The sequence below is a fragment of the Centruroides vittatus genome, unplaced genomic scaffold, assembly GCF_030686945.1.
Source record: "Centruroides vittatus isolate TY-2023 unplaced genomic scaffold, ASM3068694v2 contig_926, whole genome shotgun sequence".
NCBI lineage: Eukaryota > Metazoa > Arthropoda > Arachnida > Scorpiones > Buthidae > Centruroides > Centruroides vittatus.
In genome coordinates, this window is record NW_027122612.1 from 3,452,685 (window position 1) to 3,521,123 (window position 68,439).

Below are 68,439 nucleotides of genomic sequence, written 5' to 3' on the forward strand. Positions count from 1 at the left end.
CGATGAAGTTTGAATTTAGGAGCTCTATTTGAGCAATTAACGGCTGAACAACCTGGCATGATTTATTTTTATGTGGTAGCTTTAGATGTATCGGCAGATCTAAAGGCTAAAATAATGATTTATAACGTCAGTATAGCTAAATAATAACTAACTCGATGTTTAAAATCTATTTTAGATCGGAATTACGTGGTATATAAAGTTTCTAATTCTGTTATTTATCGGAATAAATAGCTGATTGACACTCACTTGTCATAAGCAGATCGAAAGCTGGCCTCATAATGGCGTCCATAAACCACGTGATCGGCAGTAGCCAATCATATTTTGACCCCCCAGTTGGCCATACTCTGTTTATATTAGGGCTCTAGACGAAACTAGATCGAGGCGCCTCTAGCGGCGACGCCAGGTAACAGAATCGGGGCTACAAAGCTAGCACCAGTGTTGTTCAGTGGCGTGCCGTCATTGAAAGCGGTGGAAGCGCCGCTTCCACCTTTCAATGACCTTCCCTTGTATTTTATAAAATATAAATTTTCATATTTTATCGTACTTTGAATTAATTAAAACTCATATTTTATTATAACTGCATTATGTATCTTTTACAAATTTCTATACTACATGTGAAAAAAACGATAAGATTGCTATTGTACATTCGAATAATTCGGTGGCGGAAGGAATGTCGAAACCGGGTCAGTTTCCAATCAGCCAGATTATATAGGCATTGGCGCATGCGGTTTACAGAGCACCAACCTCACCCGGTTTAGCTGGTAGAAGCGACACACGCATAAAGCATCCACTTTTATATCCCGGACCGGTTGTGGGCTGTTAGCCGCCTGCCTGCTAGATATTCGGCCTCCCTCGCCCGATTATGCGAATCACGAGTAGACTAGATCAACGGCGGGCAACCCCCGGCCCGCGGGCCAGTTACGGCTCGCGAAAAGTTTCTATCCGGCCCGCGAGATCTTTAATAGATTATTAAATTGGAAATTTTTCCAATTCTTTGTAATTTTCGAAAAACGATAAGAGAAATAAATGTAGTAATTAACTTTTTATTTATTTATTTCATATTTGCAAACTAAAAAAATTACAGGTTACAAGAAGGCGTCAATTAACTACTACGGCCCGCGGAAAAAACGTAAAATTTATTCTGGCCCATGTTATAAAAAAGGTTGCCCACCCTTGGACTAGATTTATAACTTAACCCAACCGATAGGAATTTACTGGCATGTTTTTATGATAGTTCTGTATAGTTGACAAGAGTTTTAAAAAAATCCATTAAAATATTTGATATATTTATTCTGCTCTCCCATCTTATATTACTCACGGATTAAAATGGTAAACCGGTTATATTACGATTTAGTATGTCCCATCTGTAAGGGGATGCAGAAAAAACGTGTACAATTCTAGTACAGTGTTAAAAAATTAACTGTTACTTTGGCAGCATCATTTACAACCAAATTTAATGAATGAGATGTACGTGGTACAAAAACAGCTCTAGAATTTATTTTCCTTAAATTTACGATTTATATATCCGTTGTTATAAAAATTTGTCTTTCCGATGTTTTCCCAAGACTACAAATATTCAAGTACAAAGTAACCGGTTTCGACTTATTTCTACTTAAGAAGTACAATAGTCAAATAATTAAGAGATTAGGGAATTGGGGACACAAATAAAACCCTGCTGAAAGAGCCGGAATGGAACCAAGATCATTACTGACGCGCAATTAACTGATTGCCCCAGGAAGTCGGCTTCTCACAGAAACACAGCTTCCCTATTATCAAATGTCCCGGCACGCCACTGGTGTTGTTCCACCTAATACTTTTGCACTAATCTAGTACCTTTTTACTTGTTCCAGTATCAAGATACCCAACATCATTTTCCTTGTACTATTCATGAAATCCTAATACCTTTCCTTTCAATTTAGTACCTTTCAAAACATTCGTTTTTCTTCTATATTTCTATATTTTTTACTTCACTTTGGCAGTAAATAGATGCTTTTATTGCTTCCTCATTCAGCAGTTGAAAGTATTTTTTGCAATTAAATTTAATAAAAACTAAACTACAAAATCGAGTTCTTACCGATTCTTGTGAAGCACTGTTATTAGCAAAGGAGCTACTTAAAAGCAACAACGATGAAATGTTAAACTTGGAAACCATCATCTGCTTCAACCATACCAAAACGTTCTAGTGAGGAAGATTCCGATGATGATGATCTTACCAGTGGTTTTTCAATGTGATAATTTTAAAGTTTAGTACTTCGTGTTCATTACTTTTGTTTCAACGTTTTGTTCATTTGATTGTTGTTGAGGTATAATAGCGTTCTTGCAATATATGAATTTATCCTGTATGAATTTTGTATGTTACATGTAAAACTATTTATATTTTAATAAATAGAAATTTGATAAATTATAAATTTATATAATATAAGTATATATTTAAATAATATATAATATATATGTATATAATTCGGCAGTTTACGGTCAAATTAATGCCTGCATTAGTCAATACACTCACTTCTCGACTTACGACGGGGCTCGGTTCTGCAACTTCGGACGTAAGTGGAGAAGTGACTGTACTTATAACAAAACAGTTAGCCATCTTACATAAGCACACGCGAAGGGTACAACAAAACTAAAGATGACGCAATCAATCGTCAGAAGCGTGCAAGATATATATGTATATGATATATATTTGACGAAAACTATAAAAAATTGATACATTTTTAAAATTTTTTATGAAAGTTTTTTCGTCATAACTCGAGAAATGACTGTAGATCATTAGGACTGAGCAGTATTAATATTCTAATATTTATTATACTAGGGGGGCGCTGTTGACAGTGCTGGCTGCTGGCGTGTTTTTTCTGTGAGTTACTATTTCAAACTACAATTTGTTGTCTGCCATTAATTGATTTTATAGAAGATGTCTTTTTCTACTGTGATACTTTCTTTTTTAATTTTGTTCTTTTTGCTTGTTATTAGAGGAGTCGAACTTAACCCAGGCCCAATGTCTCGTACACCACCTTCTTCACCTCGCAATAAAGCGGCAAGATTCTAGGTCCGAATGACGCGGAGGAGGGGGCAAATTGTGACCTCCCGGGGAGCAAAAAGGTCAAAGGAATCATACCTGTATATGTGCGCGTTCGCGAGATATAGCCATCGAAAGTTGCACCTACGTCATGCGGGTTCGCGGGCAAAAAAGCCGGATCACGCGACCCAATATTTTTTTTTTCGATTTTTTCGCCTGTCAGTGTTTAAAAAAAGCGTGTCCCCCTTTCCTAGCACCCGCGCGCGGGCCAAGTCTACCGCCTGCAGTCGTCCGGAGTCGCCATCTGTTGCCTGTAAATACAAGTATCTATTATTATTACACCTGTTACCTGAGCGGGGACTCGAACCTCCGTCCCGGCAGGCGCCGGTCCACTTCTCTACGCACCCGCCCGCCAGGTCGCTCTGCTAGAACCTATTCGGAACTCATTTTCAGGGTGCGTTTACTTTTTGCTAGCTTCCAAGCTCGCCGACACCTAGCTCAGCCTGACGTCATACTAGCACGCTCGTAAAAGTATACACACCCAGCTCAGCCTGACGTCATACTAGCACGCTCGTAAAAGTATACACACAGTAATGGCGGCTTCCGGATTAGTGTCAGCGGCTGTAGCGATAATTTCACAGCTACAGTCTCTAGATTCGGAGTCTGAAGACGATGATCTGTTGCTAGAATGTGCAATATCTGCAGTAGAAGCTGAGGCGAATTCGTCTAGTGGTGAGAACAGCAAGTCAGTTGAGAAAGTGAAAGGGTATGTTGAGTACACCGTGCCAAGATACCGATCGAAGGATTTTCAAGAACATTTTCGATTAAATAGGACAACTGCGGACATTTTAATGTCAAAATTAGCACCCTTGTTTAATAAAAATCAGAATTCAAGAGGACGATGTCCATTGACGGTGGAGAAAAAAGTATTGTGCAGTCTCTACTTGTTATCGAATCAAGCTCCGTTCAGGTAAAGTACAGATCTATATCGTTAATTGAGATTCATGTTAATAATATGAATTGTGGTTAAAATTAACAAAATGTATATATATTTTTGAATTAAAAGAAAACTATAAAGAATTTTTAAATGAAACTTTGGTACTTTGAAACTTTAAACATAAATTCTGTTTTACAGTATAAATAAGTTAACAACTTTTAACATCATCACAAATTTTGTAAATTCTTGATCTTTTTGTGTCAATTAAATATAACTACACCAAATTTTTATATTTTAAAGGTAATACATACAGAAGCTAAAAATAGTACAACTAACATTAAATACTCCTGTTTGCATAAAATTACAGTTTGTCCCTCTTAATTTCTTCTCCAATAGGTAATAAATGACTTTTTTAGGACTTCTTGATAATTTTTAGATGTTTGTCAGTTAAAATCCCTAAATTTGATAAACCATTAAATCCAAAGCAGCCCCACACCATAACAGAACCACCACCTTGTTGACTGTTGAAAAACTGCACTTGTCTTTCCTAATACCATACCAGTAATTAGGCCATACAAATTAAATTTTTTTTTCATTACTGTAAAGGACTAAGCTATTGGTCATTCCACAGCATGTGACCTTTAGTCTACTGCATTCTTGCCAATTTTGTTACTGATGATTTTTTATCAAGGCATAAAATTTCACATGTGGAGCTGCTGAAATTCTTTGACTAACAGTGCTTGCTTTTTGATGTTTTTAATCCACTTTCACACAAAATTTGACAAGCTAATTTATTCTGTTGTGATGCAAGATGCACAGTTCTATCACTACCACTTTGACATATGATTTTGGGCCTTCCTTAATCAATGTTTAGAAGGTATTAGTGATGATTTTTCCAAAATTTTATAAATTTCAGTAGAAGATCTGCTCATTAAAACTTGCAAGTTCCTTGACACTACAGCCTCCTGCTTTTAATTTCCATATTCATGTAATTTCTTCCATACTAAACTCTTTTCCATATAAAATTTTGGAAAGTTTTGATTCAGTATTTAAATTACTACTTGACAACAAAGTAAAAGTGTTATAATTATAAAAAATAAATGACATCACATAAGTTTCTTATGCTTCAAATTTTGCAATTTTGTTTTATCATCTATACTTTTGGGAGCCAAAAAATATATTTTTGTTGTTAAATTATTAATATAATGATTAATTTTGAATTTTCAAAAATCAGTGTAAAATAATTTGCATAGACAAATGAAATCATCTCTTGAATTCCTAACCTAACCCAAGTGTGGCTATAATTAATTAACAGACTATATAATGCTGTTAGTGTATTGCATTATATACAAATTATTAATATTTATGTATATACAATACTATGTAGCAACTTAACGTGCATTTTCATTTTCAGGTTAGCTGCGGATCGTTTTAACATATGCAGACGAACAGCTTGGAAAATACTACATGAATTTTCCTCAGCACTTTTGGACTTGAATAAAAGAGAGGGTATACTTTCTTGGCCAAACCAAGAACAGGCATTTAAAACAAGCCAATATTACACAAAAAAGTTTGGTTTTCCTGGAGTGATTGGAGTTGTAGATGGTAAGCATATGGCTATTAAAGCCCCCAGGAATGACCATTCATCCTATTATAATAGGAAACAATTTTATTCAATTATTCTCCAGGCTGTATGCAACGAGAAGTTGCTATTCACGGACTGTTATGTAGGAGAGGCGGGATCAGTTCATGATGCCTGTGTCTATCGTCGATCCACATTAGCTAAGCGAATTGATGAAGGTGTAGGATTTCCGGTAGACACTCACCTCCTCGGTGATGCAGCCTATCCTTTAAATAAATATTTATTAACACCATACCGAGACAATGGCCATTTAACTGAAATTCAATCATATTTCAACACCAAGCTTTCAAAATGTAGAAGCTCAATTGAAAGAGCATTTGGGTTGTTTGTTGGTCGGTTTAGACGCTTCAAACTTCTTGATATGCATCGATTGGACTTAATGGTGATGCTAATTATGGCAGGATGCATTCTCCACAACTTTTCTATCTTAGAAGGAGATGAAACCAATATTGAAGAGGAAAGGTTAGTTGGAGTGCCAGAAGTAATTGAAAACGTCCAAGCAAGAAGAGATGCACAAAATAAGCGTAGTGATTTGGCAAACATTCTTTTTGCAAGGCGAATACAGCATTAATGACATAAAAAAGAAATGTATATGTATTATATAACTTTTTGTATGTGTATATATTATATAACTTTCTGTAATGTAACATATTGTCTGTATATATATCATATATTAAGTAATTAAGTTTATGAAATAAAGATTACATCAAAAATATTAAAAACGAGTTTTTGTTTACTTTATATGAAATAAAAACTTTAAAAACTTTTTGTTTTCAATAAAAATGAACTTTATTTATAATTTTTCTAAAATTTTATCTAATATTTTGTGGAGTTTTTCGCGTTCTTTCTTTCTTTCCTCTCTCCTCTCCTGTATTTCTCTTCTAATATCATGTAAGACGTTGAGCAACTCGCTGCTGTCTCTTTTTCTCTTACGAGAATTGGTATTAGATGAAGAGGGCACAGGAGATTGGGTTGATGGGGATGATGTGCACGCCACAGGAGACTGGGATGATGTGCACGCCACAGGAGACTGGGATGATGTGCACGCCACAGGAGACTGGGTGAGGGGATGGTGTGCACGCCACAGGAGACGGGGATGATGTGCATGCCACAGGAGACGGGGATGACGGAGTGGGAGTGGAACTTGAGTGAGGATTCACTCTCACTCCATCTGTGTTGCTACAAGTAGCAACAGGGGATATTTCTGGCCGTTTCCCAATGGCATCATCCATTAAGGAATAAAATTCCCAATGTTTCCGGTTGTTACCAGATTGGGAATTGTGAAGTTTTATTTTTTTAAAAGTTTTTTTCAGCCCGCGCCATTTGGTGTCAACCTGGGCTGGAGTCACCGAAAACCCCTCTTCATTTAATTTATTTGCAATTATCCTCCATATCTATAATATTAAAGAAGGTTGTTAGAAATTATTTATGAAAGGTTCATACGTACAATGTTAATTTGGCAAGCAGTACAACCTGAATATTTGTATATTGAGGTAATTCGAATTTCTCTCTGTGTTCGTTGTATAACGAAATTAATTCAATGGTCCTGGCTTTGGGCCACTGGAAGCCACAGGACTCCTCTATAATAAAAGATAGAAAATATTTAGATATGGAGCCCTTATTATAACAGATTAAAAATTATAAATTTTTTTTAACAATCGGCGCTAATTATATTGTGATCTTAGTTTATTCTTTCAACAATTTTATTCAGAATCAAAATTTGACTTACCAGTAGGGATACTCGGTTCAACTGAAGCAGTTGAAATGGTTTTCAAAGCCAATTCTCTGGCATAATTTACATCTGTAATGAAGTCCTCTGTTATCGAAATAGGATTTATGATATAAAATTATACACTTTTAGGAATTCCTTTTTACTTACCTTCCATCATCTGACGACAAACGTCTTCGTTAACACGTAATTTCACTTCTTTTCCGTCCGGTAGAGTAACCGTAACATCGTACATGGACGCCGCCATCTTTGAACAAACGCCAAGCTCGTTGTAAATTCTCCGAGCACGCCGAGCGCGCTAGGAATGCTAGCAATGACGTCATGGGTGCGAAAAGTATACGCTGTGCTCACTGGTAGCTAACAAAAAGTATACAGGCTGAGCGCGCTAGGGGCGAGATCGGAGCTAAAAGTAAACGCACCCTATATTTCAGGCATGCGAGCCCGAGGAACGCACTGCGCATGACGGGCCGTCCACGCGGCCCCACCTCGGCCGCGAAGTTGAAGCGGGTCCCTCGCGCGGCCAATGGCGAGCCGGCCGCCGGTCACGTGACCGCGGCACGGCCTACCGAAGTTTTATAAGCCCGTAGGCCGCATGCCTGTAGCCCGTAGCCCGTAATGAAACGCGGCCTTTTCTTTGCCTGCGTACAGGTGGCGCTCAACTCAGTTCCACTAGCTCTATAGGGCCGCGTTTCTTTATGCAGCGAGAGTGTAGCGAAGGCCGCGTTTCTTTATGCACCGCTCGAGAAGCGCTTTACAGCGAACACTGCGAAACCCGTTTCTAAATGAAGCGCTGCAATGTAGCGAACCGTTTCTAAACGTTTGCTGCAAGAGGTCGCTGCAGCAAAGATAAAGCAGCTTTTACGTCCGCTACACGCGTAAAGCAAAATGGACGCTTGTGTGTATAATACGATATTATGCTGCGAAAATAAAAAGGTCGAAGTGACTGTCGATCAAAATATTACGGAAACATTAGGAAGGATTAAATTTTATAAAATGATTCCGAAAGTTGTCTAAAGAATAAGAAAATACCACATTTTAAATATAATTATATATCTCCCATCTCTTTACTCTGTTCGCATTTTCGGAAAGAGAAATGCTCAATTCTTTATATCTCTTTATTTAAATATTGTAGTTCTTTGACTAAAGCGCTACTTTCTGCCGTAACTGTGGAATTAAAGGATAGATTACGGCATCCATGTTTAGCTCGAGCGGAAAGTGTTTCTAAACTACGATGCAGCGACGTGTAGCGATAGCTGCTCGTGACGTTATTTTCGCTACGCTCTCGCTGCATAAAGAAACGCGGCCGAAATGACGTCGCGAGCAGTGTTGGCCAATTAGAAACCGGTTTCAGTGTGTTCGCTGTAAAGCGCTTCTCGAGCGCTGCATAAAGAAACGCGGCCTAGCTCACGTGTCTTTATTGGCGCGGAGTATAGAGCTAGTGGAACTGCGTTGAGCGCCACCTGTACGCAGGCAAAGGAAACTTTTTCGGGAAAACACGAGCGTCTTTGGGTTAGATACGTACTGAGACGCGGTGCTTGTTTTCTGCCTGCGATAATGAAAAACAGCTTTCTGCCAACAAAACTTCAAAAAATAACTGTTGTGTGGTCGGTTGTAGTGTTACCTATATTACTGAGCCGCCAAGTACAAAGTTTTATTCGTTCCCGCATGAATAATAGGCCTACCCTGGGACGAAAGAGAAATGGCTGACTGCAATTTAATTCCTGAGGTTAATTACATAATGATGTGTTGCATTCTAACCAATCTCCAATCTCCTGTTAACCTTAGTTGGCTCTATTTTAAATTTAGTTCTCTAATGTAAAGTTTAGTAATTTTCTTTTTTTATGTTATTTTGTTAATCTGACAGATATTAATTGGCATATGATGTGATATTTGAATTTACGAGATCTGTGGAAGAAAGGAGTAAGAAGCAAAATTAGTATTTTGAGGAAATGAGGATAAGAATTTCCCTATTAATACAATACTATTAGCTATTGCTATGGTCCTTATTGAAGTTCCTTTATATATATGGTTAGTTACAAATTTCATTATTTACCATGAAATAGATATATAGTTTACTTCTTCCACACCACCCTTTAAATTGTACAAAATTAAGAGTATAATAAATATAAGAATATTAATACTGCTCAGTCCCAATGATCTACAGTCACTTCTCGAGTTACGACCATTCGCACTTATGACGAAAAATTTCATTAAAAAATTTTTAAAATGTATCAATTTTTTATAGGTTTCGTGGAATATATATCATATACATATATATCTTGCACGCTTTTGGCGATTGATTGCGTCATCTTTAGTTTTGTTGTGTAGTTAGTTACCCTTCGCGTGTGCTTGTGTAAGATGGCTAACTGTTTTGTTGAAGTACAGTCACTTGTTGACTTACGACCATTTCGACTTACGTCCGAAGTTGCGGAACCGAACCCCGTCGTAAGTCGAGAAGTGACTGTATTGACTAATGCAGGCATTACTTTGACCTTAAACTGCAGAATGTATGTATATATTATATATTATTAAATATATACTTATAAATAATATATAAATTTAGAATTTATCAAATTTCTATTTATTAAAATATAAATAGTTTTACATGTAACATACAAAATTCATACAGGATAAATTCATATGTTGCGAGAATGCTATTATTCCTCAACAACAATCAAATGAACAAAATGATGAAACAAAAGTAATGAACATGAAGTACTGAACTTTAAAATTATCACATTGAAAAATCACTGGTAAGATCGTCATCATCAGAATCTTCCTCACTAGAATGTTTTTGTATGGTTGAAGCAGATGATGGTTTCCAAGTGTAACATTTTATCATTGTTGCTTTTAAGAACTCGATTTTGTAGTTTAATTTTTATTAAATTTAATTGCAAAAAAATACGTTCAACTGCTGCACTTGAATGAGGAAGCAATAAAAACATCTATTTACTGCCAAAGTAAAGTAGAAAAATATAGAAATATAGAATTAAAACGAATGTTTTGAAAGGTACTAAATTGAAAGGAAAGATATTAGGATTTCATAAATAGTACTAGGAAAATGGTGTTGGGTATCTTGGTACTGGAACAAGTAAAAAGGTATTAGATTAGTACAAAAGTACTAGGTGAAACAACACTGGTGCTGCCTTTGTAGCCCCGATTCTGTTACCCGGCGTCGCCGCTAGAGGCGCCTCAATCTAGTTTCGCCGTTCCTTCCACTAGCTCTATTGGCACGGAGTATAAATTGTTGGAGCGCCATGCTACAGCTATCTTTCTTCTTTTGGATTAGTCTTCATGGGAAGAACTTCGGCGGATACTACAAGGAGGAACAAGGAGGTAAGGAATTCCGAATAGCGAGGTTGAGTGGTGAGTTAAAAGAAAGAGGAATCTATTGTCATCGAGACAAGAATATTGTGTGGACTCACGAACGTTATGCGACATAATCTTTTAGAGACGATTAATGCTGATATATAGTTATTTTCTTATTTGGTGGAATTTCAATTCGTATTCACAACTTCCGTCACCACGTGGCCGAGAATAAAACTGTTCTCGTTGAGAGGATTGTCATCAACCGATCAGCGTATGTTCCGTCAGGTCAGTGTAAACCTTGTAAATATATTTAGTATTAGGCTTAGATTGTTAATTGTACTCGGTCAACCCATCACCCAACCGGTGGATGAATTTATTTAGTACTATCGTGATTGATGTGTAGACCTCAAGATATATGTTATTCAATTTGATAATCACCATATTCGGCGTTTTTTTTTTTTTTTGTAAAGTCCTTATTCGTCTTACTCTCCCCCCATTCTGTGATTTTGCTTCGGCCATTCAACAGATCTACAATATTTGTAAAAAGGAGGGATCCTTTGGTTTATTGCTTGTTTTGTGTGTATCCCCTTTCGGATAACATTAATAGCTATATTAAAGTTATTGTGTTAAGTCTTATCCTTGTTTCTCGCTGAGCGCCGAGGACAATGGATTAATCGAACACTTATGATTGGCGAAAACACTTGGATAAAGTCAGCATTCCTACTGTCGTCTGTCTGTCCTTCCTTAATCTCGGAAACGATGTTAGAGAAACGAAATTCAAGACAAGGTATGGAAAGTTTACGGGCAGAAGCCCCGATTAATTATATATAAGTCGGGGCCTCTGCCTCTTCCTGTTTCGACTGAAAGTCCCGTTATTTCAATTCAAAAATTTTCTCCAGAACGAAGTTAGATACTTGACTGGCATGATTTCATTGTTAACAGGAAAAATATGCCGGAATGCAATTTTTAATTATATTTTTTCATTTAAAATATATGCTTTCCACCACAAATTAGTAGTGTCTTGCTCCTGTAGATCGTACTTTTCTGTTATCAATGGAGTCATGCCGTTCATCTATTAACTGCTTTCAGGGAAAAAGTTTTGAATTAAAATAACGCGATTCCGGTTTGCGTCGGAAGTTCCCATATAGTCAATCGGGCCCTCCTGTCCCAAGCTTTCTATATCCGATCTGGGGACCTATTCTGTGTAGTATCGTTAAGCTAACGAATACGATAAAAACCAGTTTCTATCGGAACCACGTGATTCGCGTTTAATCAACTGTGAAAATGCTATTCCGAGCCGTACGTTTCGTTTTCGGTGCCGATAGCCACGTGCGATAACTAAGCTTTTGTTATCGGTCACTCTCGAGCTGCCGTTAGGAACGTAACGAAAGTGAAAACAACATGGCGTCTTTTGGTGTAAGAATGATTTTACTTCGCGAGCAATTGGAGAGCAAGTTAATAAACTATATTGTTGTATTGCTTAAAAATAATTACCTTAACTGTTTACGAATATTGTATGAATAATGTAATTGCTTTCTTGTTAAAATTTAAAGTAAGTAGCTATAGCATGAACATTATTTCTGAAATAGGTTTCATTCGCATATGTTTAAATTAAAATGATTGAATATAAATATATGACTAAGCTATCAGTTACTTTTCGCCATCTTTCTGGATCTTTTTGTGAGCCGACTCCATCGGAATTCAGACGGTCGGCTATTTCTTGCCACAATTTCTGGCGATCTTTTACGGTAAAGAGAGCATCTAACTTCCCTGACATTAATTTAGGGTTGTCTTCCATAAAATTAACGAGCATCTCGAATTGGCGACTTGTAGTTCGCTGGCTTCGTTGTCCTTTCTTCGTCATTTTAAAACAGAACTATTTCATTAGCGCTGATACATGACAATGCTAAAACCACGTGCTTCGCTTAGAAAATGACGGTTTGCAGTCACGTGACAAAAATACAATGTTAACTAAACTGTGATTGGTTAAAGCGTAATAGCTGTCGCTAGCATGGAACTCAGACGCATCTCGACCGACTACCCGTAGCGAAACCCGTGGAGCACAGAATAGCGATTTATCTAAGGTTCGTTAACTGCCTTTCGCTAAGAGGACTTATCGAATATCTCGTGTATCGCTCTTGTTGAGTTATCGGAAGAGCTCAGAATAGGTCCCCTGGACTTTTATGTATCTCAAGACACCGTTCTCGAGATTAAGGAAGGACAGAAAGACAGACAGTCGTACGACAGTGGGAATATATAGAAGTTTAAAGGTCGCATGTCACGTGATAAAACACGCGTTTGCTCCGCCCATTCGCCATTTTTGTGGTAGTTTTCGCTCGCTTAGCTTGCACGTGGTCTGTTATTCGACGTCGTTTTTTAGTTTAAACGTACAAAAATACTGCAGTTCTATTATCATGGATTAAGTTAAAAAAGATTCTTTTCTTGTGGGCTATTCTAGCGGTCTAACAGGACGAGATGCAGCTCTGTACGAAGAGAAAATTTCGTTATTTCAAGGCGATCCATACGAAGCCAGTTTATCAGACTTCGTCGTAGATCAAAAGTTGTGGCCGAAAGTAAAATTTGGTGACATTATAAACTATTTGGTTTTGACAACAAATTTCTACACCCTGTCACAAATGAAAGCTTATAAATCTTTAGAGGCCCATAACTATTTAACAAGTGGCTGGGTTTCTCCTGATATAAAAGTAAAAGTAATGAATAACAGCGAAGTAATATTGCTTGGAAAGATGTTTTCTTTTGTTTGTTTAAACTCAGGTTTTTACGTATTTCTTAACTAAGAATTTGTCTGAAAGTAAAAAAGTCTAATTAAAAACAGCTGTGGCAATTTTTTTAATTCAAATTGTTCAGTACCTTCATTTTCTAGTTGAAATTAGCATATAATAAGCCTACTTGCTTTTAGTTTTAACGTGTAATGTTTATAAGTTTGCACTAGCTAAAGCCTGAAATTACATTAGTTATTCATTTATAAATGCACTATACCTAACTAAATTAATATAAGCAAATCAGTGAACTCTTTTAGGTTTTAAAATATAACTTAGTGTTTATTAATGTAAATATTGAAATGAAATGTTTTTGACAAACTCTTGTATTGATATTCACTTTATTCGTATCGAAATTTTTCCGGTTAATTGTCGAGCGCCATGCAGTTTGCCTTCGTCGTGAAAGCTCCTCAGTTTGGGATCCTTGATGACAAATAATGCCGGGAATTTTAAAAAATGATGTTCCTTTGTTCTTGAGTGAACTACCATTATACCCAATTACACAACAAATCACCATAGTGATATTCACGACGATAAAAACAACACAAAAACTCCAGTTAAAGCGCACGTGAACACACACAAAACGTAAACAAGTCAGAAAGAGTCACAAAGATGGCGCTGGACAATTGCGCATGCTCATGACGTCACTCGTGATGTCGACATGAAACCTCTCTATAGGTCTACAATCTTTTCAAATTGCAGCCCAATAAAATTATTCGTTATATTATGTAGAACCGCAATGGTACCACCGAATATGAGAAAAGGATTTGATACTGTACATCCGGGTGAAACCACTAATAATTCCTGAAAATCCGAATCAGATTTTCAGGAATTTCTTAGGATTACTTGAAGTCATAAGAGATTCGGATTAGAATCGAATTTCTCTGAACTTCAAGCATAAACCGTTGTTGCTTCGTTTATTCGGCAGATGTATGGTTGGTGTGTGGTATTTCGCTGTTCCCGGAGACCATTAAAAGCTGATTTGAAATATGTCTGTCTTAACCAAGGAAAATTGCAAACGAACGAGTTCCAAACATCTCAATATTGGCTCTTCAATTTCCAGTACCCATCAGTGAATACAACCATTGAACAATGGAAGCGGATTCACGCCTCACCAACGGGCTGAACCAACATGGAGTTCGGCAAATCTAGCTCAGCTTAACTATTTGAATATACCGAGATGAGCTGTGGTTTTGACAAGCGAGCTGCCAGATGAGCTGTGAATTTGGACCGTAGTCGAGAGCCGCGCTAAGCTGGAGAGTGTTGCAGCAAAGCCTATTTTTGAAAGTAATAATGATGTATACGCTGTATTGTCGGATCTGTTATTAAAAAAGAGGACAGTTAGGGGGTACCACGAAATGTAGTGCTGAGCAGTGCCATAAAGTATTAATAAAACCAGAATCAAAATTATCAACACCAAGAAAACACCATGGTGGACCAACGAAGAAACAAGTCCGAAGACTAAGGAGAAAAATGGTAAGAAACAGTAACGAGGACAGACAGCAACAACTAAAGAACGAATATAGACAGGCATTAAAGAAATTTAAAAGACTAATAAACAAGACACGATCTACGAGTTGGCGGGAGTTTTGTGGAAAGTGTCATTCAAAAGACCCCTGGGACGTTCCCTTCCAAGTGGCTTTCCGGGGAAGGAAGAAAACGCATGTACTGGACATTACCAACGAGAATTTTGATCAAAACAACTTTGATATCACTCAGAATATAAAGACAATATTAGACTACCACTTCCCCAGCGACAACCCGGATACTGATACAGACATTCACAGGGAAATCAGAATCGATCATAATAGCTGTCTAACCCATACAAATGACATTCCCGTTTCTTTTAGGGAAGTCCAGAAGGCTATATACACACTAAAGAATAATAAATCACCAGGATTGGATGGAATTTCAGCAGAAATGGTGAAGGCTGCATACACAGAAGTCCCAATTGCCTTCGTCCTTCTTTATAACAATTGTCTCAAAATAGGCTACTTCCCTGACAATTGGAAGATAGCAAACGTTAAATTTATTCCAAAAACAAAAAACGCAAACAGCCCTGAGCAATTCAGACCCATCAGTTTATTACCAGTACTTGGGAAAATTTTGGATGGGCTAATAATAAACAGAATTTATTACCACCTCCAGAAAAATGACAAACTTAACGAACAGCAGTTTGGCTTTAGACAAGGACGGTCAACAATCCAAGCCGCCCTCCGGGTAAAAGACTTTATAACAAATGCGTGGGAGAAGGAAGAACACGCCATGATAATTTCCGTTGATTTTAAAAAAGCATTCGACTACTTGTGGTGGCCGAGCGTATTTAAACGACTTAACAAGACAGAATGCCCTGCAAACATGCAAGAAATACTTAGGAATTATTTACATAACAGAAAAGCAGGCTACTTTTCTAATAACATTAACATTATAAAGCAGGTTACCAGAGGATGCCCACAGGGCTCGAGAAGTGGACCAGGCCTCTGGAACCTGGCATTCGACAGCCTGTTAGAAGAATACGACCAAACAGCAAGAGCAAAGATACAGGCTTTTGCGGATGATGTCGTTCTAATGATAGCGAACAAGAATTGCAACAGGCTAGCAGAGGAAGGAAACAGAGCCCTGGAGAAGATAAACAAGTGGAGTCAAACACATAAACTGGAAATAAATTATAAAAAATGTGAGCTCATGGTGTGTTCAAAAAAATTAGGAAGAGGACAACTTAAAAAACAAATTGGCATATATATCAACGGAAACAGAATCAAAAATGTGAACGAGATGAGATACCTGGGCATCATTTTCGACAGGGCGCTCAGCTGGAAAGAACACATAAATAAAATCCACCAAAGAATGCTTGAGAAAAGCAACACACTCATGCAAATTTCTAGAAATGTCTGGGGCTTGAACCACCGGTCAGGAAGATTGATATACAGAGCGGCGATCGAGCCTGCAATCCTGTATGGAGTACAGGTGTGGGGCGAATCGGCAAACAAAGTTGAAACGAAAAGAAAACTACGATCAATACAAAGGAAATTCATGATAAACATTTGTAAGGCCTACAGAACGGCCCCAACGGATGCATTGTTGGTTCTAGCAAATATCTTACCAATAGACCTCAAGATCAAACAACTCGTATGGGAATGGTCCCTAATAAAGGAAGACGTTAACAGCTTAAACAGCAAAGAAATAGAAGACAAAATCAAGAAGGGAAAATTGCCATCGGACATTGGTGAACTCATTCAAAAAATAAAGGAAAACCAACTGGAAAAGCAACGAAAAACATGGACACAATTAGACATCCAGCAGAAGAGATCAGTTATAAAGCAGACATAGAACAAACACATAACAACCAGGAAGAACAATGGAAAATTTTTACGGATGGATCAAAGAACGCGAAGGCTCCAGAGCCGGAGTAGTTATATATGACCCAAAAAATTTTAAAACATATCAGGCGAGTTTAAAAATGGCTAAACATTGCACAATAACTCAAGCGGAGCTCTGGGCAGTCTTCAAGGCTTTTGCAACACGTAGACAATAAACTCCAGAGTTTTAAGGGACCAATAAAGGTTTACACAGATAGCAGAGTCGTAATCCACACACTGAGGAATCAAAACGGAAGGACACAACTGGCCAACGAACTTATTGAACTGGCCCAGAAATTAGGCAAAAATAAAATAATGAAATTCCAGTGGATCCCTGGACACAAGGGAAACGAGGGGAATGAGATGGCGGATAAGTTGGCAAAGAGAGCCGCATTAAAAAATCTCCCAACAACATATAAAAGAATACCGCTCAATATTATCAAGAACAAAAATCAAAGAAATGGCAGGAAGAATGGGAACACTCCACAACTGGAAGAACCCTATACAGATTCATACCAACAATAAACAAACATACAGACATCTGAGACCCAACTATGAGGTCACACAGTGTCTGCTAGGACATGGAAATTTCAACGCATATCTTTTCCGCTTCGGCAAAAAAAACAACGATAAGTGCGACACCGATACCGACAAAATAGATGATGTCTCCCACTATCTCTACGAATGTAGCAAATATGAACACCAACGAGAGAAATTCCAAGGACAGTGTGTTATAGCTGGATCTAATTGGCCACCAAAAGAGAGTGAATTGACTCAAAACAGAACCCTATATAGGCATCTTTGCAATTTCATTAAAGCAACCAGAAAGCTATCGTCACCAAAGGAAAGAAGAAGCGAAAACCATCGAAAAGATAACCCAATGAACAGTAGACTGACACTGACATCTCAAGAAGAGACTGGCAGACATTCGGAATATCATCTGGATCAATACAACAGAATTGATATTGTGTAAATAATGTAAATACTATCAAATGTTAAGCTTAAATTGTTTAAATGTTTACCTTGATAATCGCGTTGTTGGCAAAGTAGCCACAATTGTAAATTTTATGATTTTTGTATTCTAATTTTGCTATTTTTTTTTGTTTTTTTTAAATATCGCCGGGTTTAGGCGACTCATGTGATCCCCTCTGACTTCACCTTCTATCCTTCCCTTTACTCTCCGACTTTTATTCTTCGCTCCTTTCATTTCTTTAGGGCTAAGTCTGTCAGCAAGACAGACAGCTCTCTTAAACTTTACTCTAAATAAATAAATAAATAATTAATAAAAGTATGAAGAGCGCAATGACTCTATATTGATAAATAACATCAATGTCGATTTGTACGTACTGTACAGTACATGTTGTGTACAGTTCTCGTCTCTACGCCTAATTTTTGTAGTATGGTACAACGTTGGAAAGGAGAACAATTTAACGGTACAAGTTTTGTACCGTTAAATTGGTTATTATTGGTTATTATTAAAATTATTGTACCGGTAAATCGGTAAGAAGTAACAATTTTTAAGATAATAAAGTTACATTTATTCATAAAATTGATTAACTTCCAATGTATTTTTTACAATTGATTTCATTGAAATACTTAAATTCACTCTTGGTATTATTTTACATTAATTCTGTATAATAGTTTTACCTGAAGCGTGATCGCTTTCGCTAGTTAATCCAACATGGCGGCAGTATCAGATGCATTCCTCCTCTTCCTTTTGTAACTTATTTTTCATTTTCTCACACTTAAATTTTAATATTTTCGAAAATTGTACGAATTAAGTTAAAGATGGCGCATAATTATATACTATTGCGTAATTTTATTCTGTTTTAAATTAGATAATAATGATTCTCGTCTTCGTTCAAGTAATCCGATAAGTAATTAATCCAATTAAATGTCTTTCGTGCAAATTTTATCTCTATAAACTTCAAATTACATAAAATCAGGAGAAAGAGAGAGAAAGAAAATTGCGTTTTATTAATTTTAATACAATCTAAAAATGAATTAAAGCTGAATTAATGCCCTTTTCTTAAGAAGTAAGGATAAGAATTATCGTAATTAAATTTGCAATTTTAATAAATTAATCGACCTTAAACTAAGAGGAAATCATAATGGTGTTTCGTATCTCCGAATACGTCTCTTTTCCTGACATTTCAGCTATTTTACAGGGACAACGCATTGTCAGGGGTTAATATCATGCATATTTTCTATAATAAAATAGGAACTTGTAACGTGTAAACGTGACCTTAGGAAGGGGAATAAAGGCCACACGCAAATATGAAGCCTCACCCTACTCCGAAAGATATAAAAACATAGAAATAAAATCAATAAAACAAACGTTTTCGCTGTTAAGCAAAAGAAACTCTAAATTTTAGGGGGTTTTTTTGGTTAATGTAACTCTTGGTGCCAAGATGGTGGCTCGTCTCAGATTCCAGCAAGGAAACAGGGGGACGCACGTTCTAACCTAACCTAACCTAACCTATTAGCAACCAAATTATTAGAATAGGTTAGGTTAGAGCGTGCATCCCACTGTTTCCTTGCTGGAATCGGAGACGAGCCGCCATCTTGGCACCAAGAGTTACATTAACCGTTTTTTTATATAAAAAATTAAATTTGGAGGTCTATCCACGTGAATAATGGTTCCGCTGGCTCTCGTCTACCTGTAAGTATATATAGATGACAACCAGTAAGATCATTTGGCCCGTAAAATTAACTGACATTTACGTACGTTTTTACTCCAGAAGAAAATTAAATATTAGAATATTTTTAAATAAAAATGTTTAGTAATTTGTACATTTAAAATTTTAATAATTAGAAAAAAAAATAACTTTGTTAAAACATTAATTGGAAAGAATCGAGACCATTCGGACTGTGCGCTAAATATATTCGATCATTTGATACGAAAATAAATGAAATGAACGTGCTAAGTACTGAACAATGGTCACGTTGATTGTCAGAAGATGGCGCCACGGGTACGATTAGACACCAGTCCTAATCAGAAGGCGGGTAGTTCGTAGCAACGGACGGACGGTGGACACTCCAGTCGAAGCGCTAAACGCTTTACGGAGCCATTGGAGGCGAGAAAACAAGCAGACTTATGGCTCTGCTAGAACACAACTTGGCATTTTACGGATCCTCCGACTACCAAATCTCTTCGCATTATAAGGTGAGTGGTTTTTTTTACCTTTAAGCGTTTTTTTAGCGGCTTAAAGTTCGCATTTTCAAAAGTAAAACCTGCTGTTTTCTGTTATCTTAAAGCCGCTTCCTGTTTGTCGAGGGTTGGAAAACGACCTTTGACGGTAAATCATAGATTACAAATGCTAATTTTCGATTCGATTAAAGAAAAATCTCTATTGCCGAACGGCGAAGTGTAATAAAACAATACGGTGGTATTATGTTTTTTTTGGGGGGGGGGTTATTTCTCGGTATTGTTTACTCTAGTATCTCTCTTTCTCTCTCACTACAGATGATCTTTTAATACCCGATTCTGTTAGAGAAATAACAAATTGAAATTGAAAAACATCCTTCGACTACATCCTCTGATAAGCTGTAAAGAAGGCATCAGAAATAGCTCCTATTTTTGATGGTTGTAATTGATATACATCTTGAAATAGAATCTGGTTGCCTCTGCGGAAAAAACTCTCCGATTATGTTTCTATTTTTGGCTTCTATGTGAAGATAGTGTGTGTTATTTTAGTTAGGCGTGTTGCGAGTAGATGGCGCTTACACACGAGATTCTGTGTGTGTGGGGGGGGAGAAATATATGCTGCAAAAAAAAAGTTAAAGGATTGGGTTCTAGAAAAAGTAATCTCGAAGCACGGGAATTTAAAAACTTCTCGTTCTAATGATGAAATATATAGGTTAAGACCGTTATTTACGAGTAAAAGTTCGCGTTAATAGTTTATTTAATTTATTTTCTCGCTTAAAAGTGGGAAAAAATTAGAAATTTTGGTTAAAAAAAATATTGAAAAACTTCGAGTTCGATGCAACGAAATGCACTCGGATGAATGCTTTTATATTAAAATTGCTCACTCTTTAACGGGAATAAAACATAAATTTACAGTTTTTTTAGAAGATTTTATGCTTAAAAAACAAAAACAAATATAGTTTATAATCGTAATCGAAGCGCACAGAATTGCATTGGTATGAAAGTAGATTTAATGCAACAGGCCGAAAGCAAATTTCATAAGAAGCCAACTAATTATTGATTTGACAACATATTATATAGCTGAAGGACATATTTGTCGCTTTCCTTCACCTCCTATTTGGGATCAAACAAATCAGATTTATCCAGTTGCAATGGATGGTAAACGTGGAATTTTGACCTGGAACGAAATTAACAATCGTCACGCCTTGGAAATTTCTTTAGTTTAATCCTATTTTTGAAATCCGCTTGACGGGATTAAACGTAGCTGCTCCATCACTCGCTGGGCCAACCCCCTGGACGAAGTTAAAAACAGTCGATGAATGCTCGAATTTCTCAAAAAATCCCAGATCGCACCAAGCGATTCGATCTGGGATTGACGTAAGAAACGATTTCTATGTAAAGAAGGAACCCAAAAATGGTGCATTAATCCCTCGATAATTAATCTTATTCGGATAAAAAGAGTTCGATCCCATTCTCAGAATTTGGAGTATTGGATGGATGCACATCTGGAGTTTCACTCGGTAGTTCTTTTCTATTTACTCGAACTCATTAATTGTGTAATGCGAAACTCTGCTTGTTTAGGTCTGTGGCACCACCTTAGGTTTCAGGTGCCAACGCTTCTTTATCTGAATTTTGTAGGGCATCTGCGGGCGACTTTGCTCCCTTGCATCATTGGCAAATACAGAAAATCCTTCCAGAAATCCTACTGGAAAAATTTCCCCATTGCACGGCCTAATTTAGGCCGAATTTCACCATCTTCATTTATAAATTAAGTTAAAAATTGGAATATAAATCTCGATTTTCAGTTGTAGAGGAGTTTAAAATATATTTTTATCCATTTATTTTCGGAAATTTAACCTGTTTTGTTTGTTTAGAATAGCAAATTTTATTCATATTTTTGTAAAGGCCGTGTGATAACAAGTGGTTTTATTGGTGGATGAGGTATATTAATAGGCTTTATGTTAACAGGAAGGTCTTGCTATCAACTTGTCGGTTCTCATAGTGAAAAATATAAATTTAGTCCCTACACGTAGAGTATATTTTATATTTTTATAGGTTTCATCCTTCCATTTAAGTCCATAAAGTACTTTGTACGCATATTTATGTCTCCATTTAATAAACAATTATTATGCTCAACCTCTCGCATTCTTTGTGTAATTACATAAAGAATTTGAGATGAATTAGTGGCTTGTGTTGTATAAATTTAGGCGCCACGTAATTTTTATTATTTGATAAAATGTTATTATATAAAAACATTGTCTTACCAAAGATGCCGAAACGTTAAAGTGTAATTGTGTAGGGAGTAGCAATGCGAATGCGACTTTAACTTCTCGAAATGTTAATAGTAGTATCAGGTTGAGGTCAGAGGGCAAGTCAAGAAACTTGAAGTCTTTTGCTCCTTTCGACTGTCAATTGCCAAGCTTTTAGACTTGTCACCACCTTTCGGTGTTCCGCCAACATGAGCACTTTTCCGATTGTAAGCAGTTGAAAGAAGAGGCTCTTTAATATTGAGCGTGATCAGCAGAGCATTCAACGTTTGTCACCGGAAGTGTTCGAACTCGGTCGGGCCACCCTTCCGTCACGCACCGTCACGTTGGTGACGGACGTGTGAATGAGTCCCCCGACGTCAACGCGAGTAGCGGGAGTCGCAAGCTGTCACCATAAGAGATCGGCGTGGCCATTAATGTCGCCCGTTAATTAGGAGCGGGCTCCAGTTGCCCGGCTAAGTTACACGTCAGGATCATAAAATTCGTATCCGAGATTCACAAAAGAATCGATGATTTTTGGACGGCTGTCGGAGCTGAATGGAGGGGATCCACCGTCCGGCCTGCTTCCCCCCTCTAAAGGTCCCGCTTTTTTCTGTTATTCGCCCCGAGGTCCCGCTTTTTTACGGCTTTAAGACACAAAAGGGATGGCAGTAAAGGTTGCTGCTTCTAGACTTAACAGTTTTTGAGTCCGTTAGCGACTGGCCAGGTGAGTCGTCTGCACCCAGGTATCATACCTCGCTGACAATGGGTCATTGTGAGCCAAAAGGAAAATTACTGTCTCCAAATACATCACCCACCTTTGTGTTACGAACGGGGAGAAATCCCGTAAAAATGAATTAATGGTCACAGTGGCCTAATGACGCCGCCTTCCTTTTCTACTCCTAAATGGTCTTTCCGGCCGACTTTACCTGCATGAAGGCATCGACTTGTGGATCCGAGTGATGCCCACCTTGACCACTGCACCAGGCCAAGACATTCGTGCCAAAACCAACAATCTTAATCCAATATCTGGATCGAGTTCGACACAGATTTCTGCAAACGCAAACTGTGAAACAATTCTACAATACCCGAGTGTTTAGTTGACTCGTTGTCCATTTCCCATTGCTCCATTAGCAGGCCTACCAAGTCCCACGCTGAGGATCTAGAAATGGGAGTGAAAAGGTTAGAAGCTAACTGGTTCATTGAGTTAAAACCAAGTTTAATTCTCAATTTCTGGATACATCTAAGAAAATACAACGTAATCTACAGCATTACCAACACCAGAAACTAGTGTCTAGACTTAAGAAACGGTCACTTTCTGACAGGTCTGTTTATTAAAGATGGGGAAGAGCGTATCTTAAACTACAATAGCCTATTGAATACGAAATTACGCTGTTTTAAGAATAGGTTATCTTATATTAAAGCCCGTCACTGCTCTATGTTTTAAAATTAAGTTTAGAAAAGAAAAACATTCCGGTCGTTCTTCTTCGTCTAATGTTTATCCATCTACAAACAATAAGCCTATTATTAATGACACGAAATATAGGCTAATAGGGCCTAGGTAGTTATACATTTTTGTAGCCTTTATGTTATGAAAAATCGTGTTATGTAGATCCTATTGTACGCCCCTATAACAAGAGTCTCCTTCAATAATAATAATTCTTTATTAACATGTGAAGAAAGATATCCACTAAAGACGTCTTCCTTTAGCTCCAGTTACTTTACAAGGTAAAAAAATACGATAATGCGTAACAATAAAGTTGATTTCAATGTAGATAGTGATATCTGGTCTTTCAAATCGGTCTAATCAGATGAAAGATTACATCTGAATCTTATGTCAACGTTGCATTCGATCAATCTTAAACTCTTCAACGAACTTTTCATCACGATCGCCAGTTAAAATGCCATCATTTTTTTTCTATTATTATTAATACATTAATCTTTATTTTTAATTTAAATTAAAGTATTTTATTGTACAAAAATGCAATTAAAACTTGAGAAATTTGTCTGTAATTCATGAAGTTTTTTTATCCTTTATGCTTGAATTTAATCATATTTTTTTTTAAAAAAATGTAATATTGAATTAAAGGTTAATGTTACCCTTGGTGCCAAGATGGCGGCTCGTCTCCGATTCCAGCAAGGAAACAGTGGGACGCACTTTCTAACCTAACCTAACCTATTCCAATAATTTGGTTGCTAATAATTATGGTAATTAGAATAGGTTAGAAAGTGCGTCCCACTGTTTCCTTGCTGGAATCGGAGACGAGCCGCCATCTTGGCACCAAGGATAACATTAACCGAATTGAATAAGAATAGGGTCGATATGAGTTTTTTCGCAAATTTTTATTGTTTTTGTCTAATATTCCATTACGATTCTTGATTTATGTTAAGAAAATGTCTTACAATTACTTCCGTAGATCAGAATTATGGATCGATTTTAGCTTTCGAGGTAATTTAAATTATGATAAATTCAATTTCGAATGCCTCTGCATTATGGAATTTGATTATTCGAATTAAACGTTTACCTAAATAACTAGTGTATGTAATGCAAAACCACCAGAACCAGTGTCTAAGTTAGACACTAGATTTGGAAAGATGTCCCAAACTTTAAGTAATTTTAATCGAATTTTACGATAAAAACACTTAATCTGTACTTTTAGAATACTTTTTTATGCATTCCTCACCGAATTAAAGTCTAAATAACGCTTTAAAATATTAAAATTTATCCCTTTTTTTCCACTCCAATTTAGAAGGTCGTCCAGTATATAAAGGTGTCCAATTTGGGGGTTTTACTGTGTATTTCTATAAATACCTATGCCTAAAATCATATCTTGAATAATTAATTAAAGGTCTGAACGTTCAAAAACGAGTCTATTAATATATAACCGTGAATAATGATCTACTGTCAAAACAAGTATATTTTACATAATTTAACGCATATTTTTAGGAAAATTATCTCGAAATGTGCGCCTAATGCTTTAAATATTTAAATCCAAATAATAATAATAAAAAAAGAATAAGCATTTCTATAATAAAAATACGATCGTGTGTAAGCTATGCATTTTGTATGAGGTCTTGATGCCCAATGCTTCGGGTTATGCTAGTTTATGCTTCTATGCATCCGAAAGGAGAAGGCAATTGCAATTCAGATAAGGCCACAGATATGATTTCCCAAGTTCAGTTGTTATTTAGGCCTATCTATCCTGAATAGGGTCTATTGTCATATTTCAAAAGGCAGAATGAGACGTAAACTTATGGAAGTAGGAAGAGGAATTTTAGAAAACGAATGCTATTTTTTAATAACTTTATTGATTAAAAATCATTTTTTTTATGAATTAACACGACTTAATTAAGCAGAATATTTATGGATTAGAGTAAAATCTGGCACAATTTTCAGGAAAATTGAATGATTAAACACGTGCAAAATATCGACTATCTGCTTTAAAATATCAATATTATGTACGCTAATAACAAGATATACCCATAAAGGAAAGAAAAATAACTTTAAATGGACTTTATATTATATTATTAAGTTCGCAGTAAGGTATTTTTATAAGAGTAAGACTACGAACGGATATCGAAGATACACTAGTATTGTCCAATAATGTACACTTTTACGTCAATATCACACTTATATAAGATGTTAATTTGACATCATTCTTCCAGTTTTCTTACGAGAAAGAGTGTACACTATTACGTGGTAGTGTACAGTACACTCTTCGTTACGTACGTTTATAAATAAAACAGAAAGGTAGAGGAAATGTAGGCAGAGATCGATGCTAATAATAATTCCAATATTCGAGATTAGATATCAATATTTAATCTTCAATTCTAGAAACATTTCTAATAATATTCTGTAATAACATCCTTCGACACGTAGAGAAACCTTTTCGTGTTGGTTTTAATAGTTAAAACTACTCCAATATTTATGTTTTAATTGTTAACAACTCGAAAAAATTCAATATTTTATCACGGTTAAGGAAGAATAATTCAAATATTTCAGTGGATTCGAAAATATTGAGAAAGTACAGTACGATTTTTTAGTCACTTTACATGGCTGCGAATTTCAATTAAATATTCTATGTGTGTGTATATATATATATATTAGTATATCTAAAGTAATTTCGGAATTATATGAAAGATAAATCAAACATTTGCACGTCTTATCTTCGGGTATCAATATAAATGAATTGCAAAACGAATTTTGGTGTTTCGACTTCCTCCGCAATCCTTCGTTATCAATGGCCAAATTGATAAGCCAATAATAGAACAAAACACTAGAAATTTCCTAAAATAAGAAAACGTAACCGAAACTTTTCGTGGAGACCGTGTCCACTAGATGGCGCTTGAGAAAGAAAGGCGATGAAGGAAAAAAAAAATGGAAGCGTTTCTTGTCCAGCAGAAAAGTAGGGCAGAGGTTAAGTCCACACGGAGGAGGCGGTAAAATTCGTATATAAACCGGGCATTTTGATTCGGTACGGACGTATTGCAACGTACTGGAGTGTCCGGAAAGAGTGTGTAAAGAGCGGGCGATGCTGCAAAAATGGGCAATTTATACGAAGCGAGACGGATAAAAGAACGATCCGGCGTCTAAATAAGAATCGAAAGCATCCAGGCGGGGGTGCTATATTCCCTTCGGGGTCCTAGAGTCTCGACCAACGCCGGCTGTGCTGGTGTGACGTCACGCGGCAAGCAACCAATGAGAGAAAGGGTAGTTCCGCATATGGAATGGCATGTATTCGTAGTGGCAGTGCGGCCCAGAAGGCGGCAGAGTGAATAGCATGAGCGGCTGGATGTACCCAGACCGGCTTTAAGCCTAAGTGCCTTTCAATAAGGTTAACTAAGCCGAGACACATGGATAGCGCCCTATGCGCCTTCAACGAACGCAGTTCTTACGAAGAAGACCAAATCGTGCCCGATTGTAGTCTAGTGTCTTCTCGACATCCAGCCAGTCGTTTTCAGGTAAGCGGCGTGTCGTATCGGAATGTAGCGACCTCCAAATCTCGGGGATACGATAAACAACTATCGAGAGTATATTTCCTACTCGAAACTACGATCAAAACAGAGATACCGGACAGTTGCTTCCCGCCATCTTCTCTTATCTCTCAGAGACATTACTGGATGTCGCGCAATGTCTTTCCCAGAAAACCTTCGCCATCCGGATGACAAAACGCTTTTCCCCTTCCGTCGCCTTTCCAATGGTTTCGTCTGTACAGAAAACGAGATGTACACGTGCGATTACATAGCCTTTTGACGTGAGTTTTAACGTCGCATCGAGTGCTCCTCTCGCAGAATCCCAGGATAATTTCTATAGAATTATCTCGCCATAAGTTTCATAATTTTCAATTTTTAGAAATGGGTTAAACTGTATTTCCCATATATTTATTGGCCAATATTTTATATGGGATGTAACTTTACAATTAGTTAAAAAAAAAAAAAAACTTTCCGAAATACCATCGTAGATGGAAGGGATACTTTTAGATAAGAGTGCATTTTGTTATATTTTACATACACCGTACAGACATACAGACAGACATTTACAGAGGCGCCTGTAAAATGTAATGTCAGAAACAAAGATAAAGTGTGTGTTTGTTTTCTGTCTTACGTCACATTTTGCAGGCATTGCGTATGTTATAGGCATACATTTTACCTTTAATCTTCTTCTTTTTTTAAATTTGCTTTTATTTTTGGCTAGGAATTTCACAATGAGTGTAAATAAACGAGACGTTTACAGCTTATAATTGTCGATATTCTCGATGTTTTTAGTTAATTATCCTTCGAGAAGCTTTTCGGTTTAATAAAAATAATCGAATTTATCTTTAGTAGGTTCTAGAATAGTTTTTCTTCCGTCATGCATTATATCATCAAGAACAGTCGGCATTTGAGCTGGTTCGGGAGACTATTTGCTACATACCATACATGCTCTATATTGGTTGCTAAGAAAAGCTTAGAAAGAGTTCTTTGTTGGCGAGTGATAAATGAAATAAGGTAGAAAAGAGGAGAGTGGGTGTGATAGGGCAAGAGAAAACTACAAAAACTGTCTAAATAGTAAGAAAAATCGTTCCTCTCCCTCCCTCCGGACATTTCGATTTCATTCTTCCACACGTAATCATCGAATAGCGAGTAAAACCGCATTTTCCGTTGGATTTTACGGAAATATTGTGCCATTTTTCACCGTAAAATACGTGTAACGAAATAGTAAATTAGGCCAAAGACAACTTCATTCATACACGGTGACATAAGTTAGTGAAGTTTGCCTGCGTACACGTTCGCTTATCGGTGGCTAACTCGATCACTAAAATACCGATAACGGCAATTCGTTACACACAAAACATCTCGTTTCTATGTGTTTATATTCATTATATTTACAAAGTTTAAGACGAATGAAAAGCGTACAAGGTACACAAATAATAAGGCATACAATAGAAGAGTGCAGGTAAAAACTGATGAACTTTATATCGAATTGACGAAATTATTTGTTGATTTATAATTAATTTTATTAGGGCGAATAAGGTATAAATGTCAAAAGTTCGATGACAAATGAGTAAACCTATCCGGATAGCAAGATGGCGTATTAGAATTTCAGCTGTCATTTCGTCCACTCTCTATTCCAGGAAACCACAATCTGTGGCGCAGCTGGGCGTCGCCTCTCTCTCCAAAAAAAAATGGAGGATTTTTTTTAGTCCAGTGCGATTTCTGCAAGTATTGTGTGCTTGGAAATTTAAGGACAACTTCATTATATAAAAGTTTAAAGACGGGTCATAAGCCACTTTTTAGTTAAGCTAGAAAGGACATTTTCTACAGAAGTCACAATTAAAAAACATGTCCCGAATTGGGAACATTTTTTTTTGTTTTTCGCTTATTAATAAAAGAATAACGGAGATTTTTATTTGGCCGTTGCTAATGATTAAATGTAATCTAAATTATCTTTAGTTTTGCTTATCAGCGAAAGACAGAATTTGAAGCATTTTATACTTTGTAACCGCTCAGTAAAAGGCAATAAAATTTGACGTATTTAAAAAAAAAATTGTATAGCTTATTTGTAAACAACGGGCTTTAATTTTGTACGTTTCTGCGGTTTGAATTTTTGATTCTTTATCGACCTGACAGGGATAAGTTTTTACGCGAAAGCGTATTTGTATAGGTTCCCCCTTTCGGCCGATTGTTGTTACTTATTGAAGAAAACTGGAATTTCTAGACCAACGAGCGGTATTTGGTAGAAAGGGAGAAAGTGAACTATTGAAGGTTCCTCCTCCGTTTGGCAAAGCCCGAGGTCAATTTGTCGAATGACGGATGAGCTGCTCACAGCCCGGAACTGTCACGCAGTGATTGAACGACCGGCGACCCACCTATCCACTATGCCTTAATCCTAATGTGATTAACTCTTTTTTATTCTCGAGGATGGAGGGATACCCTATACCCTTATCTCGGGAAGTTCTTTCGATACTCGAGAAAGAGTCTACAATAATAAAGATTAGCGAAGATGGTGCCGAGGTTTTTAAAAACAACATATAAAGTTGTTAAATCTTTAAAGCTCGTTTTAGTTAGCCTCCTTTCTGGGAAATGTCCCACATCTTACTTTAATTACGTCCCTGAGTTTAATTGGTTTGTTGCGCTGCTGCAGTGTAAAAACACGATGGCCAAAAAAGCCACCCGGTCGAGAGCTGTAAACACGCTACCAATTGATTAATGTCGAGTCACGTGGCACGATTCGCTACCCAATCGCAATTTAAAGTTCTGAGAATTTCGTCCGGGGCTCGAAAGGGAAGTTTTGTGTTTTGTTGCGCGCATTTTCGTTTTATTGATGGAAATCAGTTATCTGCACTTATTTCGTTTCTTTGCAGCCTCCCTGCAAAGTCGAATTGGACCCGTACGTGACGAGCAGATCGGATTGGTACAGAACGACTAATGTTGGTTCTACTCAAATTTTCCAAAAACCCAGAAGAGAGAGCGCCTCCCAAGTAGACGAATTTTTCGAAGAAGACTTTATGACCGGTTGCAATCACAGTACCCACTATATGCAAGCAGCACGTTCAAATCCTCGAGCTTACGGCTCCCCTTACTATCTGAATCCAACGGGAAGACAAGGCGAACAAGGAATAGGTCGTGGAGATTTGCAAACGGCATCTGGTTTCCCCACAAACTGTCATCCCAGTCCGAAATCGGACGACGACGTTTTTGCTCGGCCCAATCCAGTCATGAATTCCACAACGGGAAGTTTGAGCGGAATGTGGGAAGACATCACCGCTTCCATCTATAAACTCGATCCGGATAACGTAGAACTGGTGCAGAGTATCAAGACCGAAACGGGGGCTCTACCTCCTTGCCCGTATGCCAACAATCACGGAGTCGTGGGCCAAACATTGCCACAAAATGGCAACAACTTAATGACAATAAAAGAAGAAAAATCTTATCCCCCGGTCCATCACAATCAGAACGGCGGGGCAGGAGTGCCCATTCGAGTGCCCTCTACTAACGCTACATATCCCACCGGTCTTCAAGCTTTTCGTTTCACGAGCATGGGCCCTCATTTCGCCATGGCGCGTGTTTATCTTCCTCCTACTCCACCCAATTCCGAACCTGGTAGTCCATCGACGGACAATTTTGCCTTGGGAAGAAGAACACCGCCTCCACCTTATCCAGTTTCGTCATCTTCGACTCCCGGACAGTCCATAATTTCAGAAGTTCAAACTCCGGCGGTCAAGTACAATAGGAGAAATAATCCCGAATTGGAGAAGAGAAGGATACATCACTGTGACTTCCCAGGTAAGTGCCACTTTCTGCTAAATTTTTAAATTCCGTATTTCTGAGATGGACCACTGCTGTGACTTTACTAGCCTTTTCAGAAACTGGAAATGGCTGATTTATTCCCTCTTTGGCACCAGCTGCGTCCTCCACTGTCACTTTTAAACGACATTTAAAGGTGACAGTTTTCGGTGTCCATTAGCATCTTTCTTCTCTTTTAACAAAGGATTAAGTTTCTGACCAGTATTTCTCTTCTATCCCCCATTGACCTTTTTGGCCTCCAGGCTAAAAATGCCTATTTATCTCCCTTACAGGTTGTACGAAGGTCTACACTAAAAGTTCGCACCTGAAGGCCCATCAACGAATACACACAGGTAAGACCTTTTCACTAGCCATAAAAGAAGTTTTCCGTTTTAAAGGCGTTTGAAGGGTCATCCCTCCAACCGGGCATTCAAACCTAGTTTAAGCTTCCCATTAACTGCACGCGGCGAAATCTAACGAAGACCGTAGGAAACGCGACCCCCGCCGCGAGACCGGAAGTTAACTAGCTGCGATTTAAAATTGCTCAGTATAGTCACTTGTTTTTTTCTTCTTTCTTCTTCCTTGTTACGAATTTTGAGGATGATTTTGATCTTTTCCAGGTGAGAAACCATACAAGTGTCACTGGCCGGAGTGCCAATGGAGATTCGCTCGATCTGACGAACTGACTAGACATTACCGGAAGCATACGGGAGCCAAACCCTTCAAATGCAAAGTGTGTGAGCGTTCCTTCGCCAGATCCGATCACTTGGCGCTACACATGAAGCGCCACGCTCCAAAAGCCAAGTGAACGGTTAAGTGATAGTTCTTGTGATGCTGGTTTTAGCATTTTAACATTATTATTGTTATTAATTAATTAAACTAATTATCGTAAGAAAGAAAACCCCATCTACCACGGGAGAACCTTCTGCTGAGTAGAAAAATCCTCCAAGTAAAGCGAGCCTTGCACCTATACATTTGCACAAAAGTTTGTACATAAATCAGCGTGGCTTCCTCTACGACTGTGTTGAAATTTGTGATCTTCCCAGTGCCTTAACCCTCTTCGTAACTGGTTAATTCTGACTCGAGTGCTAAATTTGCCGAAGATTGGAGCCAGGTGGTCAAATCGACCGAGAGGAAAATCGAAGTCTTGCCCTCCACTTCCACTGGAATAACAAGCTCAAGATGTCATTCCAGGTTGTGACACATTTCTTGGTTGTGCCAATTTTGTGAGTTCGGACGGTTTATTATTATTATTATTATTATTTTATTTTTTTTCTACAACGAAACGTTTTCGTATACAATATATATATTATGATATTAGTGCCTTATGGGTGCTGCATCGTCTATGTATATACGCTCTTTGATGCAGCACTCTCACATTCCTTCTGGGAACAATTCATTTTTATTTTTGTGTACACTTTGTACAAAAGATAATAAAGTCTGTTCATTTAAAAATCTTGCCTTTTCTCAAACTTCTTTCCCTTTCCGAAGTGACTCGTTAACTTGTGATTTTTTTACGGTTCCCAATGGACATTTTCAGGATTCAGTTCGAGAAATCAATTACTAGAACGTGACAAGTAACCGTGTTGAAAACGTGATGCACTCATAAATCTTAACATTTTTCGACTCGGATTCCAACCTAAATCCATGGTTTATCGTGTCTATATATGGAAGAAGATCCGTAATGTCTAGATTTTCGAAAAAATCCTAAATTATTAGCTTATATAATTCTACAAACACAGCACTTGTAGGTTCCCTACAATTTCTCTCACGCGTACGATAGAAAACACGCGAATTATACTGTGGACAGTTATAATTCTTTCCATTTATATGCCTAACGAATCACTAAATATGGGTTCTATTATAATCCGAATAAGCGAACTCTTCCCACGTGTAACCTCTCTCTCTCTTCCCCCTCCATATTTCCGGACTAAAGCTTATGAGATATGAAGACGGAACCGTTATAACTCGGACTATTCTTTTATGTATTAAACATAGAGGGGTCGAGAAGTGGAATCTAAATGTGGAGGAAGTAACGCCACGGGACGCACTGTTCGATGGCAACGATTTGTAGGCAAAGGGAGGTTTGTCTATCACGTCTCACAGCGGCAACACTCGCATCCGGCGAGAGACAGCGGAAACTGTAGTGAGGAAAGAAGATCTGGTGCGAGAAGATAGTAGACCCGGGACTTCTTCGAATTTTGAAACTTCTTCGATATCTAGGAAAGCGGCCTTCGAATGGCAGTGGTAAAGTTGGCTCGGATTACAAGCCAGGGAGAGAAAAGCTGGGATCAGAGGTGACGACACACAATCCTCGGTCCCGCCCTAAAAAGGTGGATAAAAACACGACGCCGCACACATTAAATATGACAATTTACTAAGCCCGGTCACAAATTAGTGGTCCCAAATGATGAATAATTTTTACTTTAAAAAGAAAAAAAAAAAAAAGCGGTTTCTCTCGTAAGGAGCGCCATTGGTGTTAGGCTAAAAATCTATAGAATTTTCTTTTATACGTTAAATTTGGTTATATGTAAAATGGGAATTTAATTAATTCTCTCGTTTCTAATTCAAATTTTGCATGACTTAACACATTTTACCGAGATTTGATCGTCTCTATCAGTAAATATGTAAAGTAAGGTTCGAATTCTTCGCTAGTAAAACTCCTTAAAAACGATCAAGAAGCGGTCGTAGACGTTTGATCCCTATAATTAATGGTGATTAACATAAGAGGTAATTTCGATATCCGGTTTTGCCGGTCGTTAGCGAATCGAAGTATCAAAAATTTACAATTAAATAATAGAATGCGGGGACTATGGGTGGCTCCTTACATAATTGTGTCGTGTTAGACCCGGTTTCGTTCCATAGGTGATCGGTTAATGGAGATCGAAGCCATGAAAAATAAGAAGTTTTTGACATTCACCGTGTTTAAATAAGGGGAATCCCTAAAATTCATAACTGCAAAATCATTTTTTTTTTAAATATATGTTTAAGATAAATCTCGCCACCCAAATTACATACCTGCAAATCACAGTGTTTAATTTAAATCTATATATTTTTTTAAGTCTTAGTTCCTTTTTTGGGGGCTCAGACGGACTGTAAAATTTATTGTTTTGGGATTTGAAAATGCACGTGTACGTAGATAGGGTTGTTGTAATTATTAGCATTATAACGTGAAGTTGTAGAGGATAACCGGTTAAGAGTTATTCAACGACGCCATAATAAATGCTGTGTATAAGAAAACACCATATGTCACTAAAGTTTATTGTTAACTCAGTCAAAATTGAAATGATGAAACGGTTATATGATCTTCGTTAACTTATAGTCGAAAATATTAGGAGTTTTCTTACCTTTTTCTTTACGTTATTAAATCTTGGTTAGTCTTTAAACTGGTGTCTCTTATACGTACCGGATTTCTCTTGTTTTCAACCCTAAAAATTAGAATAAAACTTTAATTATAGGTCTTCTAATGTAGTATAACTAATTTATAGGGCAATATATAAGTAATTTTTATTAAAAAATAATCTAAGTTTAGCCATTTTTAGTCCTCTGTTGTCATTCAATTTTAACCATAAATTCTCTTCGTTCGTTATAATAGGAAGAATTATGAATTTTTAAGTAAGGATTCTTTATATTTGTATCTTTAAACAATAATGTCCTTCATTTCCATGATTAAAAATTCCAGATTTAATGAATATATTTGGTGTTTTTACTTAATTCCTTCGTTAAGTTAAGCCCTATATATCCAAATATTCCTAAGAACGATTTATATCTTGTATAGATATTTAATAATTTGTTATACTTGAATGTAAGCATAAATTATAACTCTTGTATGGAAGATAAAGGCTGTATTTAGTTTCTAAATAAAGATATGGTTCTTTTGTAATTGATGTAATGAGCTACAATAATAGGCCTGTGTGTCATATTTAATCATTTACCAGATAACTTTTTCAATATCCCGAGTGTATACTTTCCATGCCAATTTTTTTCATTCGGTTCACCTTAATTAGCTTTAAAACTGGACCTAGAAGAAGCATTAATATGTCTTCTAGCACTTTACACAACGATAAAAATTAAAATATAAATACAGTCGAATCTGCAATGACGGCCACCTCTTAACAAAGGCCATTTATTTATTTATTTAAATAACTTGTAAATGGTTTGTCATGGTTTTAATGACAATTTACTTAATTGTATTTAAGGAATTTGCATTTATTAGCGCTAAAAACTTTACGTTACGTTCGTTATTTTGCGTTGAAACTCTCGAAGATTAGTGTTTAAATTCGGGTAATATTTTACGTAAGAAGACCGTGACCAATTAAAATGGTCGCCTCGGGGTGAAGAGGCGAAATCACTTTGACATACATAATTTACATTTAGCATTAAACGGCTAATTGGTTATTTAAGTATGTAATTTACTTCGTGGTTATAATTTTTATACATCTAGATCAGTGATCTTCGAGCTTACAGCGTATACGTGATTCTCACTAAATTTAATTGTTTCGAAACACTAAAAAAATGGAATTTAAATCGAAAAAATTCAGTTAAAAGTTGTTTCCTAAATGGCACTTTTATTATGCTGCTAAAATAATAAATTAAATGTGTTTGAGGTTCCATAAAAATGCTCGTTTGAACTGCACAAAACTCCCATAACTCAAGGGGAATAGATCAGAAAATGACGTTGTAAATGGAAGAAAATTTTATATTTTCCATAAAAATTGACAAAAATTTCGGCATTTTTAACGGTTTAATGGAAACTTTTCTATATTATAATGTAACAATATGCAGCATAGTGTTATACACTCTAATATTATATTATCAGTAAGCATCTTCCCCACAGATGCTTACAGATGTAGTAACGTTAAACAATTTCATAGATTGTTATTATTATACATATTTTCTTATATAAAAACACAATAAATTAATTATTTAATAATTTTTAAGTTTAAGAAACCACAACTGTTTCCATTTTCACCCTATTTACTGTAAGGACTGAGCAGGATCAAGCCAGATTTGTGCACGGACAGGAAGTCTGAGATCAATTTTAATGATAGATCTATACAGATAAAAACAAACCGATCGTGCTATTTATATTTAAAGCTTAATATCTGATATCATTTTAGATAAGCCAAACTGTTTTCTTCTTTTATATTTAATATATTAATCATTTTAATTTGGGTCTAACTTCGCGCTCTTAAGCATAAAATGATGCAACTTCCCACCCTCCTATCACTTTTACTATCAACTGGATGAAAGTAAAATTGCCAAATTTAGATATTTCTATACTCGGGTTATTGTATCAAGTGAAAATAAAGCATTAAATAAGGCTTATTGTGCAATTTTTAAAGCGAAAACAGCATCGATTCTATGCTAAATATAGGCTTTAACCTATTGATCTGACAAGTATCGAAGACTTTTTTACAATATAAAATAGAAATTAGAGAAGAGTAATATCTATAAAAACTAAATGCATCATTTCCGGCATTCTACATCACTCTGTTTATGTAAGGAACTGACGTAACACTTGTCTAAACTGGTAAGACTCTAGACACGTGGAGAAGGACAAAGAATCTCCTGTGTACAGGCTCATGTTGTTTTCACGTTAGAGATAAATATGGAAAAAAATGGCGGCACCAAGGATTTAAAAAGCAAATTATCTGGAAAATATAGTCGATCGGAGCTCCATATTTTAATAAATCGGAAGAATATAACCAGAAGGATCATCGAGTAAACGACCTCTGACCCCCGCGTTCCGGTGATGTATAGCGAAAACAATACGAACGTTTATTACATTTAGAGCTTTGGCCTACGAATTAATGTAAAATTTCGGCGGGGATGACTGATTTATTACTAAATATCGGTCGGTGGGGTTGATTGATGCGTGGTATAATAATGTAATCGACTATATATCAATTAAGAAAATTGCTCTTTGTTGTGTTCTCGTATCCGTTTCCATACACCCGAAGGAGATAAATGATAAATAATGAAAGGAGACGTCTAAAGAAACTATGTAGACAGGAATTAAACCATTTAAAATTGTTAATTCTAAGGTTTATATTCCAGATGTGGAGTAAAGAATATGTAAAGACCCCACTGCTTAACGATCGTAAAAGATTATTAATTAAGGAACGTAAGAGATTACTTTTGATTGGTTCTTAATTTTGTAATTAAGAATAAGGTTGCTGCGATTGGTTAAACGCCCGAAAAAGCAAGTTTTTCATTAAGTTGGCTGGTTAATTTTGATTAAGAATAAGTCAGATTTGAATTTGGTTTGGGTAATTTTAACGCATCTTCATGCAATTTCCTCTGTGTGTTGGTTCGCGAGCGTGAGCCCGAGGCGAAGGATTGGAGGATGACCCCCGTGGTCACGGCAAACCATTCAAATCCGGAGCAGAAAGAGAGGAAAAAGAAAAACAGGTAAAAATCCGTTGCACAATCAGTTTCCCGAGCGGCGGCCTCTCGGACTGCGTGTCACCGGCCCATAATGCAGATGGAAGCGTGGGTCCGAGTGGTCCAGAGAGATCACGTGAGGGTAGAGAACCGGATAGACCGAAGATGGTATGGATAAGAGTAGCGCAGGCGTATCGTGTGCGTCGGCGCAGCCGTACGCGTGCTCCTTTAACAAGTCAGACCGCTTGGCATTCTGAAAGGTCACGAACTAACCGGCAGGCACGCGACCCTGCTTGAGTTATTAAACGTGGCCTGGTGTCTCGCTCCGGGCCAAGTAAGTGAGAACACTTTTATTCCCGTCGGAGTTGTCAGACTATACAGATAAATGGCCCGGTAATGCCTGCCCCACGCGGTAATCTGTACTTCGGTTGTTCCGTTCCACCAATTGGGTCCCGCTTGTAATTTCTGCCGGGCATTCGCCCTCCTAACGACTTAATGGATTGATAGGGAAAGCTTTATTGTGCTAATGGTGAAATGTCTGCGATATGTCAATGAAACTTGTAACCTTCATCTTGTAGAGAGCTCCACTCTTCTTTCTTTAAAATAAAATAAAAAATAAATAAAAAATTCGGAATTACCAAGGGGGAGTCGACTGATAACTTGACTCGCTAAAACTAAGATTTACGTCACTTGTGGAAAGGTAGGATTCGACCGAGGTGACGTATGGTTCCTATCACGTGATCCCAGCAATATCCGATGTACTAGTCACGTGATTCTGTTGACTCATACAGAGTTTACACATTGGTACAAATGTTTAACTCGTGTTTACGTAATAACTAATTTCGTAATAAAGATTTCCGTATGATGTAGCCCTTTATAAAATTTCAGACTGATAACGTAATTACTCAATTGTTTGTTGATGAATCCGAAAAGCAATAGATGTAATTAATAGCTAACAGCTCTAAGGAGACTTACAATTTACGATTATTTCTGTAAATGACCCCTACGATGACCCCATTTTTAAGAATTAGTATCGTAAACTGTGAGATCTTAACGAGTGGCGAACAATGAAGAGGACCGGGGATCCAGTCTCGAGCGAGCCACACGTATTGTTGATTAGCGAGTGTAATTGTTCCACACGGGCAATAAGATTCAAAAAGGGGTGCTTTATGGCACAAGAGAATCCATCAAATATTCGTGTCGGGTGTTTAAATTCGATGACCCATTTCCACTACGAAGAAACCCATAAACTACTAATCTACTTTATTTAAACCCCTTTAAAATTCGTGATATCAAGCTTATCGAGTAACGACCCTAAGAGGGCCAAGGATGACGAGTAGAAGGAGAGACACGTGTCACGGATATTTATAGTCGATTCCTATGGAATAAGAGTAACCAGGCGTTATCGTACGACTAATTTCTGTCAGATAAGATAAGGGTTGCGGGTTATATTCCGAAAGGACGAACGACCGTCGAGAAAGTGACAACCGTTAACAATCGACACTATTAACCCTTTGACACGCGTATATAAGTCGAGTCGGAAGATTCATAACCAATGGGTTTGGTAGCGAGACGTTGGAGAACCGCCCCGTCACGAGGGAGGAAGGGGCGCCATTGGAGAACGGAGGAGGGAAAAGAATCCGATTGGACGTAGCCTCCGACCGAATGAAGAGGGGAAAGAAAAAAAAAGTACGGGGATGACAAATTGAGGGTCAAGGCAAATGCTTAACGTACATTGACTCGTAAGAGAATGGATATGTGAGAGGCCATTACCTGGCGTTTGATTGATGTTTGCAGAACACGCAGAAGCATCATGGCTTCCAAACGCGACGTGCCACGTCTCGTCCCGTTTTACTCAATGGCAAATGTTTGCGTTTTACAACCCCCCTCTCGAACGTGACACGATCCTTGCGAATTTTTATATGTATATTTATAATAATAATAATATTATTATTATTATTTTAAATATAGACGTTTACCCTGAGAAGTTAAATTCTTACGAAGAAATACGCTCGTGACAAAGACAATACACGACACTAGGCCACGAGAGACGTGACAATTCTGTCCTCGTTCGGCTCGATTTATAAAAAAAAAACAAAATTCTTGCTGTAATTTTTGATTCTCTCACGTTTAGTATGGCACTGTTAAGTGTAGATTACACCAAAAGAAAAGGGGGGATTAAGAGGATGGTCCCCTTTCACACTACAGTTTCTATAAGGACTGAGGGGGCGTAAATTTCTGTCAGCGTCCATCGAGGTGACCTTTCTACCTCTCTCTCTCTCTCTCTCTCTTCGCTCGCTATTCTCTCTGGGAAAATCTTCGAAAACTGGTCGGACTGGTTGACTTCCGGTCGGTTTCAAGGTCAAACAAGATGGAGAAAGTCGGATGATGTCAAGTGCCCGATCTACACGGTGCGGACATCCAGTCTGAAGGAGAAAAACTAGATGAAAGACGTGCATCTCGCGGCGGTGGAGGAAAAATTGGGCTGTACCAATGGCGAAATGAGTAACAAAACTAATGGAAGAAGCATAAATTTCGTCTGCTTATAACTACTATAAAATATGGCTCTGAATACTTTAATTAATTTAAATCAATAGAAAGGTTTGGAGAGTAGAAAGAAGAGGAGGAAAAAATAAATAAATAAATAAATCACGGACGATGCAGGATAATCGCCAGATTATCCTGCATAAAATGAATGCAATATTTTGACAAATTGCATTCCAGTTTTTTGCTGGAAATCTGTAGTTATCAAGTTTATTTGATCTATGTCACAACGCTTAGCTTCTCGGAGAATTTAAGTTTAGATCTATATCTAAATAAGAAAAAAAAAATCTGCACAGTAAAGATGTTTTGCATAGTTTAACATTCACGAATGGAGATCGGCATCCATATTTTTATTATATTGATAATTTGATAGGGCGGATAAATTAAGGGAAAATGAGCTTCTTACACTTATAATCTCCGGAAAAATTTAGCATATTTTACGATTTTAGTCGATTACAACGAATTTAGCCTGTCGAAATAATGTGTTATCTCCCATAAATTCGCGTAAAAGATTATTTTCCATGCTTCTAAACTGAGAAATTTATATATTTCTAGCGCATTATGGGAGGAAAGATGTTGAAGAATCATGAAAATCCGGCAAGAATTTTTTGATTTATTTGCTTTTTTAATTACCGGAGAGAAATAAATAAAGTTATGTTTATTTTCTGCTAGATTAAGGACGCCTTCCCATATATTTTATTTTACAAAATCTCTTGATCAACTGTAAAATGTAAGGAGAAAAAATTGTTGAAGCACGGTTAGATACGCACGTCTCCCTTACACCTTAAGCTCGCTGCTCTTTTTTTACACTGTGTAAACAAATTCTTCCCTTTTCAAAATTTAAATAAAAGACTAAATTCTTGGCTGCACAATGCCAAATAACCGTTAAAATCGTTCACTCTCCAAAATGGATTTCATGTAGATTAAGGGGTCGTATATCTGGAAAATTGACATTCCGTAGTAAATTTATCACCGAGATTACGAGAGTGGTGTAGTGTTTATCACTTACGTAGCTCCAAATCTCGAAGGGTGAGATATTTTAGGAAGAATTTGGCAAGTGGAAATCGTAGTCGGAAAATGGAGGTCGGAAGTTGTCAATCGATGTAAGATGGTGGTGCCAAGGGGGAGGAAGGGAAAGAGAGAGAGAAAAAAAACGACTCTGTACGCTCGAACGAACGACAATGCGAGTCGAATCGATGTAAGCTAGGCCGTGAAAAATCACTACACGCTAAAGCATCTGTGCAAACAATACATTGAGTCGACATTTCCCCCGTCGGGACGGTCGGGGAACTTCCGGCGAAAAGAAGGCGATAAATGCAGATGACTGCAGACAATCATTCATCGTCTATATAGGAGGCAGCAGGTCCTGGCTTCGGTCCCTTTTTTCCCGTCCCGGTACCATGCCACTGGTAACAAGGGGCATGTAACGTATTGTGACATAACATCAACATACAACTCGTGATTGAGGAGAACCGTTCGTACGTCGCTTCGTTCCCCGTGCCATCCCCATGTCCGTGGCTCAACAAATAAAGTTTTCATACAACACTTATCCTGCCATTGAGAATCGACTCGGTCGAGACCTCCATCGCGTGGTCCCATCTCCCACTTTTCGTACTGCGTCTGATGCCATCGGTCAATGACAAATCCTCGCGGCCACCGTTCTGTGAATTAGCCATCCCGTCTTCTGTTTCGTGTCCTATCGTATTCAAACGCGCCAAAATCGATCACCCTTCCGTACAAAGGAAGACTAATTAGTCTTACTAGATTATCGCTTGTAGACATTTTCAATATGTGAGAAATATTCCTCTTTTTTTAACGTTTTCTTTGTAATTTGTGGGCGATAGATGGAAGTACACCGTTGTCGGAATTTGAACAACTCCTTCCGTCTTGTTACTGACAAGAACGAAAATTTCCTTTACGTAATTATAGTGTAAGATACCAATAGATATGTGAAAGAAGTTCACATTTTTTTTAGGAAAGTTGTTGTTGTTCCTTCGCATATTCCTTGTTGTACCTTCGCGTATTCCTTCACCTGTTATTCAATGACAGATATTCAATATTGTACGGTAAACAGTGCAGAAGTAGTTATTTTTACAGAATGTATTTATTCACATAATGATAGCTTATATAAGGAATATAATAAAATATATTCCTTCAACTCTTCAGAAAGTACAATAGGTTTCATTATTATAAACTCTATTCCCGAAAAGTTACAGTGTTGTAGAGAATTATAGGCTTATGTGTGTCATTGTTTCTTATGACATTTTACTTTATAAAAAATATACATTCTCTATTACTAATTTAAAACAAATTAAAGGAAGACGTATGAATTCAAATTTACACCTAAATCTGTGTTAAGTTACATATATTATATCATATTTACTGCAAACGTGAATTATTTTTAACTTAGGTACTACACCTGACATCTTAAACTGTATTAAATTTGGGTATATATTTTTAATTATAGCTCTAATTTATACATAGGTCTACATATATACTGGCCCAGATAGAAACCCAGTAGGGCCTGGAGCTTAGACACAAAGAGGCCTCAAAATGTAATAAATTATATATATATATAGAGGCCTAAATCTGATAATATTTTGTGAAAAATCTGTACTTTTTTTATTTTATCCGCATATTTCCATGGCTTTCGGAGAGGCCCTCAGTCGTAGATGCGGGCCTCATCTCACCTTTCTTAAGCCGTGTATGTCAATTAATATATAAATAATTTTTATAATAATTAGTTTATATAAAGAAAATTATTCTGTGACACTACTAGAACGGTTAATAATGGAAAATTTCTTTATTTTCAAATTAAAAAATAAGAAAGAAAAAAAAAATACCCTATTAACTTAATACAATTCTTTTAATCCCTGTCTATCTGTCATATTTTTTAATACGGAACCGTCTTTAGATAGAATTAAGATGAGATTCACGATGCACAAAGGGATAGAAGGACCTCATAGATATGATTAAAATTATAATAATATACAAAATCGAGTGATTGAAATTTATTAATGGGCATTCAGAAATTATTACATGGGTTAATAATCGTCAAAGTGCTTTGACAATTTGATAAGCTACAATAAAGAGGGAACATATGGACCGTGACACCCAAAGAATAAAATTCGTGATAACAGGTTTTGGTACAGGTAAGTTTATCTGATTATTATCTTTAAGAAAAATCTTTCTAAATGTTCTTCTAATGTAAAAGTTGATTACGTATATTTATAAATAAAAAATAATAATAATACTGACTTCATTTTCAATCATAAAACATTGTTTAATGGCATAAAATTATTGAATAATTTCGTGTTCAAATTTTATTTATTTAAATTTAATAAATATTTTAATTAATTAATTAATTTTTTTTTTTAAATATTTACTACAAAAAGAACAGCTGTTGAACGATGACGAATCGTAGAATTACTTTCGCAAGGTATTATTGACACTATAAACTACTGATTTTATAAATTATTATTAATTTAATTAAATATTTAAATTTTTATTATGTAAAAATATAAAATATTGTTTAAATATCATCTGAAAATAACCTTTCCTTTCGGCGAAATTTTGTATTTTTATTGTTTAGACTATTATATGAACAACCCAAAAACAATTACATAAAAGTTGGTTATTTCCTCGATTTTCAACAATAATATAACTCTATAAATTGCATTTTATAATCCAATAAAACTGCAGAATAATTGTAATTTAATTACCGTATTTTACGGCATATAATGCGCACCCCATTTACCTGTAGCCTACTATCTAGGGGGATTCAGTCGAGCCCAAATGGTACATATAAGATGAAGGACGAAATTTTGAGTGTTTTTGACAAAAATTACGTCTTATATGCCGTAAAATACGGCATCTGTTACGATTTTAGTGTCCAGAATAACGCAAGAAAGACTCATATGTACACAGTAACTTATACTAAACACAAAGTATAGTACAGTATATAGTGAAATGCAATATTGCCGTATATTCTACCCTATCTGAGGACCTGTTTAAAATGAGAAATTAAAAAAATTACCATGCAGAATGCTACAATAGAGTATTATTTACATGTTTTAGTTAAATATTTAATAATTAGATACTTAATTATAAATATCCATCAAAAATTACGAGCGTGTCAAAATTTTACATGCTTGCAATTTTTGATAGGAGACATCAATTAAGACTTCCTTTCATAATTAAATTTAATTAATAATTATCATAATTAATTAATTGGTTGATAATTAAAACAATTCTATCTCTCTAAATTTTCCAGTTTTTATACGTTTTATACTGTTTTATTGATAAATAAGAGCCAAGAGCTGTGGAAAATTAATTCGAAAATGTCAACAAATGTGAAATATCAACACAGAATAGAGAATACGATTAAAATATGAAATATATTCTTAAATATTAATCTTAGAGAAGCCGGGACATTCGCAGGATACACGATATTTCCATAAGTACACCGTTAGAATGAATTTAAATTAGTCTATAACAAATATTAATTATGACTAATCAAGTATCTGACCTTAAAATATTGAAATTTCAGTCTTTTTTCGGGCTATTTTCATCGATGATTTTAATAATTTCGAGTGTTTAAATCTGAAAATGCCAAGTAATTTTTAACATTAAATAATGGGACGGTTCAAGATCGATCAACGTTCAAACTATTTCAATCGGATTAGATCGTCTATAAACATTCCAGGGCTTACCCTCGGCGATTAACAAACTATAAAATAAGAAGCGTGTTTGTTAAATAACCGGCATTTAAAGAGAAGAAAGAAAAAAAGAAAAAAATTAATTGGGAAATTTTAAAATTCCTTTTTAGAACTGACAAAACGTAACTTACTACATCCAAATATTTGAACGTAAGCGAAGGGAAAAGAGCGTAGATTTTAATACAAGATGGTCAGAGAATGGCAAGTAGAATATTTGAGAAATAAAGCTCCATCGATGCACTTGTGACGAGTGACCCGGCTGATCTCACCCAGGACGGCCTCAACCCTCACCCGTCTAACAATTACATGTTGTACGGCAGGTAGACAACGCGTGCCGTCCAGGCCACGTGCTTCCAAGTAATGGACGAGGTCAAGAGGGTCACCTCTGGTATTTTAACCGCTCCCTCCCCCGCCGCATTACCTGAATGCAATTTCCTCTTTCTATCTATGCAAGTTGCTTCGTCTCTTACTCTCGTTTTTCCGATTACATCCCCCTCTTAACAGTAACTTCAGACAATGGTATGACCGTGGTTCCAGCCAAATTTTTAGAGCAGCATCTGAGAAGATAGCTATGATGATTGCTAACTTTCACGAATGGCACCTATGATGATTGCAAACCTTCACGAATGGCACCTATGATGATTGCCAACCTTTACGAAGATGGCACTATGATGATTGCCAACCTTCACGAAGATGGCACTATGATGATTGCCAACCTTCACGAAAGATGGCACTATGATGATTGCCAACCTTCACGAAAGATGGCACTATGATGATTGCTAACCTTCGCGAATGGCACCTATGATTGCAAACCTCCACGAAGTTGGCACTATGATGATTGCAAACCTCCACGAAGATGGCACACTTGAAGAAAGCCAATATTTTTCAGATCCAAGAGTTTCTTGCATTAGTTTTAATAGAGTTTCTAAGTTCAGATGATCATTTTTGGATTTCAATTCTCTTCCTCCTATCGATAAGCGAGTCGCCAAACTCGTTACTACGCCAACATGAAGAAAATTTCTGAATTTCCATGATATGCATTAGAAAAACCTGCTTAAACATTGATATATTGCAGTATTAAAAAGATACGAGTAGCGTTAACGAATGTTAATCCTTCTGTCTCATCTTTTTAAATTTTAAATAAATGATTTTTAACAGATAAGCCGTTGTTTATAGCTTAAACTAAAAAATAATTATAAATCTATATACACAGTTGGGTGCAGAAGTAAGCGTACAGTTGTGTAAAAGCAGATGTACAGATGTTTAATGTTCATTATATCTTCGTATTTCTTATTTGTGATATAATTTATGCATAAAAATGAACGTTTTTCTTTTCTGTGTTACATGTTTTTTCCATAATAACAACTGTATATTTACATCCTTTTGTACCCTTCGTATAATGGTATATATTATATAAAGAGTAACTCTACTGTAGGCCTAAATATCAACTAAAAATGCCCAATATTTGAATTATACGGATAAAATATTTTATTCTGTATTATTATAAGGATATAGTATATATATATATATATACACCATATACATTATACCAGTACTATACAGTACACATATAGAACGTAACGTGAATCTGAGGTGAGATGGAGCCCGGATCATTGGCGAATATTGTGTCTCACGTCTCTCCGAAAACCATAAAAGTATATAAATAAAGTCAATAATAATAAAAGTAGATTTTTTCACAAAATTTTATCAAAAGAAACTATTTGATATCATTTTTATATCACGTTTTTTTACCCAAAAGACTAAATTTTGAGGCTTCTCTGTGTCCGGAATGGTTCTACTTGCATTTTTATATTGGTCTACGTATGTTTAAAAGTATAATTTAAACATACAATTTAACATTTTATTATAAAGTATAATAGGTTGTAGATCTATAAATTCCCACTGTCGTTCATCTGTTTGTCTGTCTTTCCTTAATCTCAAGAAAGGAATTAGATAGATAAAAGCCGAGATTAGATATGGAAAGTCAAAGGATAGAGGCCCCAGATTAACTATATTAGAACTTTCGATACAAACCGAAAGTCGTGTTATTTCAATTCAAAAATTTCCCCCGAAAGGTGTTAGATAGATAACCAGCACGACTCTATTGTTAAAGGAAAAGTATGATGTACAGGAGCAAGTGACTACTACTTTGAGATGGATAGCATATATTTTAATAAATGAAATAAATTAAAAAGTATGATTAAAATTGGGAAACCAAGACAGATAATGAAAAATATCATCAATGGTGCATTATCCTATGAGCAAAAATGGCAATTGCCCATTGCCCAAAAAAGATTAGTTTGGGACCTCCTGTTGGTGGAAGCACTAAACCAATCTTTTATAAGAAAATATTTCCCCGAAAACATCCCCCGAAGAAAAGTGTCTGAAGTCAACGCAATACATGAAGTCCCTAATTCAAATTCGCCTAGGCCCCATGAAGCTATAATGCGCCACTGAACAGCATGCATATGTTTTTGAAATCAAGATTATCTCGAATGAAATATAAGATTTCTTTATACATTTTCGAGTCAGGAAAGAAATATAATTAACAGGAGTTTTACTTATAAAAGTATATAAATGCACGCTTACATTTCCTATAAGTTATTCATTAACACTATTAGAAAAGATATAACAAGAAGAAAGAGTTTATATATAAGTTAAAATATCAAAATTATATTTAATAGAATTAGATTTCACATTAAACATTAACAATTTTATAGATATAAATAAATTATTTTGGGACATAATTGTATAGGGCTTATCTATCAATAATGTAGAACTTGTTTCTAGTAATTAATTTTGTTAATAAAATTTAATAATTATGTTATAAAAATTATTTTTGTGTTCATCATTACATTCATTTATTCTATGTATGCACCCCCTTATATAATTTATACGGGAAATATGCATAAATAGCCTCGATTTATGTTATACGTATGAGGCAGTGTCCTCATAACATAACAAATTTATGTATGCGTGTCTCCTGTATACGTTATTATAAGTGAGATGTATACGCTCCTATATATATAATACGCGTTATATGCATGAGGCAGCTGTCCTTATACACATAACATAAATCTATGTAAGCTTATGTATATATCTCTCCTCTCAAGTGAAAAGAATTGAAAAGCAGAACCGGCTGCCTCAAACACATTAAAATTTGTGTAATTTTCGTAAGAAAGAATTAGCTAGATACTGTTTTTTTTTTACTCGTGTTAAACTTAATTTTTCCTAAAACAAAAGGGGGGCTTTATTCATGTATTGTGAATATTGATATTTATGTTCATAAATACATTAAACACTAAAGCTGTCTACATATGTATAGGTATATCTGAACGTGTGGATTAAAAAAAACGACATCCACGCGTTCAGGTATACCGGACAGGCGGGCGCTCCTGTTCGGTATACCTGTCAGGTATACCAGCACAAGTGTAGCCGGCCTGACAGGATTTACAGTTCAGGTATACCAGACAGGCGCATGTTCAGGTATATCGTACGAGTGTACCGGCCTACACTGTTGATAACAATACACGAATATTGTTCTATCGATAGTGTTCGTCAGTAACATTAAACCATCATTAACAGCGCCTTTAAACAGAAAGTAGAAGCTATAAAAATACACTAACGTGTACTGAACACGATAAAAATGGAATTATATTTGCTCCAATTATTATCGATATTTTTAGAGTTTTAATCATTGGTTTAGTTAAATGTGGGGATGTGGAAAACCGATGCGCAGCATCAGGCGTTCCACCAAATGAGTCATTTAGGACCGCGCAGGTATGAATGTAGATGGCCTTGACCCGATTGATACGTGCCGGATTTTATTCACAGACCAGTTATGTAGCCACATCCGAATGGGGAACGGGTAAGGATCCACGTTCCGAGGCGATTATGAATGGCGGGAGAGTAAGAAACTTTCAAGAGATATGGTGGATCGCAGATAAGTCGTCCATCCAAACATAACGAGTGTCGGTGAATATGAAGCTATAGAAAGTGAGATGGATAACCCGACTAAACATTTCCCCTTTTGCTTTTGCCAGATATTTCCCACGCAGGGAAGATTGTAAAGGTGACGTAGACAAATTGCCGACGTCTTGTCCCTCCGGGTGTTTGACAAAAGGAAGACGCTTCTGTTCCGACATCTACTATATTTATGGTCTTCTTCCTCGGACAATTTCATCCGATTTTCGGACACAGTGAAAAAAATTAGCTCTATTATACATGTTTCCCGTTTCATTCTGTCGCGTGGCCTTACCCCAAAAATCCCCGACTCTCGACGGTGGTGTGTGTGTGTTCCTCCCGGTTGTTCGCCTCCGCCTCGTTGTTTTTCAAGAGGGGGAATCCCGCGCGGTTGGCGAGATTCGGGCCATCGGGCGCCAGTTTTCGGGGGTGCATTAGTGGTGGTGGCCCGGACGTAATGCGCGCGGGGTGCCGACTCGGTTCTTTGCCGGGAAGTCATGCCGCGTTAGGATGTTTACTCGCGCCATTGTGGAGATGGAAGTAGCACCGGGGCCACAGATGTCGCCATTGCCAAAAATAGACCGGCCGTGACGTAATAGGTGCTGTTAGGGACCGTTTAGCACTAATCGCGCCAACAATGGCCGAGTCAGAATGTGCCACCGATACAAATAACTTTTCCCCACGGTCTTTATTCCTCTCCCCTTTTATGGCTGTGCGGTCGAGCATCCGACTCCGAGCTTTTTGTTCGCCATTCCTTCCGTCCGACGCGAGCGGGACAACCTATTTTTTGAGGCGCATGCTCCGTCCCGCGGCTCGAATAACCGTTTAACTCGTTTTTCCGGTCTTCCGCGCCTGGCATTTACATAATTTGCACCCGAGTCCCACTCTCTTCACCGTTAAGAACTTGCAGAAAAAAAGAGGAGGAGATGAAGTGCAGGCTTTTAGTCTCAGATGTTTGTTGCTGGTCGAAGAAGGGGACTCTCTCCGGCCTGCTTAATTGCCGAACACAATGGCAAACAGTCCAACGAAATGGAACCCTGCTGCCACATCCGCTACAACCGATTGCACAATTTGTAGACGATGATCGAGCGTGCCCTTCAGGAAGTAGTGTCATGTTTACACAGCGAGGTGTGTTGACCCGCTCGAGCAGTCTTAAAGGCCGAGATTTACTATGGCCTGCAGGTAATAGCTATTGTGTTGTACGCGCGGACAAAGTCCGTTCCCTCCATCATCACCTGAAACTTTAAATACTCCGCATTCGAACACAAAGGACCGTAGAGATTCTCGGAAGAATCTGTAATAAAGTCGGAAAGTTAAGCAGAGGACCTAAATAAATAAAATTGGAGGAAGCGAAGTACTCGTTGCAAAACAGTTAAGGATGTAAAATATAAAGCCGCAACAATAAAAAAGCTCGTAGTTTGTTATAAATCCTCCTCCTTATCCATCCTCCTGAGGCTACGCTCAATTTCTCAGTACAAACAAACAGCAGCAGCAGCGAAGAATAATTGTTATTTTGGCTAAATTTTTAACCGAAATCTCTTAAGTTATATAAATTTGGCCCTTATAACAGAAATATCCCGAGAGGGATTGGCAGAGTACCAATCCATATGCACAGTTTTCAATAAAGGGAAATTTTATTTGTTGTGGTGTCCGTTTTACTCGAATTAGATGAGACTTCATAAAGACTTTCTATGCAGCATTACAGATGTTGTTGTGGGTACTTAGAATAAAATTTTAAATTTTGCTAATTTGACATAAAACTAATTACATTAAGACCAATTACTTCCCATTTTCTCTGGAGCGATCTTAATCATGGCCGAATTTAGACTCGTTGTACCCTTAAGCTATAACATAAGAGACTCTTCCCTTCACCAAATAATAATAAATTTTAAATAAAATATATTGAATGAGCCTTATAATATAAGAGGCTTCTTTAGTCGTGTGTTAAACATATTCGAGTTTCATTTACGCCCATTCCTCGCCGTGGTGCCGAAAAAGAAATGTGTAAGAAAATTAAATAATGTAGGCCAATTAAGAAATTATAAATTCAAGTATGTAGCCACGAGTTAATGGACAATCCATATTAATTTTTCATTATTATTTTCTTAGGATGAAGCGAGGCCCCCGTAGCTTGAGGCCCTAAGCTGTAGGTCACTTATTTGTTAGCTGATATATAGATTTGGCCATGATCTTAGTCTCTGAATGGCTTGTTTTTGATGTCGTGAGATAAATAATGAAAGTTCGGTTCAGAAACTCGATTAACCGTTAATTTGCGGTATTCAATTTTCTCATAAATAATATTTTCATCTATTCCTATGAATTTACTACAAAATCGATCAAAATTTCGGAAGAATTATATGAATTTGCTGTCATATATTCATATTTGTAAGTACTTAACACAGGTCCTGCCTCCCTAGGCACCATATAAATCTGCAACCTCCCAACTTTAACCTAAACCAATCTGGTATTTAAGACAAAAGCAAGAGCATCCTCTCTCTCTCTCTTATAAAATACTATTAAGTTATATATATTTTTATATTTTGCTGCTTCTAAAATTTCGTCGCCCTAGGCGTGTAGGCTAAGTAGCTAATGGACGTGCCGACCCCTGGCTTAGCAAATTCATTCGCAAGGTTCTGTTTAATCAGAATCTTTGCAATTTTGATGAGAACTGAAGTCTAATTTTCATCTTTTTTATTAATTAATTAGTGTATTATTATACTTTATTTAATTTTTTATTAAAATTTTCATTTTAAATATATCTATATGGCGTGTTTTTTGTAAGCAATTCGGCAACCTTTTTCTAAGTTTGTACAGTGGCGCGTTATCCCATGGGCAAAAAAGGGCAATTGCCTAAGGCGCCCACACCAACAGGTGGCCTCAAACCAATCTTTTATAAGAAAATATTTCCCCAAAAAATTCCCTCGAAGAAAAATATCCGAAGACGGGCCCTCAAATTCAAATTTACTTGGGCCCCATGAAGCCATAAACGTCGATATTACTCATTATAAATATAAATTCATATTGATTTTCAATAAAATATTTTAGTTTCGTAGATTAAAAACTACTTTATTTTATATTTAAGCTTAATTAAACCTGATAAATAAGTCATTGAGAATGAAGACTTCATATATATTATCTAATCTGTGTTAATAACTTTCATTATCAACCAAATTATTGTCATTAGTTCGGCGTATCCTTTCATCATTTTGATATCAAAGAATAAATATTAAATCTAGTGTTTTGATTAGATATTATATAAAAATAGTAAAACAAGGATTTCAGCCATAGAAATTAACTTTAAATTTATATAAGAGTGCGAAAATATTCGGTTAGGTATTAGCAGATACCTTCTGAACACTCAGCAACTGGTGTGAGAAGTACCCATTATGCCAAACACTGGGTTCTATGACAAATCCTGTTTTGCCATTATCTTGATCCCGTAATTAGATTGGAATTGGAAAGTAACTTATTAATAAAAGATGAGGAATAAAGTTGCAATTTCGTGAAAAATCATGAAGGATCGGCGGAACCACAGATGAAGAGCGGATTTGTAGATGCCAGAGGTGCTACAAATATACAAATATATTAAAAAAATGTTTAACTTTTCGTGGACAATTTGCATTTTTAAAATTATTTATTGTTTATTAGTAGAATTTGTAGCGCCCTTTCTCTATCATCCGGTGTTTTGAAGTACTGTATATACCAGGGGTGCCAACAGGAGCCATGCATTGCCTATCAGAAATATACGAGAATCGCATCCTCTATTTATATTATATATAGTTATATAATACTATAGTTACTTTATGAATAACTAGGTAAATAATCATGAAACTCCTTAGAGTTTACGAATGCACCTAAGCTTTCAATTACCTGTTCTAGATTTAAGTTGCAAGCCAATTACAATCCTTGTGTGCATTACAATACATAATAGACAGAAGTTATTTATTATTTTAAAGCTAAACTGGTGTTATAAATCGCTAAAGGAAAAAGGAAAAATAATTGAAAAATTTGAATAATTAAAAGTAAATAATTACACAAAACTGAATTTTTATGTTTTAAGAGAGCTTCTTTAAGAAGTCTTTTCTTCATAAACTGTAAAATTCTAGTGTTAATGATTCGAAGGTTACGTCCTATTTTCCACTCGTAGTTTGTAACGAATTTACATAACCATTATTGTGTATTAATTACGTTTAGAAGCTTCACAAATTCTGTTTTTTCGCTCGATTTTCCTCAATATTTTTCTTTGTTTACAACATAAGTGTATGCACAATTAACAAACAAACTAAAAACTATTAAAACGTATTTAAAATTATTAAAATTGAAGCTTTCCGCACGAAAAATTGCTTTAAAATACTTTTAAACAGTAGGATTAAAGAAGGATCTCTCTGTACTACAGTCAAACCTCTATATAACGCCACCACCTATTCTAAATTGGCGCTAAACCGAAGGTCCTCGAACGATAAGTTATATAAAACAAAGAAGTCTACGTATTTTGGTGATAGTATCTTTTGCAACGTAAAATCATACGTTTAGTAGGCCTTATTCACAGAGGCCTAAGCAATTTCTATCTAATATTTAACACAAGATACGTTTCGAGTATTCATTGGTACTCTACCAGGGTGACCCTACATCGAGGTTTGACTGTAATTTCATAACCTGAAACGGTAAAAGAGTAATGAATTATTCAAGCTTATCATGTACATATTTATACAAAGTTGCAGTATTAGAGAATAGTTACGCGCGAATATTTTAAATAATTTTTAAAATTTAAAACTAGTTAATTCATGTAAAAATGCGTGATTAAGTACAGTATTTAAGGATATGAAAAACAATAGTTGAGTGTCTTTGTTTTAAAATATATCTATGAGTAAGCGCCTATATTTTTATTCATATTTTCCTTAATAACCTTCAATAAGTTGTATAAAATATATATTATTTTCCAGTCGTGCTGCATATTTCAAATATTGTTAATGTCATGTTTATAAATAGGAGAGATACATCATTAATTAAGATACCAGAAGAAAGGACATTCGCTGGAGAATATATATATAAATTATAATTGTCGTCAAATGTTAATTAATTAGAGATTAAAATTATCTCAAATTAAACAATTTAAATTATTAAAAAAAAGTTATTTTAAACAGGAGTTACACAGAAGCTAAATAGGCTACAGTTTAGGGCCTTACCAATGCCGGTTTTACGTATAAAGCTAGATAAACTATAGCTTAGTGTCTCACGTTACGAGAGGCCGCGCTCTATTCTCCTCCTATATCAAATAATAAGACATATTATCCATTATTATTTGATGTAGGAAGAAGGCCTCTTATATGTTGTAGCTCAGGCACGAGTCTAAATCCAGCTCTGAGCGTCACGTTACGATGGGCCTCCTATTCTCCTCATACGTCAAATAACAAGGCGTATTATCCGTTATTATTTGATGTAGGAGGAAGGCCTTATCTCATCCAGCTCTGAGCCTCAGCTAGAAGGCTACGGCTTAGGGCCTCTAACATTTAAATTTATTACTTTCAAGCCTCTAAACAATGGCACTGACAGGAACCTAGGAAATTGTTGTATGCATGATTGTTCCCGAAAAGATGGCCTCTATTGGAGGTTCGACTGTATTTGATAGAAAGGGCCTCACATATGATGTAATTTAGAGCTTCAACAGTCTTAATTTGAATTTAGACATGAATTCGATCGTTTTATATCTTTAAAAATTGATTACAAATATCATAAGTAGGCCTATTTAATATTGAAAAGGGGGCGATTTTATTATAGGTGGTTCATTATTTGTTATAAACGGATCGAAAGTATTGTACTTTAAAGCTAGGTAGCCTAGTTATTTAAACAATTAAAATAAAATTTATTAAATGATAAATTCAATCGACGAAACCACGCTGTGATAAGGCAAACGTTGAATACTAAACAGCGTTGAACATGCTTACAATATCAATGACAGGAATCAACAATGGACCATTAACAGATATGCAAATGTTAATGGTGATAATCTTTAATGTTGAGTGTGTAATGTCTTGAAAATTTCGCATGGAAAAAGAAATTTTCTTTTTTATACTCATAAAAGAAATGCCATTAAATTGCGGGATATGTGTTAATTACTGTTTATTATCGTTATGAATTACAGACGATTAAATTGGATTTATTGAGGTATCTACATACAATGGAATATATGCCACACAGTTCATTGTATACCTATTAATTAATAATTAAGTAATACATAAATAAGTACGTTTTAATTTTTCTTTAATAATAATAGTAATAATAATAATAATATACTAAGTCAAACTTCGATACAGCGCTACCGTATATAGCACCATTCTCGAGCTCAATGGATACTCACCAGAGTATCTACCTCTTAGAAATTAAATAGGGAATTCTTCGTAGACTCATCGTTGTATATAATTCTTCTTGTTCCACATCCTTCGGTTTAGCGCCACATTCGATTTAGTGCCAATTTCGGAGCTAATGTAATCAATTTAAACTGTAATTATAACTTTTACACTCGTAAAGATTGCCAAGTAAGGTTAATTATAATTAGGCAAACGATTGGGGATTAAAGTAGAACGGCTTTGTATCGTTATATCAAAGTATATTTAATTTCGATAATTAAATATAACTCAGAATTTGTTTTTACAAATAAACTAATTACTCTATAACGTTTAATTTTTTCCCATTCGATCTAATTGAAATGGCTAATTCAATTGAAGCATCCTACACCTCAAATTGGATAACAAGTAGAATTTTAATATTATCAGTTAACTCTTCACGTTGTTCCGTACTGTATTATGATTATGACAGAATATAAATTCCTAAGCTTTCACCATCTCAAACCTACCATTAAATTCTTATTGGATGATAAACATCGACCCCTGTAAATTCGTCTTTCTATCAATACAATTCCCACAATATGTTAAAATATTCTTGAATTTTTAAGTAAGAAATGTATAGAAGATTCAAGATGTATATTTATAGAAATTAATAGGCCAGTATTCTTTTTATAAACCAGTACTTATAATCCATATTCTTACACTCTTATATTTTTATATTCTGTATTATGCAAGCCATATTGAAGGAGTAAAGGATAACAGATGGTATCATGAGAATGGAAGAGCGAAGGAGACAAAGATGAAGTGATAATCTCGAAGGAAAGTGATGGATGAGAATGATAGAAAGAAAACACTTGAAAGGCCTATATCCTGCAATGGTTATTTATTATTAATATTAAATAAAAATGAATTTGTTTATAAAAATTGTAACCGAATAAGTTATATGTTGTTCGATATTTATTCACTATTCATCTCCAAGTATTAAATTCAGAGAAATTTGATATTGGTGCATTGCGGGAAAGCTAAATATACAGGAAATAATGTTCAGCACATTTTAATAAATTAAGCATAATTTTATACAGAAATCATCGTTAATTACAGTTATTAAATTAAGTTTAATCTGATAACAGTTTTAAATGTTTCTTAAGATAATGAGACGAACAATTCTCAGAAAATTAGCAGCAGATCTCATATTATTATATATATTATATAATAGATATTATTATAAGTATTAAAAGTATCTAATTTTTATAAAGTAATTAAAATTAAAGCTAAAGAAAAAATTATAAATAGTGTAGAGCGAATGCTTCTGTTCAATCAGCATCATTAGAAAGAAAAAAAAGGTTTTTCCAGGAATGTTATACTATATATAACATGCTCTATATATATATTTAGGGACCGTCTATTAATTACATGTACAATTTTTGAGCCACTTTGATCCTCTTCCTCTCTGTTGTATGCAATGATATACTTTTGGCAAATTCCCTCCCCTTTAATTACGTGTACAATATTTCATGGAACTTCCCTTGATCAAGTGACTACTAAGCAGGATTATAAGAACAAATTCATATGCCACTAATACTCCTAAAAAAGTCCACGTAGACAATACCTCTACTCTCTCCCTCCCTATAGTATACAATGATGCACTTTACTGTACTTTTCTCAACCCCATCTCTCCCTTAAATTGTACAGTACACGCACTTAATGGACGACTCCGTTTTAAGCTTTCGTTAAGAGAAAATACTACATATCCTCTTAATGAGCGCTTAAACCAATCATAAAACAATTTAAAGAAATTATTTAATAACTACAACTATGTATCTTTATGTGAAAAGTAATAAATCTACTTAAATCCATATAAAATATTGCTTAATTACAAGTTAAAATCGACCGTTCACGAAGTATAGTCGTTGGTTTCTTCAATAAAATCCTCCTCAATTTCAGTAAACTATTGTGCCGAAAACTGAGGGAAACGGGGTTTTTATTTTGGGTTATAACGTTTTATTGGTTGTAAACAACATTTTACTGTGTTATCGTCTTACAAATAACTGTTCTGTGCGACAGGAATAATGTTGAAAGTAAACAACACAATAGTTTCGTCTCAGCATCATTTCGTGAATGCACTCAGTAACAAAAGGGCAGGATATTAACTTTGTTACAGAATGACACGACTTCTTGAAGGAGATTTTCAATGTACACAGAGTCAGTTTACCAGTCTAGACTAAATTGCTGGCCTACTCAGTTACTTTATTACTTACGTATAAGATTCTTCCTATTCAATATACTAAATCATGTGTTTTAAAACCCCTCTGTTCAAGCGATCCACGCAGTTAACCGACCGCCCTGTATTTATCAATTTAAATCGACTTTTTATTAAAAGCTCGTAGATAGATCATAATAAACAGAAAATTACTTTAAAATCAATTATAATAATCAAGTATTTAAATGTGTGTAGAGAGTTAATTTGAATTAATAACTTCTCTGGTTCATTTAATTTTATTTTCAATGAGGAAAATAGATTTATTCTTAAAATTAAATGATGTATATGTAGCTTACACCATTGTATACTGGTACACTGGTCACGGGTTCGGGCCTTATCGACGAACTGGCCAAGTGGAGAGTTTACGCATTTTCTTCGTGTTTAACATCTAAACAGGGCCAATTTCCTACAGAGAGTCCTCCTTGGAGGCACCATCCTTAGCAGATCGTCCATGCATTGCCTTACTCCTATCAATCCAAAAGGAGGACATTTATAACAGAATAGTTTGTTATAATTATTTGTTGACTAGCTGTAAATTAGAAAACATTAAAGACAATAAATAGGGTTTCTCAATGTTAGAATTATTACGCCACCCTAACTGAATTCCTAAATTTTATTTGTTTGACTATTTTATTAACCCTAGGCATAGCTGCTGAACTGAACACACGAGGGATCCACGTGTGTTCACTTCAGCAAATGGTATCCCTCACGTGGTAAACAAGTACATTATCGCAGGGATAAAGAAGCCATATCGACAAACATCAGCTTTATAAACATAGGCTATTAGACACGGCTTTCGTTCTCTTTTATCATTTCTTATAGAAGATTACAATATTTATTACTTTTTAACATAAAAGTAAAACTGGAAAAGTCTTTTAAATTTACTGCATCCAGACTTTTCCAGTTTTTTACAAGTAGCCCTGTACAGTACATTATACTTGAAAAGACAGTAGAATTTTACGTAACTAATCCTCATCTGGAAAACAATTTGTCTGGCAAATTTGATTTTAAAAAAATCCAACTACTAGTTGCTGAACTTTCCCGGCGACATTTGGTGGTGCCATCTGTTATCATATTTTATTAAAACAAATCTTTATATTTTAACTATTTTAAAATGGCAAAAAGCTTAATTTTGAGGGTAAGGATGGGCTTTATAAAAAGTTATAAATGATGATAAGAAGTAAAATCGTCATTATGTCCGACCCTAGTGGAGATAAAGGGGTCGTGTATCTCTCTACCCCCTCGACCTTTATTCCCCAAAATTTAATAGCATCAATCTCCCTAATACACAAACCTCCATGCAAAATTTCATAAATTTTCGACGAAAAGCACAGGAGTTATTAAGCTTCAAACAAGGTGAACAAAATCCTGCCCTACACACACTAACATCCATACATACAGAAATTACCCTCAAATTTTTTCGCATTTCTCCACGTTTCCAAGGTGTCCCGAGTCCAAAAATGTAAAAATCTTGGGGAGGAGGGTCATTTTTTGAACGATAGACATACTTTCCCAGCTGTTATATATAACAGAGGGAAAGTAAAAATCATATTTTGCAATCATAATTTATATACATCATTTCTTGACGAGATGGATATGTGTACAATTACAAGTAATATGTACAGTACTTGTAATTGTTGTAATCAAGTTGATATATAAACTGTACATTACTGATAGAGATACTATAAGTACTTCTATCAATAATGTACAGTACAGTATTATATACGTGGATACAAACTCATTATCGATAGAGGTACTGTAAGCACCTCTATCGATAGTGCAGTCACATAGTATTATTAATATTAGTAAATAACCAGTAATGATTTTACCCGTTGAATAAGATGGAAATAGTATCGAGTATCATAGAATTTCGTTTAATTTTAAAAAATTAGGACGTATTAACCATTTATTTTCATCGTGTATCTTCTATTTTCTAAGTAATTCATTAGCCATTGTAATGGGATACTTCTTATTCCAGACACGCATTTTTTGTGACGTTTAGAAAAGAAAGAAGGAATCAAATGTCCCTCGAAAAATAAATAAAAATACTAATTGCCATCAGTGAATTGTCCATATTTGAGATCGGTCCGTGTTGATACGAAGCTATTCTTTTTAAATCTTTACTGATTATAATCGATGCTCACTTAAAAAGAACATAAAGAAATGTCATTAACTTGTATACAGTACCTAACAACGAATGTTTTTAATCACTCGTAAAATATTTTAAAAAAATACCTGATCACTATTAGACGATAATTTCTAATCATTTGGCCCCTTTTTTATTCAATGATTGATGATATTAAATATAAAAAAACCTCTAGGAAATATCGTATTAGTAAAGGATAGATTTGTTGTATGGATAAGAATACTAAAAAAACTATTCAATATATTTGTATTTGTTTGTTTCAATTGTAACAGTTCCTTCATATTTCTCTCCTTTTATGTAAATTAAAAAGATATAAACGTGATGTAAAGGAAGTTAAGAACTCTGGGGACCCATACCCATCATGGATTCGGCCAGGGGTATGGGGGAAAAAGGGTCCTCTTAGTGCCCAAAGGGCAGAGAGCCTAAAATGAAAATAATAATAATACACTCGGAGATAAGCAGGAAAACTTAATAGAAACTTACATGATTCTAAATTTAAATTCTGGAGTATTTCTTTTTCAGTATTATTATTATTATTTTTTTGTACCATCCAGAATTCTTTTACGTGCTACCAGCGAGTAGGTGTGATACGTTTCTAGAATTCTAGATTATATCCTTGATTCTCGACGCCTTCTTTGTATGGTCAAACATTCAATTGAGTGGCACGAAATACAAATATTTAAATACTTCCAAAAACGGCATAAATCCGACATCTGTAAACTCATATTTACATGAAATTTACGAACTAAAACTAATTTGTTAATTAAATATACAGAATTTTTATACATAATTTACTAATTAGACCACTCGAAACCAATCGAACACTTCTAGTATAAACTATAATAATAATAATAATTTGTAAACTTATTTTATAAACGTGTGTTTTAAATTAGCAATATCTTAAGAATTATTTATTATAGATAAATTTATTTTTTATCTAATACAAAATTTCGACTTTTATAAACAATATAATGGAAGGCATGCGGCAATTTTCCACGAGGTAGAAGTGTAAAGATGGATGAGAGTAAGATGTTAAAATTACAGATAAATGAGATGCGATAAAAATAAGCAGAAAAGTACTAAAATAATTGAGGAAGCAATTTTCTTATTTTTGAGTAAAATTATTAAATGGAGCAATTTATATACGGGAACACCTAGTTTACTATAAAATACTTTTGAGAATCACGCAGCAATTTCCCCCTTTATATCATTCGAGTTTAATAATCATGTAAAAGTAGGGAATTTCTCTTATGTCTGACATACTTGGAAGAGAATTTGGTCATATTTTAACGATAAAAATCAGCTATATAATTTTACAAATTTAATTTTCAGATCTGTCGCCTGTTGAAGAGATTATATATGCGAATATAGGCTATTTTCAACAGTGTTTCATAGATACAAGTAAAAAAGATTATATAAAACAAAATCATGAAGGAACGGCGTTAAATGAATACGTGAACATAATAAATTTAAATACTTAGAACCACTTGGGTTGCGTAATTGATTTCAATTGTATAAACAATTAGTTTAGATCTAGCATATTATATGAAGAGCCAGGTGATTGCAATGATTTAAATCTATAATAAACAGGTATTAAATTAATGGTACTAATTGAATATTAGTCCTGTTAAGAATTTTGTTTTACATAGGCCTACTCTCTCTTTGTTATTTTTTTATAGGCCACACTATCTTTATACAATGTAAAAATTTGTGTATACTATATTAAAAAATTGTTATAGCGAGTGTTCATGTTTATGCTATAAACAGTACGAACAACTTTAAATTTCGATTAAAAATGAACTTTAACTCTTTGTAGTTGGATATTTATGCAAGATACAACAAGTAATCCAAGTATGCCCCGTTTGCTCCCCCTCTGCGGATGCCCTTGCGTACAACTACAACACGAGTTAATTGTGTACATTGCTGTATATTCACTTTGTTGTAAAATAACATCCGAAGACTTATCTCTCCATTCCATACGATAGAATATGCATCGCATCTTTAGTAGAAGTATCATTTAGCTTATCAACATTGATTAAATATTCTATTGTATACAATACAATAGAATATTTAATCAAACTAAGAAGAAACGTCAAACGATTCTCTCTCATTTACCTCTATAATAGCATAACAAAGAAAAACAATCAATTATTTATAAAATCGAAACTGTTTCCACTTAATGCTTATCTTATGGCTCCGTTCTTCTGTTATATAACAGAAGAACGTATGGTGGATCGGTTAAAAAATGACCCCCCCCCAAGATTTTAATATTTTTGGACTCGTGGGACGTTAGAACGTCGAGAACTGAAAAAAAATCTGGGGGGTTCTTTATATATGAATGTTAGTGTGTGTGTGTGATGGCACGATTTTTTCCACCCACTTTGAAGCTTAATAACTCCTGTGCCTTTTGTCGAAAATTTATGAAATTTTGCATGGAGGTTTGTGTATTAGGGGGAAATGTTTCTAGAAATTTTCAGGAAAATCGGACCATTGGTTCGGGAGATATGGTCCCACCCCTTAATATCACCCGAACTAATCTGATAATGGTAGCAATTACTAGGGATGGAAACAAAGAATTCCGGGAAAGTCCAGCAACAACGTTGCCATCTTTTCGTAATATTAATAGAATAAACTAACTTCATATATTTTCCATTCTTGTATCCTTGTAATATACAATAATTATATATACACTAACACGAAGAAAATACAGAATATTTATCATCAAATATACATAAAATTTGGCAATATACAGGTGCTTGATTATTGTTAACTGACAGGATAATTTTTAATATACATTAGGATCTGAAAGAGATAATCCTCCTCAATCTACGCCCGAACATAATTAAGAAAATAATAAAATTATTTATTTAAATATTACGAAACTTGGTCTACCGATTCGCTACCAATAAATATACAATTGACTATTGTGGATAAACACGGAAGTGTTACGTAAAAGAAGTGCTGATGCCGTTATTGACGGAAGTGCGTCATCAATACATCTCCAATTTCGTAACCGGTTTACATCCTACTAATTTCAAGAATAAAAATTCTCAATAATATAATTTAAGATTAATCTATGTTCGAACAAATAAAACAACAACAAAACGAGTAATTATTTATTGTAACGTCGTCACAATGCCGGGCTGCAATTTTCATAATTTAAAATATATGCTCTCCACCTCAATATAGTAGTGGCTTGCCCCTGTACATCATACTTTTCCGTAAGCAATGGAATCGTGCCCGGTTATCTAACACCTTTCGGGGGGATTTTTAAATCGGAAGTTCTTACATAGTTAATCGGGGCCTCCTGCCCCTAAGGTTTTCATATCTGGTATCGCCCTTCATCTATTTAACTCCGTTCTCGAGATTAAGGAAAGACACACAGACGGACGACAGTGGAATAGATCTACAAGTTTTTCAAAATTTAGCCCAATCTTTACATTGTATATGCATGTATATAATCTATGAAGGATAGAGATTTTGTATTTATTTTTTTGAATAGGAGCAGTTTAGTTTTGCCAGCAATTTAGCCTTTACAACAGTTAACTTAGAATTTAGGCCTCATTTAGATAAGGAATACACTAGATCTTGAGGTTCTACTACACTTAAGAAAACGTTTTATTATCCCTCCTATAACAGAAATTGGGACAAATAAATATTTATGCTCATTTATAATTTACATTTAGTTTGCATATTCAGCAACCATAAAGACTAAAAACACGTATGACAAGCATCTGATATAAATATTTTAATATATCTTTTTTTAAAGAAAAATTTAAATATGACAGATAAATAATATATATTATTTGCAAATAAGTTATATAGAATGAAAAAAAAATAATAGTAAGTATTGCTTAAGACATTATTAAAACATTCCTATTCATTAGAAAGGAAGTTTGAGTTGTTTCGAGATTAATTTCAAGTGTTCTTATAAGAAGACAACACCGTTAAAAATATTATTTTGTAGTTTGAACTGCAGGTTTTGCGGGGCCTCGTGAAAAAGTTATTAGTGGGCCCCAAAATATTTACGAAAGTAACTTTTTTCTTCTAATCAAATTTTCTCAGAAATTTGAGTGAGGGCCTTTCAGAGGTTCAGTAGAACCTCGACTAAAGTGATGCCCAAAAGACAGACGTCTGAGCAGGCCCTAATAATTAATACACTAATTATTATTTAAAATTGTATAGCTGATTACCTTCCTTGTATATAAATGACTAAATATACTGTAATCCAGAGCAAAATTTATGGAAAAACAAGATACAAGAACACTTGTTTTTTCTTAAAATTTTCCCTGAATTATTATATTGTTTTATTAATTTTTAAATCCAATTTATAGTTAATTTTCCTAATTTTTTTTATCTATAAAATGATCAATTTTATATTTATACAGCACACAAAAATAACGCGTTAATTATAAACAACCCGACTATCGCTTCAGATAAGTCGCAAACCTTTAGCCCATTACACCTATAACACTATAGTTGTTCCTATTTGCGAGCATTACTAAGCTCGGTTGAGATATAATTTTATTAATTTACTCATTAATTTGCAATTACCGCCATTTTTCAAGCTCGGACTTACTCAAAGACTATATCACAGAAAAAAAGCAATGATATTTGTTTAGTATATTACTTATTAAATGCAATGCATACATAATCGAGTGAAGTAACTGATGCAGTTTTAAACATCATCACTCATGTCGTTTCGAATTTCTAAGAAAATGCAATTCATCAGCCAGCATAAGCAACCGAAACGATTTTCTTTATCCATTTAAATGACAGCTAAAATGATTAATTGTAGGAATAAAAGAAGAAGAAGAAAAAAAGAAACAACTAAATTTGCTTTTGAACTTACCTAGAATAATAACTTAAGCATTTTATTTAGGTGAATAATGAGTCTGGCTAGCCAAAGGGATTAAACTGCGCTACTTTTGATTTCCTACTGGTTTCAACATTTCACATTCTAGTCATATTCCACTCACAGCAGTATGCAGATTTCATTTAGTTTGTAATTGAAATATTGCAACGGACAGACAAACAGACTCTTCTTCTACTTAAAAGTAAAACCAAATTAGTTTCCAAATTAGGTAACTAAAAAATGCTATAGTGACTTCGCATCTCTCTACAGAAATTACACTCGTAAAATTAGAAATTATTGCGTTTTTTATAGTCTCACTGGCTAAAAGAAATTATATTTTTACAGTAAAATTTTACTTGTTTTATTATAAGTTCCAATGTTAAATAGGCCTAGCTGATTCAAATGTAGTAGATTCTATAACAGGGATTCACCTAGATGTCAATGGAACAATTAGATACCTATTGTTTTTTTTTCCGAGGATTTCTGATAAATTTTCAAATAATAACAACAACAATCACGTGTGAAATTCATTGACTGATCCCCCTAAAAATTTCGACCAAGATTCAATCGACCCCCCTAAAAATTTTTAGGGAGGTCGATTGAAGAGTGTGCTTTCCTATACGAGGGTCAATGCAAGGAAAAGGATGGGATTCTATAAGATAATTACAAACTTTCACAAAAATCATTAAAAGAATGTGAAAAATGATTATTATTATTAGATCTATATCGGAAATTATATACAATATTTTATTAAAACAATAATTTTCACGGGGGTGTTGTTTTAATGATCACTTATATTTCACTAAAAAAACTTATTTTTACTATATTTAAATTAGATTTATTAACTATAATTATTATATAAACACTAAAGCATCGTTTATTTAAAAATCTAAGTCAATGATCACTGCAATTTCATCATCAGACCTCACACAATTCGGTTAAAAAGAATGTTAAACTTCAGCTTTTAATGGCTTAAAATACTGAATATTAAAGTTATTCTGAAAAAATAAAACATGATCTATCTTTTTCCCAGCCTAAAATTTGAAATTCTGAAGAATTAATTAATGATTTAGAGGTATATTTTATTATAAAAGATACATTTAAATTTGTTTTTTCACCCACAGACTATACATAAACTTCAAGCATTGTCTTTCGATTGTTCAGATTATAGACAATGATTCATTCCTCGCCTATCGTAAACTATAGAGAGAGATGATCAAAAAATTATATTAAACCGATGACTTCATTACAAGAAAGCTTACATATTCAATTAGATATTTTTTAACATTAATTTTCAATTATGACTACTATTATTTTGCTATATTTCAGACCGATATAACATATCCTATTTGCTATTATTTAAAATGCAACCTTAACCTGGTTAACAGCATTATTTAATACTTTTTATTAGTGTTTAACGAGGATCCTCATAGTAATTTTGTAAACACAGTTGAACCTCCAAGAACGGCCATGTTTAAAAAGTAAGCTTGACAAAATCATTCAAACCTGTAAACAGCTACTGACAGGGTCGGTGGTCGCTGTTCGCAGGTTTGATTTTACCAAGCTTATTGTTTAAAACCTCATAATCAATGCAACTCTCTTACTGCTATTATTCTAGTTTAATTTATTCAGTATTTAATTACTTATATATATATATATCAACATTCTCAATTTTAATTTATACAAAATTCGGAAAAATTACGTACGAATCAGCAACGTAAGAGCCCATTAATTAATGTACTTAACAGCGAGATTTTCTGAATTTTAAGCTTACAACATTCCGATTCTAGACAAGTATTTTCTCCAGAATTGATGAGGAAAATATTGCGCGATGAATAAACGATACGGCATTCAATTCATCCAGTTGTCAGTGCGAATCGATATAAGCCAATGTTATATTTATAGGAACTACGAATGAATATATTACCACCGTAACACAACCGGGAAAATTGACTTTCAATTGTGATTTTGTAAAATTATCTAATCAATAATAAATTAAAATCCTGTTTCGTAAAGATTGATACGATACAATTACATCGGTTACAATAGTCGGTATGTTTACCCTGTAATAAAAATATTCTTACGGGGGTAGAAAACAAAGATTAGTATTCTTCTAAACGAATTTTTCGAATGGATAAAACCTATTTTAAAATTATTATTGAGTCGTACGTTAAAAGTTTTGAAAACCGGCAATTTCCCCATCTTTCAAACTAGTTTTCTTCTCTACGATAATTTCGTCTATCAGAAATGATGAATCTCTATTTTAACTTAAGTTAAAACCATTTAAAATCCAAGCGAACTTTATTATTATTATTTTTTTTAAGTTAGGAATAAAGAACTTTTGATAGGAGAGGAGAGATCAGTAAAAGGCGCTTTCGTCTCCAACACAAACTGTTTCCTCCGTTTCCCTACCATTCAGACAAACTGTCTTCAGATCGTCTTTTTTTTATTACCGATACTATTGAAAAACCTTCCCTAGTTTTACACCTGCCTAATCGCATTATTCGAGATAATTCATTTATTCCGTATAAACGGCTCTCGTTATTTACTATTCTAAACAGTCGATTCCTTCTTCCACCTATTCTATTTTTTAAAATTCCCAATTTTTATACTTAATAAATAAATAAAATATTACACACACACTTCAAAACTTTACTTTGTTACAATTTATTATATTACAGGACTAAATATATTTTTTGTTCTAGTTATTAACTACTTGGAAATGTTTGTTTTACAAGAGTTAATTAAAAATTTTGAGAACGTTAGAAGAAATTTTGTCACTCAAGTGTTGGCTAAGGTCAATTCATCATGTGAAGCCATCATCTATCACTTTCCATGCCCGGTTCTGGTGGTATCGCTCTATTCTTTCGGTCAGCTACACTTATTCTACTGTCAATAACAAATTTTGTAAACGTAAGAACAGGAAAACAAATATGCCAAAAACAAGATACAGAAAATTGCCTTTTTTTCAATTAGAGAATTTTTAATTATAAGCTTATCATCTTAATCACTTGATATAATTATTATTCAATAGGCTTTAATGAGAAATATTCTAATAAAATGAACAAAAAAATAGTAGTAATTATGGTAGAAAATTTTTTTTAATCTGTAAATATTTTAGATATTTATAATTTATGAGTAGTTTGATTAACAATGGTGAATGATAGTATAATAAAAATTTATATTGATCGGCGATGCCTTCGAAAATTACTTTCTAAGAAGGACAAAAAGTATAAATTTAGAATGACAGCTGACGTCCTTATTTCTATCAAGTGTATTACTTTCTTTTTTTCTAAAAATAATGGTGAAATAATGTTAAGTTTTAGGTAACTAGACAACTACTTTTATCAATAAATATTGAAATGTAAATCTTGGTATATGAACAATACATCGACTTAAACTTCTACTTAAAGCTTTTAGGTATACAAAATTCTGCACACTTCAAAGTATACCTTTAAGATTTGAATCCTGTGCAGAGAACATCCCCCAAACCAAATTTATACAAATATATTCTTTTTTTCTATATATATATATATCGTAAAACTGAACCGTCATTCCATTTCTTTCAAAAATTAAGTGAAATTTTTTAAAAAATGAATTTGAATACTGAGCGAACATTCTACACTTCTTCGCATCCCATTCATTCACTTCACTTAAGTGAATGAATAGATGCTTATATAAAGTTGTGTGTATACATTAAAACGATTTTCTCAGACAATAGTCTTTTTAGATATACTGTAGTCTACTTCAGATTTGCGCTTCTTTGTTAAATGTTACGATTTTCTTCTTCTGTCAACAGAGAATTATTATATTATATAATGGCATTTCCTTCAGGGAAAAAAGTATTATTTAATAACATGTTTTAGAATCCTAGTCGTTTAATAAATATAATTTAACGGTGTTTAGAGTAAGAGTAAGGTTCACGTGTACAAATTTCCTAAGAATGAGTATGTGAATTTTTATAAAGAATAAAGGTTTCAGAACCACGGATGATAAAGGATTGGACATAACCACAAACATGTCGACCGGATGTCAACAACTGGGCCGGAACGTCAACGGTGATGGATGAAGGGTCCAGTTCCTCCCCAGAAAATGACGGATCAGAATATTAAAGAAAAGCGCAATCAATAAAAAAGAAGGAACGAGAGACTGAAGTGACCATGTTTACAAACAAGGATCGGGCCTTAACAATGAGAAGACTGCCACCCGTGGCCACACCACTCCGCAGGAGTGGTAGATGGTGCAGGTGGAGGACACTCAAGATGGTCGCTCTCCGCAGGAACGGAC

At 35.2% G+C, this 68,439-nt stretch overlaps 2 protein-coding genes across 3 annotated transcripts; both read left to right on the forward strand.

The window, feature by feature from the left end:
• Nucleotides 1-3,612: 3,612 nt before the first annotated feature.
• On the forward strand, nucleotides 3,613-6,169 carry LOC136984680 (putative nuclease HARBI1). The gene is made up of 2 exons (XM_067281755.1): nucleotides 3,613-3,989; nucleotides 5,371-6,169. The coding sequence occupies exons 1-2, from the start codon at nucleotides 3,613-3,615 to the stop codon at nucleotides 6,167-6,169; spliced, it is 1,176 nt and encodes a 391-aa protein (XP_067137856.1).
• Nucleotides 6,170-19,697: 13,528 nt separating this feature from the next.
• Nucleotides 19,698-32,390, forward strand: LOC136984713 (uncharacterized). Of its 2 annotated transcripts, none has more exons than XM_067281811.1 (4): nucleotides 19,698-19,941; nucleotides 30,014-30,935; nucleotides 31,229-31,288; nucleotides 31,556-32,390. In XM_067281811.1, exons 1-4 carry the CDS (start codon nucleotides 19,873-19,875, stop codon nucleotides 31,741-31,743), a joined length of 1,239 nt encoding a protein of 412 aa, XP_067137912.1. In that variant the 5' UTR covers nucleotides 19,698-19,872; the 3' UTR covers nucleotides 31,744-32,390. The 2 variants fall into 2 exon arrangements, with proteins under 2 accessions (XP_067137912.1, XP_067137911.1); XM_067281810.1 differs by lacking the exon at nucleotides 19,698-19,941 and adding an exon at nucleotides 26,894-27,131.
• The last annotated feature ends 36,049 nt before the right edge of the window (nucleotides 32,391-68,439 follow it).

Excerpts from the sequence above, each read along its gene's own strand:
- LOC136984680 (XM_067281755.1), top strand. The coding sequence starts at position 3,613 with ATGGCGGCTTCCGGATTAGTGTCAGCGGCTGTAGCGATAATTTCACAG. Across the intron at positions 3,990-5,370 it reads TCGAATCAAGCTCCGTTCAG|GTTAGCTGCGGATCGTTTTA; the intron begins GTAAAGTACAGA and ends TTTCATTTTCAG.
- LOC136984713 (XM_067281810.1), top strand. The coding sequence starts at position 27,024 with ATGGATAGCGCCCTATGCGCCTTCAACGAACGCAGTTCTTACGAAGAA. Across the intron at positions 30,936-31,228 it reads ACATCACTGTGACTTCCCAG|GTTGTACGAAGGTCTACACT; the intron begins GTAAGTGCCACT and ends TCTCCCTTACAG. Across the intron at positions 31,289-31,555 it reads CCATCAACGAATACACACAG|GTGAGAAACCATACAAGTGT; the intron begins GTAAGACCTTTT and ends GATCTTTTCCAG.